Source organism: Pelecanus crispus, chromosome 19 (genome assembly GCF_030463565.1).
Source record: "Pelecanus crispus isolate bPelCri1 chromosome 19, bPelCri1.pri, whole genome shotgun sequence".
In the NCBI taxonomy this organism is placed as follows: Eukaryota; Metazoa; Chordata; class Aves; order Pelecaniformes; family Pelecanidae; genus Pelecanus; species Pelecanus crispus.
Window position 1 is genome coordinate 4846692 of NC_134661.1, and position 68287 is coordinate 4914978.

The 68287-nt window shown below is 55.9% G+C and overlaps 2 protein-coding genes across 2 annotated transcripts in view; both read right to left on the reverse strand.

Annotated features, from left to right (window-relative positions):
- Window positions 1-2886: 2886 nt before the first annotated feature.
- SORL1 (sortilin related receptor 1) lies at window positions 2887-41539 on the reverse strand. Its single transcript, XM_075723220.1, has 47 exons — window positions 41426-41539; window positions 41000-41125; window positions 40301-40462; window positions 38847-38914; window positions 38316-38496; window positions 36228-36329; window positions 35053-35222; window positions 34685-34877; window positions 34389-34506; window positions 33782-33855; window positions 31974-32062; window positions 31678-31856; window positions 30098-30284; window positions 28891-29019; window positions 28568-28653; window positions 26678-26850; window positions 26381-26512; window positions 25765-25856; window positions 24744-24990; window positions 24125-24263; window positions 23244-23417; window positions 22956-23069; window positions 21694-21816; window positions 20939-21058; window positions 18357-18482; window positions 18025-18132; window positions 17434-17565; window positions 17043-17174; window positions 16190-16324; window positions 15477-15632; window positions 14637-14786; window positions 14088-14216; window positions 12444-12570; window positions 11721-11890; window positions 11024-11136; window positions 10580-10684; window positions 9521-9593; window positions 8283-8365; window positions 7907-8003; window positions 7121-7305; window positions 6518-6637; window positions 6253-6417; window positions 5186-5360; window positions 4535-4641; window positions 3654-3846; window positions 3326-3538; window positions 2887-2954 (listed from the first exon to the last, which is right to left on the reverse strand). Exons 1-47 carry the CDS (start codon window positions 41513-41515, stop codon window positions 2887-2889), a joined length of 6330 nt encoding a protein of 2109 aa, XP_075579335.1. The 5' UTR covers window positions 41516-41539.
- A 26745-nt stretch (window positions 41540-68284) lies between these two features.
- Window positions 68285-68287, reverse strand: part of LOC142595377 (lathosterol oxidase-like) — a 2532-nt gene continuing 2529 nt past the window's right edge. The window contains exon 4 of the mRNA XM_075723316.1: window positions 68285-68287. This exon is cut by the window's right edge and continues 423 nt beyond it. Coding sequence (XP_075579431.1) covers window positions 68285-68287 — 3 coding nt within the window.

The window sequence follows — 68287 nt, forward strand, 5'->3', positions numbered from 1 at the left end:
CCCACCCCGCATACATCTCTGTGAACAAGATTCTGTGCTTCAAAAGTTCATAAAAAATATACAGTTTACCCAGAACTGCATCTGTCTTCCTTGCTCCCTGCCTGGGGCTTAGACTTCTCTATTTGTATATAAAATACGCTAGCCCTGTGAAGTTGCTTTGCTGAGAACACAGCGGTGATTTTTGCAATGAAAGGAAAGTTTCGGAGGGTAGGGTGCGCCTGTGCATGACAGTACTGTCCCCATAAGGTAAATTCAGCTTGGCACAAAGCCTGCCTGCTGCAGTGCCCCCAAACCCCTGTGCAACGCAGGGGCGACTCGGCGGACCCGGCGCAGAGGGCTCGGTTCCACCCGCGTTGCGTTAGTGAGGCACAGGTAACGGGGCGCGTTGCTTTTGAGTACAGCTGTACAACCAAATGCTTTGCTGGCAACAGACTGAGCTCCGTACGAGTGTTGCTGAGCCCCGGGTACAAAGGAGCCTTTCAGCGTGGCCAGAAGTGACCTGTCCCCCAGCTGATGCTTGAAAGCACCCAGCCATGGGATTTCTGCAGAATATAAAGCGGTTACAAGGGTGCCCCTTGGCATCTGTCTTCCAGATAGAATTTAGCCCATCTCGTGACTCTACTTGCCGTACTCGAGCGGGATTTACCCTGGGGGAGTAAAGTAGCGGTATTTAACCAGTAGTAATTCTCACCAGAGAGGTACCATCTTCTGGGATACTATACTATAGTCTTCCATTACCTGTGCCAGAAATATTTGCTTAACAAGGAAGGGGTTCAATATTCCTTATCTCTGCTGTTAGGCTTTCTTTCCTGTATAAAAGCTTTTGATTTCTATCTTTAGAATAGTTTAGTCTCTGGGTCACATTCTGCTCTGTCTATGTAGCTGTAATTCTAGGCAAGTTGAGCTATACATGCTGGGTTGACTTACTCAAAATTTTTACTCCTGAACGGCACCTGACCTACTAACAAGGTAAAAATATTGCAACGCTGCAAGCTCGCTGCTACTTATAAAAATCTGATTATAGTTTGGTCCCAGCTTTGGGGGGAAAAAACTGTCACCGGGAATGATCATGCCAGTAATTGAAAATAGAGTTAGTATTTCTATAGAGTATCAAACCATACAGAACTTCAACATTTTATACATTTTCTGTATGTGAAATTAAATGGATCAGTCACGTATCAAAACATAGTTGGCCTCTCTCATTTCAACTGTAGGAAGACTGCAATTATAACTTAGTTTACACTGCAAAAATACTTTTGGTTTAAACAAAGAAAACAGCGTGACAAGACAATGTGCTGTATTTTACTGGTGTGAAGCTTTGCATATATAGAGCACGGACAGGCGTGACCCGTGAACATCCACTCGTGTCATCGCTCTTGGGTTGGCAAGTAGTTGGTGAGATTCACGTTTTGCTATCACAAAAAAGAGCTTGACAATGGTAACCAGACATTTCTACTGCTTAGCTCTGTAGACAGTATTATGTCTACTGGAAACGTGAGATGACTAGCGATGGGAAAATAATACGTATGCGTGTATATATATGTTACTTCTAAAGCTGAAGGTACAACTACAGCTACTTTTAGGAAATGCTAATGAAGGAGGATTGAATCCCTGCTGTAAACCAAATGAATTTGGATGTTTAGTAATTACCGCTCTGTACGACCTTGGAAAATCTGTATGCAAAGTTGCGCACAGTGGAGGCTCCCCCTTCTGTCCCACCGACATATTAGCATCGTAGAGAAGCTCCACGGAGGAAAGGTGTCCTGACTAGCTGGCAAGTACGTTTTAAGGTGTGCGCTGTAATTCAGGTAGCGGCAAGTTTTTTCAGTGACGCTGCTGACGTACGCTACGGATTAATTAGGCCACGCGTGATGGGCCTGGTCAGCAGCTCGCTAACCGCAGGTGCCCTCCGAAGGGGTTTGGGCAGCGGTGGGAGGGTAGGGCACGGCGTGGGCTGTTGTCACAGCACACCTGAAAGCGAGGGTCAAAACTGCAAAGCCTGGGCGCTTGCGCAGCGCTGCAAAAGGATGCTGCGGCGCTGCTGCCCAGGAGTATCCGCTCTCCTGCGGGCAGAGCCCCAGGAACCCTGCTGCTAATGGCCCGTGGCTCGTCACGCCCACGTGCGAGGGTTTGCGTGACCCTTGGCAGCACGGCTTGGTAGGGATGCTTTCGGCTTTGTAGGTATGGCAGCAGGAAGCTAAACTCATACGTAAAGTATGTGCTGTAGTATCTTGACTTGGGCTCTGCGATTGCAGTAAGATTGTGTCTTTTAATAAGGGGGAAAAATACGTAAAAATAAGGATTTTTATTATCGTGGCAAGAACAATGATGGGGATGCCAAGATACTACTGCCTTGGAAGATAAAGTGGCACATGTTCTACACAATAATGTGTACAATGTCTGACGACTTTGGAAATCTGTTCTCAAGCAGATTTCCCAATAAATTAACACAACAAAAATACTTTCATACAAAACGAAGTCCAAAGGATTTTTTTAAAGTAAAAGCAAAAACCTTCAGGGACTATATTACTTATCTCTCTCTACATATATAATCTCCTGAAATTTTTTTAAATAAATTTATTCTTGTCTTAGAAAAATAAAATGAGTAGCCAATTTAGTCAACGGAAAATATCTCACAGACTTAAAAGCATGCCCAGCAAGCATAGCCTTGTAAGACTAAATTAATGTTAAATCAAAGCAATTTGTTACTAAACCAACCTAGTCTGCAATTCACAGTTGATTACTACAAAGTGTATTTTTAAATTTTTTTTGGCCCATATAAAAATAACATATTGCAACTCAAAGTGCATTTTTAAAATAAACAATCGACTATTTTTATCAAATAAAATATTTACACCATTTGGTTTTTACAGTCAGAAATGCGCTTCATGCGATGACCATGGGAACATCATCTGAAAATCCAGTTATCACTGGGGCTTCGTCATCCTCATCTCCTGAAAAACAAACCCAGAGTGCTGTTACGCTGCCCTCAGCGTTTCACGGGGCACGACCGAACAGGCTACCGAAGCTGGCCACAAAACTGCCCTCCAAACCAGTATATTGTGGCCTTGCTTGTGCTCTTACCTGGTAGTTATTGCTGTTATATTCAGGTTTTAACTGATTTGCATTAGAAGGAGTGGTTTAAGTGAAGTTGCTAAAAACATTTATCCTGGGCTAGCTTTGTACTCTTAGGACAAGATCACATCCATAGAGATTTTTATGCCAAAGGTGGCCCAAAGCATGACAGAGAAGTTAGGTCTTGCACCGATTTCACATCCTTAAGGCTGTCCTGAAACGCTACTGCGTGAAACCAAGGGCTACGTACCTAAATCATCTCCCGAGGAGAATATGGCCGAGCCCAGGCGGGAGCTGTAGTGGCTGTTTGCAAAGGCAGTGAAGCTGTTCTGCAGCCGCCTGTGCCTCATGTACAGCACCACGAACCCAATCCCGAGGGACACGAGCAGCAGGAACAGCACCGGTACCACGATGGCAGCGACGTCTGTGGATCTACCGGATTTTGCTGCAGAGGAGTCTTCACCTACGGTTGAGGGAGGGAAAGAAGTGCCATTAGCAACCGACGGCACATGTCTCTAGTGAGCTTGTGAGGCTTTCGTTACTCTTTAAGGGGGATGGGGAAAATGCCAGGGACTTACCAGTTCCTAGTTCATCGTAGAGAAGTGTGGCCGGCTTGCCACACATCTGCCCGCTGTACAGGCACCTGGCCTGCACGGTGAATGAATAGTTGTGACCTATCTTCAGGTTGGAAACTTTGAAGAAGTTTTCGGTGGTGTTGCCGAGATAAGCAGTGATGTTCATCAAGCTGTCAAACATGTGAATCTCGTAACCCTGGGAATTGTGAAAACAAAGACACAAACCCCAAATCACTCGGCTGCAGAGGTCAGGTTTGCTCCTTCTGACAGGGCTTTGAACCTTGTTTTTCCTCCTGAACCTAGCTCCGATGAAATGCGTTGGGCTATCAGCCAGGAGAGCGCAATGCGGAGCCTGCTCCAGGCATCCGTCGCTGTGCGCTGACCTTGGCCAGTTCAGGGCGGGGAGAAGATTTCAGTCTGTCTGGTTCGCTCTGTTCATAGCATCTACCCGAGACCACCCAAAACACAGAGTCCAGTAATGGTGATGGCTTTTTTGGCGTAGTTTGCTACATGCGTGGGCCCTGACAGAGAACATCACAGATTTTCTACCAAAGTCTAAATAATGACAACTTTCAGATGCTACCGAAGTGCTTCCCGGCACGGTGGGGCAGTGTCCTATTCCCAGCCCTCTCACACGTGTGACAGCTGACCTTTTTCCACAGGATAATTATGTTCCTAAAAGGTGAACGATTGGCTCTATCAGCTTTAGTGCCTTAGTCGTGACATGAATTGGCGTGAGCTCTGGGTACAGGGCTCATCAAGGACACCTAGGGGAGCAGAGCGTACTGGTGTATTTCAGAGTCTGCAAAAGCAGCCTTGCAGTGCCTCTGCTCTAGGTTTTTCTGTAACACTGCCTGTAGGGTGGGAGAGACAGTGCAACTTACCCGGCTTTCATTGAAATTACTCTCCTTTAATGCCAAACTCTTCCAAAAAAGCAGAATATGGTCATTTTCTGTTATAATTTTTAAGGCGTCTGGTGCAGACAGTGGAACTGCAAATGAGAAAAAATGGTAGGCAGGTTAGGTTTTGACGCCGGTGACATTTTTCTTTTGGCTGAGAAACAGCCATGGGGTTGCTTCTGAAACTTAGTATTTTTTAGGGATCGGCACGATACCCTGCTCAGAAAAGGGCTGTACTGGAGGAGAGGATACTGTGGCATGTAATCTGGCAGGAGTTTTTCAGTGGGTTTTTATGGCAGGACCGTAATGGTACTTCACGGTGTCTACACAGCCAAACAGGTGTCTTTCCCATCTCCATCTAGGCAGGAGAAAAACTCCCCGGCTACCATCCGAGAGGCTTCCTCTCTGCTGCTGTTGTTCGGGAGTTTAATGGCCTGCCCTGGGAGCTGCAGGAGGGCCTCTCAGAACTGGGCTTTGGCTGTGGGAGAGGACTAAGTGATGCCGAAACACTAGTGCAGGCTCCAACCTGCACGGCGGTGGGACGGATGGTGTGTGGGACGGCTGCGGGATTCCCTCTAGTGGACAGTGCTGCAAGGACTCACCCGGGCACCCTCCCAGTAGTACTCCGTCTTTTACCTGTGTTGATCTTCATGCTGGATTCTTTGCTCATATTTCCCAGTTGAACAATCACGTGGTATTTGCCTCCCGGTTCAAGTTTCTTAATGGTGTACTCCACCGTGCTGTTCCGTGTTTTCACTTTGTAGATTTTATCTGTTTTTCTTACTAAATCTTTAACTGCGACAGCGTATAACTGGAGGGGGAGGAAAGGCACACACAGTGAAAGACCTTACTTTCCTGCAGACTTGCTAGCAGTCTCGTACAATGGTAGCACATTAGACGCGGGGGGGGCAAAATTTAAATTAAACTATGCCTGCGCTCTACAGAAAGCCTGGGAAGTAAGTTTTCGAGCCTCTTGCTGGACTAGCTGGATCCCTGCCTGAGATCAGTATTTACAGATACCGAAAATGCAGTTACTGGAACAGATGAGGGCAGGAGGAAAATCCCGGGCTGTATTTCTTAATGAATCAGAAGGACGCAATGCAAACTCCTGCCCTGTCAAAAGTTTCCAGTTTTGCCGGGAAGATATATACCTTTAAACCTTTGCCGTTAAAGTCTCTGGACCAGAATAGGAGCAGAAAGCTTGCTGAGAAAATGACTCGCCTTCAATGGAGCGAGACCTGACTGTACGCCAGCATGCCAGAAAACAGAACCGGGCTTTGTTGGGGCTGTGCCGGCGCGGCTGGCGCGGGAGGCAAGCCCGCAGCCCGGCTGGCCCGACGCCTGTCCTGCTGGCCTGCGGGCTGGGCTCAGGCACCGGCCAGCCCGGACCCCAGGGCAACGCTGCAGCACAGAAAGCTGTTTTAGCACATGCCCAAGTTTGCTTTCAGACTCAGTCAGCGACAGATACCCCAAACCTGACTCGTTTTAGACGGAGCGTGAATGTTATAGGCCTGAGCTAATGGCCAGTAACGTGAAGAGAGGAAATGCAGGTCCCGGAGGTGTCAGCATCTGGACGACAGCTATTTAGATGGAGGGTAGACCTGGTATCAGACTCATCTCTCCGTCAGCAGCAGGGCAGGGATCTGTCTTTGAGCCGGGGTTTTGTGCGCAAAGGGACAGGAGAAGGCGCTGTGAGATATTACCATGTCCTGGTCGGGCGAATCGTAGGGCGATTCCCACTTAATGACTGCAAACGTCTTTCCGGTGTGCACCGAGTGGAGGTGGCGAGGGGGAAGCCGGTTGTCAGGGATCATCTTCACCACAACGTAGTCGGATGGTGGCCCTTGGTAGGGAGACATCACACGGACCTTGAAGGGATGACGCAGTGGTTAATACTGTGCCTGCACCCTTCGGTACCAAACTACAGCCCGCAGTGCAGGGAGGAGGGGGAACAGAAAAGGAGCCTACCAGAAACAGGTACTGCTCGTCCCGCTGCACGATCACCGTGATGTTGTGGGAGGTCGTGGTGGTGTTGTGAGGGCTTCTGTACAGCTCGAGGAAGGACGTGGCGTAGAAGATGCCATAGACCTGAGGAGGAAGAGCACAACAGGGACGGTACAGATTTTGGCAAGGGCCAGAGCTCCCACCCGAACTTCCACTGGCTGTTGCATTTTAGGGACATGGCACAAAGACCCTTTTTTCCTCTGGGCACGCTCTGCTGCAGAAGTTCAGGTTCAGTCTGCCCACTCACTGCTGCACACCCCACCCTAAAATCCTGGGCTCAGCTCTGATAACACAGCAGTCAACTGAAAGACCACTGGAGCATCGCGCTATTTGTATTTCAGCCACTTCTCCACTGGATCAGTGGCTGAACAAATAGACAACAAGAGGGCTTTCCCTTGCTTCTGTTTAAGGGGCAGCAGGTGCTTTCCCTTGTTTTTTGAGCATAAAATTTTCAGGGCCTTGCAATTCAATCCCTACAAAGAATCCTGGTTTAAGATTTTGCTTGTGTTTTGAGGCTCTGAGCTAGACCCTGTCCTGGCTGGTGAGAAAAGCGAGTCGGTGCCTTACGACATTCCTCGGTCCGGTCCAGATGCACTCCACCGCAGTCTGGTTGATGGCCTTGGCTTTGAGACTTGGTGATGCAGGTCTTGTTCCACTGGTCACCACATGTACAAAAGATAGAGGGCTGTCACCCAGCTCCGTCTTAGCCCAAGCAGAAATTTCATAGGGGGTGTGTGCTGTCAAATTTGCCACTGAGCAAGAAAAGAAACGTGCACTATTAGGTGAGGCAAAGCACTGCAATGGTGGGGTGAGAGCACTAGGAAACGGTCAGCAGCATCAAACAGTCTTAGATAGGAGCCTCTCTTGGTTTGTGTTTTGATTCATTTTGACTAATTTCCTTTATACAAAAGCACCTGGGACTCTGGCGTCTAACCTAGCCTGTGCTTTTCTGTATCGGGATGCTTTCCCGTATCTAGACTGTGTACACCAGTGATTTTTCCAAAGCAGAAAGTAATCTGATTAACAGGGACATGTACTGTATGCAAGCCCAAGAAGTTGTTGACCTTTTGCAGGGTAGATAAGGAGCCACAAACAAAATCCCATGTGATGAGAAAAGGCTAGTGCAGCGCTGGGGGATAAATCCCAAATCCGCTTGAAATCTCCAAGTCCTAAGAAGAGATGCCAGGGATTTGCAGGTTTTCCCCCTCAAGATTTATTCTTTCCTAAACAGAAACTACTCAGTTGCAAAAAAAGAATAAGAAGAAAAAAAAAAAAAAAATCTTACAGCCTTCCGTAAAACCTTCCGTTTAGTGTTGACTAAAAGCAGAATTTTACACTTTGCACAGAATTTACCTTTTTGGATGGACTTTTCTCCTTCTATGATCAGAGTCCTTTTCTCCTGCCTGTGTGTATCAAATGTCCAGTAGATGTTCACAACATAACCGCTGACCTGTTAAGCAGCAAGGGCACACGATACGAACTATCAGTTCAGCTGTTTTTGTATGCAGTGAAAGACTCACTGGTGAAAGTCTTTGCATTGTATTTCCCATCCTAATTAAGAGAGCTGGGACGGTTGATGAGTAGTAAGAAAGGATTTGGCATGAAATAACTAGTTTCAAAAAGTAATTGCAACGCTGAAATGGGTGACAGCTTATCCCATCCAGTATTTACCCAACACAGACCTTTTTTTTCTTTTGTCTAGTTTCAGAAGTAAAGGTAAAAATTTTACCTTGATATTAGTAGTCATTTTTAGGCTGAAACTTATGGAGTCCTCGCTGTAGCTCTCAATGTGTATGACAGGTGGAGGAATGACTGGAAGGAAAGAAAGGGAGAAACAGCTGTTACTGCAGCATAAAGAAATACAAATACTTATCGAGAGGGGACAGGTAAAATACAGGCTTTCATTATGACAATCGTCTCTCAGACCAGGAATCCCCCAGAGAAGGCACCGACGTGCTGCACCTCCGTCGTGTTTTCAGTCAACCATCTAAAAGCTGCCTTATACGTGCCTTGCTCGGCACAGGCTGGAAGCGGAGAGGTCTGGACACGGGTGTTTTACTTCTGAACTCGGTGGGACAAGCTCATATCACAGTTAGTGGCTTCCTGCCTGCAGAGGAACTGGTGAGGGAGGTTAGGAGCTATCGGTGGGGACAGCTGCCAAACGCTCACGCAAAACCTGATGTGAAAGTTATTACGGTTCTTTCTACCTCTGTTTTTCTAACTATCAGATACTCATGTACTTCGTACTATCTGAATCCTGCAATTTTAGTAGCATGGTGTTTTCTTTCCTTCCTTCCTTTTCAACATAGTGAGGATGCGCTTTTATCTAACAAATTAGCAGACTATTTTGACATCAGAATATAGGTTTGGAAGAAAATCTTGGCATGAATACAAATGATTTCAAAAAGCTTTTTTAAAAACAGTTTGGAGGGAAATGATACACTTTGTTGTTTGAATTTATCCACTGTAATGTTGCGATAGTCTGTGGGAGCCTTAGTGGTCTTTTAGTGGTCTAACCTACATGAGATGCAGAAAGCATCACAATCATAACCTAAGAGGGAGAAGAATGAGCAAGCATCCTTTTGGCCAGTGACAGCGACGGAGTTAGTGGTGATGTGTCTCGCCTATCCAAAGGTATGATCTAGCCTGCAGAAGTCAGAGGGAATCCATCTGCAGTCCAGGAGACATGGGCACCTTCTGGACAGGCTTCTCGCCCGCTTCCCGGGCAGTACCTCCATCCTACGTGCCCCAGAGTTCAGAGGAAGAGTCAGCAACCCGTTCAGACTTGCCACTGAACTTTGAGGCAGATCAAGTTAAGCGAATTGGTACAGCAAAGTCGTTACATAGTGTAAAACGCTCAGTAGGGAAGAATAAAGAACGAGGAGGTGGTTATGTATGCTAACGCTTCATGCTCATATGCAACCTTTTTGCTATGTTGTCTGAGTTGACTGAAACAACAGCATTTACCTTTGCCTTTTATGGTGGTTATGGATTTGGAATCGCTCCAATTTCCCACTCCTCGACTAGTTACCGCAGCAACCTTTTCAAATAAGAGGGTTAGTTAATATGAACAAATGTACGCCACCACCATTGTATAATGCAAACAGAGAATGAGGTTAGAGCAAGGTTACGGACATGGCAGAGCTCATGGGAAAAGGACTTTGAAGCAAACAATTGCTTAATTACTTGGCAACAAAATGCTTATTACAGAGATAAAGCAGACTAAGTCAATTAAAGGAATCTAAGAGGAGGGAGGTGCATCCTCTTTGCAGATAACTGCTCTGTTATGAGATCTTTATGAGGAGTCCATCAAGATAAGGAGTTTGGATAAGGAATTTGGACTCTATTGGCCATAATGTAGGTAAGAACCGTGCCAGTGAAGTCTATGCAAGCACTGAACCCGGTTCCAAAGATTTATTTGGGAACAGATTAGTATGGGAAGGAATACCAAGGAAGGAAAGACTCGCTCCAACTGAGTGCGAGAATAACATCGATTCATGGGCGGGGAGAGGGGTTTATCCCACCTCCCAGTGAACTCCCCCAAGAACCCATGTTTATTCACCACAGGGAGGATGGACTAACGGCAGAGCATACATTTCCCAGGGCCCAATGTGCAGACTTTCATTTCCTATTCTTATTCGTTCTGTCTGTAATTACCCAGCTTCTCCCACGTGCATACATTCCCCACAGGCGCATCTGCTTCTTTTCCCAGTGATACAGTCAGGACCAAATTTATCTCTGGCCCAGATCCGGTGCAATTGCAGTGACACTGGGCATGGGCAATTAGTAGCGCAGTTTTCATAATACAGCCTGGCCTTCTGGGAGAAGTAGTAAATCGAGGGCTTTAATTCAGGCCTTGAAACTATATACATTAGCAGTGCAAATGCCAAGCCCCCATTGCAGGTTGACATTAAAGGGCAGAATTTTACCAACATGCTTTTTTAGCAAGTACTTGACTGTGTAGGACTTAGACTGTCTAGTGAAAAGTAATGAGGCATGCAGAGATAGAGCTTTGAAAATACTCACTCTAACTGTGTATAACGTGTTGACCTGTAAGTTCTTGATCTCAGTGTAGTTCTTGGTGGTTCTAAGGGATGACCACTCCTTGGATCCAGCCGTGCTGTATTCCACCTAGAAGCACCAAAACAAGGGATGAGGGCTCTACAGTCAACACACCGCAGGGTGACAGGTCCCTCTGTGTCAAAATGTCAGTAGGAAGAAGTATGAAAGCTTAGAAAGGGAGCCAGAAGTGAAATTATGAACCTAAGGGCTGTGTCGCTACCTACAGCCATGCAGCATTTCTTCTCCCAACTTGCCCGATGTGCTCCGCAGATTTCCTCTACGAAATGTCCTATTCCTGGCCCACCCCCCTCTGCAGAGATAGCTGTCTTCAGAAAGGCCAGCTGCCCTTAGCAGCCTTCCCTGTCCCACCACCGATCTGGACTCAGCCCCGCCAGCAGCAGGACTCACGATGAATTCCCGTATGAGGCCGTGGGCATTCACGGGGGGACTCCAGCAGCCCATCACCACACCCTCAGCTTCTTTTTTCAGGGACAGCTGAAGGTTAAAGGGAGCATCTGGTACTAGGAAGAGAAACAGAGGTGTTAGTGACAGTCGCAGTTGGTGTGTCCGGATCATGGGGAAAAGCAGGGTCTCCCTGAAAAGTCGGGATAGAGGAGGAATGGCCAAGCGGTCCCAGCTCATGGGAGATGTCTTCTTCCTGCAGTTGTGTCTCAAGCCCCTTTCACCCCACTCTGGAGCAATAAAACGTTTTTAGTGACTGTGATAAAGTTAGGGTTTTCCTAAGCTCTTTGCTTTATTTTGCATCCCTTCCTTAACCTGACCTCCACTCTGCAGCTAGAAAGATCTTGCTCCTTGCATGTGGTACTGAACAGTCCCACGGGCTCCTCGCTGCACTGTGAGAAGAGATGAACTTCCCAGTGACACTAAATTACTAAGTCATGGGCAAGAAAGAGGGTAGGTTGGCGACTCAGTGCAGGACTGACTCTGGGCAGGGAAGCCGCAGCCCTTTTTCCCAGTCCAGCACAATTCCCAGGCCCATGGAAAGACTCCATTTGTTCGTAATGGGGATGCCTCCGTGGTATCTACTTTCTAAGCCAAAGTGGAATGCATCAGGTCACCGATACGACCGTGCAGGTCTGCTTACATCCTTCAGGTGCCCGGAGGGTGATGAAGTCATTGGTGTTGTAGACTCGGCTGAGACACTGCACTTGGACTTTCACCTGATAGGTGCAGTCAGGCTTGAGGACTTTCAAAACGCTGTTGGTTTTGTTGCTGTGGGTTTCCAAAATCTTCCAAATGCTTTCACCGACAGTCCTGCATGAGAGAGTCACACCCCTCCAGTCAGGACGGTGTTTAATAAGAAAGGGTGAAACCATCTATTATCTGTATGTTAAGAGCTTGCTGCTTAGTTTCTTTTTCAGTAAAGCCACACCACCTGCTTGAAAGGATGCTCTTTTAAAGCCTGAACTAAACTTATATGACTTATAAGCGCCGTCCTCTGAGGTTTTCTATAACTGCTGCGCTCTAATTTCTTGACTTTGTTCTCGTTGTTAGCGGTCCCACAAAGACAAGACCCAAGCCAAAAACCATCACTGAATACAGCCATATTACTGTCTGGGTAAACAATCACGGAGAAAACAAACACAGCTCTCCATGAATGCCCCCTAGTTACAGCTATTTTGGGTCTCCTTTGCAACCAAGTATTAGATTTTCCAAGCTGAACTAGATTGCGCAGCTCTCAGTCTTTCAGGCCTGATTCTGCATGGCACTTCGCTATAAGCATGGGCATACTGACACCTGTGCTCACACTTCTAGCCTTTACTTGATATGAATAGCAACGGGTCATGCAGTGGAATGGGCAGGGTACCTGTAATAGATATTGTAGACGCAGGAGGTCGAGGACATTCTTTTTGGCCGAGCCCACATCAGAGTGACATCGCCAGAGAAATCAGCTGTCCACTGGAGGTTCTGGACTTTGTACACAATTGTGTCATCTAAGCAGGCAATGGGAAAAGTTAGTCTACCAGAGGGAAACAAGCCCTTTGCCCAAAACAGAAACAAGGGTTATGTTTGTAGCACAGACATCATGTGGAGGTAGAAACAGTAATATGACTGAAGGGAGTATTTGTGCCTGCCTAAATTACACGTCTAATTTGGATGGTATTATCGATGGAGAAGAGTGGGCTCTTCAGAAGGCAGTTCAGAGCAGGACATACCCCTGGTGCTCTTAGTTCTCCCCAGAATGTCTTGGCTGTCTTTATGCCGCATCATGTAAGCATCCCCTTTCCCCCAAGGAAAGATAAAGCATAGCTGTTGATGAAACGCTTTTCCACGTCATTTTGGAAGCGTATAAGTACAAACTGATCAGTGCGAGCTAAGTCACTCTCTTGCTCATGCAATGAATCTGTGCTGTCACTGTAAGCCATCCAGGACTTTTCTTTGCGTGGTTTTCATTATATCTCGCATCTGGCAGAAGGACCCAAGTGAAGGCTGGTAATTAAGGCAGGAGTCTGGGGATTACCTTGACACGAGCTCTGTGGCTGAATCGCCACCTGACCTTGGGAGAGGCACTCAGAGGGTGACAGCACTGTGAAATCCAGTGCTGGCAGTGGCGGAGACTGGAGGTGCTTATCTGAAATGGCCCAAATCCATGCCCCGCTCCCACTAAGCCATTCCCTGCTTCCTCCCTCCGGGGACCATGTGTCAGAGTCTACATCCAAGCGCCGTGGCCTGGCCCCACTCGGGTGCTTAGCTTCGCTCCCAATGCTGTACAGAAACCAAGCGAAGCGGAGCCAAACTGCTGCTGCTTTGCTTTCCCTAACCAACTGGAAATGAAACCCAGCAGGCATGTGGGTCTGCAGACAGGCGCGGCAAGACAAGCTATCCAAGGGAAAAGAGATGGTTTCCCTTTGGTGCAGCAGCCAAGCTGCAAATCTCTGCAGCTCCTTCCCCTCCCCTGAACCTACCAGCCTCTCCCAATCAATATTTAATTAAAGAACTAAAACCTGATTGATGCTCAAATCCCCAGGCAGTTCAGTAGGAAAGTGGCTGAATCTCATGGCTGGGCAGAAACAGCGATTGATCGCTGTTATCTGCCCAGGGCAGGCTGCGGCGTGCCTCCCGCCTGCCTCTGCGGGGCCACCGAAGGCCAGTGTGGGAGGACCAGTGATGGTGGCGGGGCACGTGCCACGGCTCCCCGGGTCACCTTGCAAAGGAGGACAGAGCCAGGGACTATTGTTCACCCACGGGCCGTGTAAAATAGACAGCTTTGCTCTTACCCGTCCTAAAGTTGTTTTTCGGTCTGAGGCTGCTGGGAAACAAATTGCCAGTGTAGAAACTGGCCGGAAAGTTTGTCCCAGCTGGTTATAAATGGGTGAGGAGGTAGCTTGGACAACTGAACAGAGGCAGATACATCTAGGATGTTATGAAGGAAAGGCTGTGTATCCAGGAGAGCTCCTCTGTGCGCTAACATGGAGCAGGGCATGAGAAATGGGAGAGGGCTGCTGCTTACCGGTACAGTTTCTTTCATCGCTGCTGTCTGAGCAGTCCAGATATCCATCACACCGCTCTGTCATCATAATGCAGGCCTCTCCGTCCTCGCATTTATAACCATTAGGGCACAACAGGGTGCTGTGAGTAGCTGAAAGAGGCAGAACGGTTTCAGGACTCGAGGCAGGAAAGTTCCCTCACCAGCACTGGGCTGTTTGCAGTGCCCGTGCTAGTTCAAAAGCAGGCATGATGCTGGCGTGGCTGCACGTCAGGGATGGAGCCCAGGCAGAATATGTCAGTCACAGGGCTATCTCGTTCTGGCTGCATCGTCTGGCACGATCACACATAGTGGCACCAGAAGAACCTGGAGCTTATCCCACTGAAAACAATAGCTGGACTTCTAATGGGAAGGGCACTGGTTGGTTGGCCTTTTTTCTCCTTTTTTACTGTAATGATGCTTTTACTGTATGGATTCCACCAGCAGTAAAACTCCTCAGTGCCTCCTCCGTCCTCACAAAGAGCTTCCCAAGGGAAAGAGCCCGGCGAGACGCTCTCTCCGCCCCACACTTACGGCAGTTCCTCTCGTCCGTGCCGTCCTGGCAGTCCCGCAGGCCGTCGCAGCGCTTCCAGTTGGGGATGCACTTGTGCAGCTGCTGGCACTCAAACTCGAACCTGCTGCAGCGTCCTGGGAACGCCGGGGAGGTGGCCGTCGCGTCGGGTCCTGCACACAGCAGCGAGTGAGGAAACCACCCAAAGCACGGCCAGGCTGCCGCTGCTACCGGGAGGGACCAAAACCTGTCCCCAGGTCCCGACTCCACTAGATGGCAATCTCTTCCCATCTAGCAGGTACATGGCTTCTGCTGGGATGGTGCCTAAGCCATCCTCTCTGCTGACTGCAGAGGGCTGGAAGAGCAACTGGTTTGCAGAGGATGTCCTGCACCAGCTCGGAGCTCGGCAGGCGTTAGCAAGGACAGCGGTGAGAAAAAACCCTCTTTTACGTTCAGCATAAGTGCGAGCTGGAAAGCCACCCTGCAGGCCCGCTCTCTGTCCCCCTACACAGCCTGAGACATGACGGCATTTGAGCAGGGACCTGCTGCGGCAGGAACTAATAACGCCAAGTTCACAGGTTCAATCCCTGCTTACTGCAGGGGGGTTGGGCTCGATGATCTCTCAAGGTCCCTTCCAACCCAAAGCATTCTATGATTCTATAACTCATGCTGCCCGCGGGGCTGGAGCGGTGGCCCAGCTGGTAGCAGGAGGTCTGACCCGAGGGAGAGAGGAGAGGTGGGCTCTTACACCACAGTGCAATTTAACCCCGCAATCTGGCAAGGCTCTGAGACTGAAAGGCCAACGGTCCTTGCAGATGTGATCCTACAGAAAAAGGAAAGGGGTGAGGAAAAGAAAAGCTTACGTGAAGTCGGGCAGGCTTCCTCGTCGGAGCCGTCGGTGCAGTCCTTGTATCCGTTGCAGACCCAGCTGTTCATGATGCAGGCGCCACTGTTGCAACGGAAGTGATTAGGTAAACACGTCGGTGGGATCGATGTAGTAACGGGATGCACCGGAGAACCTAAAAATACACCGTTCAGAGCTGATCTGAGAGGCCTGCTCCTGCGTACGGGCTGTACGCTGTGCCTGTTCCCAGCAGGCTGAAAGCCACTATCAGCGGAGGGAAGCGGGGAGCAGGCAAGGCGTTACAAGCCCAACGTTTTAATCTGCGTTGTATCTGCACAGCTCCTCATCAGGATTTCCAAAAACGCAGAGCAAAAAGACGCATGAGAATGCGCACACAGCCCATTCACAGGGGCGTTTCGGAGCCATGGGGGCTGGTGCAGGCTGTCCTAAGCAGCGCTGTGAGAAGGCGGACGATGCCGAGAGCGGTCCTTCAGCATGCCACAGCCCAGCCTTGGCAGCACTCCCGCGAGCAGAGCAGCATGCCGCAGCCCAGCCTCGGCAGCACTCCCGCGAGCAGAGCAGCATGCCACAGCCCAGCCTCGGCAGCACTCCCGCGAGCAGAGCAGCATGCCGCAGCCCAGCCTCGGCAGCACTCCCGCGAGCAGAGCAGCATGCCGCAGCCCAGCCTCGGCAGCACTCCCGCGAGCAGAGCAGAGCGCCGTGTGCCCTCACCCTCGCACTCCTTCTCGTCGGACCAGTCCCCGCAGTCATTCTCCTCGTCGCACTTCCACCGGTTGGGGATGCAGTGCCCATTCCCACACTGGAACTGGTAGTACCGGGAGCAGTTCGGGGCCTCTGTCAGGTTTTCTGACAATGAGAGGAGAGTGCCGTGAGTCCCAGTGTTATCTTGCCAGTCTTCAGCACAGCTAAGGTGTGGGAACATCTCAGGCCAGGCTACAGCTGGTCCAGACAGCATCACCCTGTCTGTTCCCCCGAGCAATACAGGGAGGGTCCTTTCTCTTCATCTCCAGCATCCCCATTCCTTACAGCCCTCGCTAGCCTGTCGTCCCCACCATTATGTCTGCGTGCTGGGTGCTTCACGTCCAGACACCACCTATGATCTGAGAACCAGAGCTGACGGCAAAATTCAGACCGAGCGTGGCAGAAACAGAGAAGCAAACCCTGCAACTCTGAAATGAAGACGCAGCTGCTTTGTCTGGCTGGGTACAGCTCCTACAGCTACCCAGGGAACAGTGGTAAATATTGAGTTTGGCTGAAAACTGCCTGTCTGCTTTAAGCTGGGAATCTGTGGAGTAAATATGGTCACATATGACTTAGTCGAGCACAGGGTGTGCCAGCCGTATTGGATTTTCAGTGTGCTTCAGTTTACTTACCTGTGACGTGAGGAAACCGATACTGATCTCCACGTAAGACACCCTGCAATGTGCAAGTGTAATGCTACGCACACGTATATGTACATACGTATGAGTGTGTATGTAAAATGTGAAAAAGCCAGTACTCTGTGCTCCTGAAATTCAGAGGAGGCTGCAACTATGGTGACGAGAGACCCTGAGGTACTGCTCACCGCAGTTTGCTTCGTCAGAGTAATCGCCACAGTCATCCATCCCGTCGCACTTCCACACCAGGCTGATGCACACGCCGTTCTGGCACTGGAAGCTGAACTGGTCGCAGGTCCGGTGGAACTCGGGGTCCTGGGCTGCAGGGGTGGCACAGAGAGACATCAGAGGTTGAGTGTAAAGTCCAAGGGCTTGAGGGAAGCTCATCATTGAGGAGGAAGGAAGGAGCACACTCAGAGGCAAGCATGGATTTATAAGCAGAGCATGACAGTCCAGAGCCACCTCTTAGGAGATCTGGCAGCTTTCTGGTACCCTGGGGAATGCACGCTCCTCTCCATGCCTCTGGTTTCGTTCTCCATCCAACCATCCTTTTGCAAAGATGCACAATATCACACTTACAGCAGCCAGCATAGCTGGCATCTTCATCCGATCCGTCTCGACACTGGATGATGCCATCGCAGACCATGGAGTGGAACAAGCACTGCTGCCGGTTCTTGCACACGAAATCCATGTAGCGGGTACACAGGGGCTCTGGACAAACGGGAGGGCAGGAGGGGAGGGGATGGCACCTCTGCCGTCCTTGGCAGCAGGAATGCCACCAGCCGTGATCTGCACAGACCTGAGCACGGCGGCCGGATTTCAGGAAGTTACAGAAAGTTTCCAAGACAAATCGCTCGAGCTCTGTCCCTGCACAGGCTGCCCTCGCCCGATAAGGCGTCGGGGTGCGAGCGGGTTGGCGCAGGCGTCGGGAAGGGTTTGGTCACCTCCCTGAACACAGCTCCTGACAGCGCGCCCACCCTGTCTGTCACAACGCTGCCTGCCGCGCCTTTTGCTGATGCTCGCAGACCAGGGGGCTCGTGAATGCTAACTAAGGCTCTCCCGTTATCTCACCAGGGCCTGTCTCCTAGCAAGACAGGCTTTGGCAGACCACGAAGGCTGCCAGCCCTCGCTGCCGGGCCCCCGCCAGCTCCCCGCGGCCCCAGTGCTCACCACAGTGCTGCTCGTCCGAGGCATCGGAGCAGTCGTTGGTGCCATCGCAGTGTTTGCTGGTTGGGATGCAAGTGCCGTTTGGACACTGGAAGCCGTTGCACTTTTTTTCTGAAATTCAGAATTGGGTGGCTGTTGCGTGTTTTTTTTTTAAAGCTGCCTTTAGTTAGCTACAAAAAGCCATGGCATGTTCCCAATTGCCTTCTCCCCATATCCGCCTGCTTTTGGAGGGATGGGAATCGTCCCCCTGAGTTTGCTGCAGGTTTATCTTAGCAAGCTTGTAGAAATCCCTCCCGCCCCGTGGCAGAGCCCCCTCCGCACACGTCGCGCGTTACCGCAGTTGGTGGGGTCCTCGTCAGAGCCGTCCTGGCAGTCGGCGTCGCCGTCGCAGGCCCAGCGCTGCGGGATGCAGTGGCCGTTCTGGCACTGGAAGCTGGAGGCCTCGCAGGTGTGATATACTGCTGAAACCAGAGCCGGGGGGACCGCCTGAGCACGCGGCGCCGCCACGTCCCCGCTGAGCTGCAGCGTGCATCGAGTCGGGCGCTGCCGCCACGCGCCCGTGCTCCCTCCGCCCGCATCGGGGCTTTACGCCGTGGCAGGTCCCAGCACCGAGCGCAGCTCCAGAGCACAGGCGACCACCCCGTGGACGCCAGGCAAGAGGCTGCCGGGAGTCCAGGTTCTCCCTGGGTCACGCCATGGTCTTTTCTGCTCCGTGCCCTACTTGCTCACCAGCCTGTTGTGCCTCAGGGATGGCTGTTGGAGGCTAGCGAGCCTTCCTAAAGCTCTCCCAAAGTCAGGAGCCTCTTTCCCTTTGATCTCGGTCCTGGCTGTGTGCGGGCAAAGGTGACGCTGGTGGCATCTTGCCAGAGACGGCAAGAAACGTCACGGCCTTGGCGGAGCGGCAGGGTCCCCCGTGCAGGGCAGGACAGACTCAGACACAACCTTTAATTAAAGCAGGCAAGGCTTTTCCATGTTGCCAAAGCAAATTAGAAATACAATTCTGCTTGGGTTTCCAAGGGAGTAGGGCCCTGGCTTTCCTTAGGCTCCTGTCACAAAAATATCTGCCTGTAGGGTAATCTTGGTTGAAGCCTAGGCTATGTTGTCACTTTAGAGACAAATACTGCTCTTCAACCAGGAGAGCACTTGTCGTTATTGAGAAGAAAAGCAATGTTCAACTTAATTAAATTGCATGCTACTGAATTTTAGGTTAGCGAGTGACATGCACTTGCAGATATTTCAAAATACTACAGTCTTGTGGCAGTAATATTCTATTAGGTATTCAGTGTGAAATGTAATTATTTTAGATAAGAGCAATAATTGCAGCCGGTGGAGTCAGATGAAACGTTTCTCAAATAATTGTGATCCTCTTAGATAATTTCAACTTTAGGTTTTACACACCCGATATGCTTTTTTGAAGTAGTTCCTTTCCTGTAGTAATTCTCTCTAGAGAAACTCATATGAGAGATAAGTGATACCAATATAAATTAAACCTTCTTCTATAGCCGTGCACTCAGAATACTAACGACCAGGATCCCCAGCGCCACGCTATAAACCCCGTATGCTCGAGGCACGGCAAATGCTGCCGGGAGTGAGCACACAGGAGCTCGGAGGCCTGAAAGGGATCTCCTAGATCCTCGTGCCGGAGCCCTCCGACAGCAGCTAGCCCCGCTGCCTGTCCCAACGGCTCCGGGGCTGCAGCCAGAGCAAAGCCACTGCTGGCATCCGCGGGGGCTCTCGTGGTCCACGACCCATCAGCCCGTCTGCTCTGATGGGCTGATCGCAGCCACGTGCCGTGGAAACTACTGCTGTTAGCTGAACGCTCCTGCGTAATGCTTTACAAGGACGATCTTACGCCTTTCACTGAGGGACTGAAGCGCTGCCTACTCTCAGAACTCTTCTCATGCAAACACTTAGATTTTTGGCTTGGTTGTTTTTTGGTTTTTTGTTTGGGTTTTTTTAATGGAAAAGACCAATACATTGTTATCTGTTGGCTTTTCTAATGAGGAAAGGGCTCTGGGTGTTAAATTTAGGATACTGCTGAGGGACACCAGTTTTACACTGTGGTGCCGAGGACGGTTGAGTATTGTGATTTTCAACTGCAAATATAGAATGAGGCTCATGGGTGTAGGACATGCTGCACAAGAGGCGTAAACTAGGAACAAGGCTATTTCTGGCAAGCAGGTTGCATCAATACAAGTGGTAAACAAAACCAAGAGCAGATCTTCCACGTGTGACTCCATACTCATGACACCCTCTTTAGATTTCCAAACCCACGGAGCAAAGTGAAGCTGCTAGAAGAGGAGCCACTTCCCAAACTCAATCTGCCTCTCCTTCAGATCAAGTAATTGCGGAGAAGCTGCAAAGCCCATGCCTGTTTTCTGCAATGTATTTAATGGCAAGAAAACGGTCAGAGTTCAAGCTGTGAAATGCGATCAGCGCGCACTGGCCTGTTAGCTGCCTCCGTGCCACAAGGGAGCCCTTTCTGCAGAAGCATCCTTTGGCTGCCCGGCAGCCACAGCCCCGCTTCCCCTTCAATGCATCTTCAAAGGCACGGCCACCACCAGCTGGTACGCAGGAGGTGGACGGCCCTGTGGCCACCGCAGCAGTGCACGCCTGTCGGTGCAATCTTGCAAGTCAAAAGCAAAGCTAGATCTCTGTACGAGCGTCGCAAAGCTGTCAGCAAATTCACAGCGAGCCCTAAGGCCTGCTGAAGGCACCGGAGGAAAGAAACCCTTTGCTTTTGGAGCATTACATCACCCCCAGCTCAGCTCCAGGCTGCCTGGCAGCCCTGCTGGGTGGCTCAGCTAACAAGCAGGGAAACTGAGGCACAAGACGTTGGCCGATATCTTACAGCACCTCAGGCTGTAAGTAATCGGTGTTTGCAACGGAAGGTTATTGATCACATCAAAGTGCTTACCAGTGCAGTTCACTTCATCAGACCAGTCCCTGCAATCGTTATCACCATCACACATCCAGGAAAGACGAATGCACATCCCTGAGCTGCAGCTGAATTCATCATTTCTACACTGGTGAGCCTCTGCAAACAAGCACACACGGTTCAGATGCTGTTGGGGCCAGGGAAGAGGAGGAGGAAAGCTTCACATGGGCTATTGACCGAGAGGAGGATATCTCAGAGGGACAGCCTACACTGCCCTGCAAAGCAGACTCATCTTGAAAGCATGTTTTCACGCCTCGTCCCTAGTCCTGAACGACCAAGAGCTACTGCTTTGCTGTTTACCAGGCTCTTCTCTCCTTGAGTTCAGCACCCCACCTCTCTGAATGGCTAAGCTGGAGGTGGGTGGCCGCAAACATGGCAACAGCGAGCAACCCGCGCCTCCCGTGTGCTTGCTGAGCAACTGCCCAAGGTCAGCCTGGAATCTCTACTAAATATTTGGCTTCGGGTCACAGGAGTACACAAGGAGAAGAGCAGGAGAGCTGGATAACGGCGCAAAAGTCTCCCAGCGCACGGCCTCGCTCTCTTCTCCTGTCCCTCATTCCCCAGGACCCAGTAAATGATGGGAGGAGGCGGCTGTTAGCCAGGATAAACGGGGGGATCTGGCAAAGCGCTGCCTTGCCCTGCAGCGTCTACGAGTAGCACCCTGCCCTAAAACTCTGCCGGGCTTTCCGCGCTTGCACAGGGACAGGGAAGGAGGTTTGAGCGAGGGCACTCACCACAGTGACTTTCATCGCTGTTATCCCCGCAGTCGTCCTCCAGGTCGCATTTGTAGGACAGCGGGATGCAGGTCCCCGAGCCCTGGCAGCGGAACTGGGTCTCGGCGTCACACACGGTGGTGGCTAACGCAGCGGGGAGGGAGAGGAGGAGGAGGTTAAGGTGGTGGTTAGAAAAGGGTTTCTGCTGCCCGAGCGCGTGTACGCGGAGCAGGGAAGGGAAGGGAGAGAGACAGCATCCTGTGAGCTTTGCTCAATGCAGCCTGAGTTACTGTTACTGTATGTTAATGTCGTTATCAGGCATTCTGCATAAAGCAGAGCAGAGAGGAGTTAGCTGTCTGTCTGGGGACGAGGACTAAAGCTCCTGGCACCGTCATGTCCGCTCGCAAGCTAGGGACAGTGCCTCCCAGCCAGGGAGCAAGAAAGCTGAGGCTGTAGAGCTGCTCGCTCCCCACAAAGGGGCCTTGAAACCACGGGCGGTGGGATGAGAGCGGGCAGACAAAGGAAAGGAAAAGTGTTGCTATCCAAGGCAGCATTCCTGCGCGAAACTGGTGACCCCCCAGCCAGCCCCCGCAGAGGAATCTGGAGCCAGACAATGAACTCAAACTGGGACTCTGCTGACTGGTATCTCAATGTCGGCAGAAAAATGAGCTCCTTATCAGTACAAAATGGGCATAAATGGCATCTCTCCAGGAACACCTGGTCCTCCACTGATTCCTAGCTTTAAACCCGGCCCTTTTTCCACAGTGCACGAATCCAAACCCTGCAGGCTCTGCAAAGCTGTGGAACATCCGCCCCTTCTGTACACATTGGCGGTCCCTAATTTTACTCGAAAAGGTGACCTCCATCTTTAATGCGTGAGCTCGATTTATTAGCTCAACAAGAGGCCCATGTCCGCACGATGCAGATGGAAAGTCACTTTCTACCTGCACTCTTTTCCTCGGCATTGGCTGTGCCCTCAATGAGCCTCAGAAGACATTTACTGCAAGAGACAAACGCATGCCCTCACATGAGAGCTGCCATCCATCTCACCGAAATTTGTACATTTACACCTGAGCTGGTCAAGGGTGAAACATTGGCCCTTGCAGGACACAGCTCATCCGACCGGCTTCAGATGCCTACCAAAGGAGGAGAGGAGTGGCAGCCCCAGAGTGCCTCTTGCTCTCCATGGCTATGAAGGGAGCGTAGACCCTTGGCTCGGGTGCAATGCCGACACGGCAGACATCTTAAATTTGGACGGGCGAATGCCACCGCAGGACACTTACGGCAGTTCTTCTCATCGCTCATGTCCCCACAGTCATTATCGTTGTCACACCGCCAAATGCTGTTTATGCAGTTCCCATTGAAGCATCTGTACTGGTTCGGCAGACACGTGTTTTCTGGCGCAAAAGGGAAAACAAAAACAAGCTGGCATGAGGCATGACGCTGTGCTTTCAGAAGACAGGCCGTACTCCTCCTTGCCCAAAGGCAACGGAAAGGTCATGCCGACCTCTCACAGCAGCAGCAACCTCCTCTCAACATAAAGGAGCAGCAAGAACGGAGCATGGTTTTACCTTCCTTTACACAAGTGGTGTTCTTCATGACGTAGCCGTGAGGACAGTCGCACTTCACCTCCCCTGTGGGCAGCACGGTGCTGGAGACCCCCTCGGGGCACTTACAGCTCCTGCCGTTGTTCGACTTGGGCAGGCAGAGCAGGCTGCAGGGCTTGGCAATGCAGGCGTTCTCCCCTGGCACGAGGAGGGGGAGGAAAGGGACGCCGTCAGGACAGAGGGCTGGAGGTACCACGGGAAGCCCAAGTTCGCCTACCATCCCAGGCTTCGGGTTCAGACCCCCGTAAGGAGCCAGCTCTGCAGCACCGAGTGCTGAGGCTGGGCTTAGAAATGCACAGAGCCATCTGCTCCAGGGGAATCAAGGGCCTTAAAGGTCCTCCCAGTCTCTTGCAGGCTGCTGACTGGCAAAGCCCTTTGATGGTCTTATACCCACCTGAAAATGAAGCCAATCCCTTTAGCGCATTCATCGTGCAGGGGCCACTGCTACCTTATCGGGGGCCAGACGGACGACTAAGTGGAGGACAAAGTTGCTGCAGCTCTGAGACCCTAATTTTTTTTTTTTTTTTTTTGGCCCACACAACACTTTGCATGGAAAGGCCATGGTCTGCGACCTAAACTATGGGATGCCGCCACAGGCGAGTGTCCTACAGGCTCCCTCCCTGACGGGGATTATCTCTCGTGGCAGCCGAGAAGCCGGGTGCACCGCTCACGAAACACGTTCCTTACGATGGCACCTGAGCGCTTCAAACCCCGCAGGAACGGGGATATTTTCAGGCTCACGAAATGTGAGCTGGGATGGCCTGGTGGCCTGGGAACCTGTGGAACTGGGGGATGAACACATTTCTAAATAGCAGGAAAGATCATCCATACACTCACGTGATTACCTGTTGTCTTTCCTCTGTAAAAGATTTTCATATCCATGATCCCATTTAATCGGCTGACTAAGATCTCCATTCTGGAGCCGGTGGTTTTGGATGCTCTGAAAATACTCAGCTGTGACCAGTCGTTCCAGTAGATTTCATTCTGAAACACAGGCTTTGCTCTTAGCGCGAGGAGCCCTGCTGCCGGGGCCGTGCTCGTCGGCGGTTGCCTGCGCTAAGCCACCCTAACCGCCTGGATGCGCGGGCAATGGAGAGTGCAGTCTCCCTAACCCAAGGGGAGGAAGAGGAGGATGACCTGAGCTGGGATTTGAGCAGGAACAGAAGCGGCAGTCACATCTGCTGAGTGGCAAACAGTTTGGGGAAGATAGCGCAGCACAGCTGCTTGGGAAAGCTGCACGTCTCTCGGATGTTGGTCCCGCTTTCAACTACACCTGCCTGCTCGTTTCAGGGGTGTGCGGGAACGTGCTGGGAGCAGAAATAGAGCAAGCATCTCACCCGCTCCTACCCTCCGAATCCAGCGTGCTCAATGCTGCTCTGCTGCCTGCCCCATACGCGCAACGACCTCCAAGCATGTATGCTATGGAAATGCATACCGACAGGCAACGAGACGCTGCATACGTACCTTAAATACAGCAATAGCGTAGGGGTGAGGGAGGCTGTCCAGGATCACAGATCTCTGCAGCCCGTTGAAATCGACCCTCTCGATCCTGTCCATGTAGGCTTCGGTCCAGTAGATCCAGTGGTCATCCACAGAAATGCCGTTTGGCCACCGCACGCCCTCCGAAACGATGCACCCAGCCGATGACCCGTCCATGTCGCTTCTGTAAATGCCAGCTCTGGAGTCTCCCCAGTCTGTCCAGAACATCAACCTGACAACAGGCAGAGACGTTGCTCAAATCATAACAAAACAGCTCATCAAAAGGAAACAGGTTATGAAGCAGAGCTTTGAATGCTTTACGTTCCACGTCTCTTGCAAGACATGCCTTTGGAAAGGGAGCTCTTTGCAATTCTAATGAACGCCACCGGCGGATCTACAAGCAGCAGAGAGGCTTATTTAGCTGCAGGTTCTGTGGCGTGAGTGCAGCTGTAGGTTACCTTGCGTTGAACTGCTCTGCTTTAGCGCATACTGCTAAAGACAGCTCAGGTTTGTAAGCGCTGCATTTGCAGCGCAGCAGCCGTGGCAAAACCAGACTCAGGAAGATGTAACTTGCGTTTGGCTCTCGAATTTGAGCGTGGCCCAGTTTCTCACGCATCACTGTAGCTTTCCCCACTGACCAGACCACTTTTACTGGTGGAAAAAGTGGTTTGCTAGCAGATACGTACGGGTAGGAAACCAGCAGTTCAATCGAACGAAAAAACCAGTTTGCGATCTCTGCTCCGAGGCGGCTGGCGCCTTAGTTGGGCACATGATGACAAGAGCGGGCTCCACGGGGCAGGACCGTGAGCTGTACCCTGCTGCACTGCCCACCGCCGCTCCCGTCCCCCCTCGCGCCTTTTGGGGCCAAGCCTCGCAAAGCTTTCCGTGCAGCACCCTCCCTCGTGCTTGCCTCTTACGAGCGTAGCGGTGCAGGAAGGGCTGTACTGGCCGGGTTTCCCTGGGGAATACCAAGGCACCCGACTACCTGCGATGCTTGCTTTCTTACCCGTCTTGGGGAACTAGAGCAAGGGCTCTGGGTTGTTCGAGTATCGAGGAATTGAGGACGGTGAGTCGCAGGTCTCCGTCTGGGTTGGCAACCTAGAGCCGTAACCAAACACAGGCGGTGCGTGTTTACTGCGGGCAATGCAGAGGGCAATTGCACCGGTTAAAGTGACATGAAATCTGTGGCAGGTAATTACTGCTCCCTAATAAAACAGCTGCCATGGGCACAGGGAGCAGTTACTGTGAGGCAGGTTATAAAAGAGGATAAGATTGGTGTATTTATTGACATTTCTGCATTGCTGAGCGAGCAGCTGTCTGCCGCAGCGCTCTGTACCCTGTGCTGGCTGCGCATACTGCGCAAGGATGTTGCTTTTTTCCCCCCCGTTTCTGCTGCGCGATTGGGCCTCACAACCTGACCTGGGTTTAAGTATGCGGGGCTGAATGTTATCGTACCCTGTTTGCATTTAGACCCAATAAAGCGCAATGTGGGACAAGGGGCAGCGTTCAGTAATGCCCCACCAGCAATAAGACTTCAGGGCAGCAGCCAACTTAGGGCCCGGTCTCCTCAAAGACGTACTGACGCGATCACCTCTTTGTAGCGTGGGTGGGTGTAGCCGTACCTCAATTTTGGGAATCCCCGCGTTGACCCAGTACAGCAACTGACTGAGAGGTTCAAAGGCCAAAGCTTCCACTGTTTCCAGCCCGGTGCTTATGATGATTTCTTGCCCAGAGCTGCCATTAAGACAAAGACGCTAAAAAAAAAAAATCAGAATAAAAAATGAGGAACTTCCACAGCCTCAGAGAGGAGGAGTACCCAAGATAAAGAGTTGTATTTCAGGGTGCATATGCAACACGTGCCCCGGCGCAAGGCAGCGATGACACCGGCACCGTGGCGGCCTCTCCGCTCCCCGGCTCACCTGTATAATGTCAAGGGTGACGTCGGCCCAGTACAGGCAGTTGTGGTCGTAGTCGAAGTCCAGGGCGACCGCCCCTCGCAGCCCGGCCAGGGGCAGCTCCTCGCTGACGCCGGAGGCGAGGTCGTAGCGGTGGATGGAGTACCGCGTGGCGTAGAGAATGAACTCATTCTCCTCTGCAAGAACACGGAGTGCCTTGTTTAGACGCCTCTGGCTGTTTTAGGCTACTCAAGGGGCAAAAAGAAAATACCGGGTATTTTTTTTTCTTACCCCTGACTACACGTTTTAGCACCTCAGCGTAACGGAGGCAAAGGCCCTTTGTCTCAGTGGGATTAGGTTAACGAGAACACACTAATAGCCTTATGCGGGTCCTGCGCACGCTCGTGCCTGGGAACACACTGCGGCCGTTGTTTGTTCCAGGGGCTGAAGGAGGGCGTAAGGATGGCAAAAACCATTGTGACCCCTTAGAAACAAAGTGCTGACCTTCTGTTCCTCCAAAATCTCATAAAAAAAGGTGGGAGCGATGTAAATCTGCGAGTCCTAGGGGACACAGGCACCTCAGTAAATATCGCAGAGCGGGTTTTGTTTCTAATTTGTGCAGAATCGAGCGGAATGGGATCCTGGTCCGGGACAACATCTCCCGGGCATTAGCGTGCTACCGGTAAAGTCCAATAATACTATTAATGAGTAAAGCCAACGTCAGTAAGTAACTCTGGCTGTGCATCCCTAATGAGATTATACGGAGATACGAAACAGATACTGTACATGAAAGTGTTACCATGGTGCGAGCCAACACGTATCTGAAGACGATCAGCAAATACTCTGGGAACATGGCACTTCAAAGCCCAGCCCGGTGGGGACTGCAGGTTTATTTTTCAATCAGCAGGGCCCTTCTCAGCACAACTAACGCAGCTCTCCAAATAGCTCGAGAGGGCTCAGAGGGGTGAATAACGTGTCGGGCTCTGAACGAGGAGAAAAGCTAAGTATGGCATTGACGTGAATCCCGGCAGAGGGAACACGTCCCCAGGCACCCACCGGGCCATTTTGCACCTGGAATATCTTTTGCACCCTGAAAAATCTGAGGCTGGTGCAGGGAAACCTCACGCTAGCGGGGCTGGCTGCTCTGCAGCCCCGTGGCTCTGCTCAGCCCTGGCCCCGGTTGCCCTGCCCGCGGGGCCGGCTCGGCCACCCCATCCCTTACCCGAGCCTCTTCCCTGGCTGGGGCTCGCTCTCGAGCTGCTGCGCGGCAGCATGCTAATCACGCAGCTCGTGATGGCAGATTAAATGAAAGCTGTAATGAGCAGAATGCAAATAACTTTGGCAGCGCGGGGGCATGAGATCATTTCAGTGCCTCGTACATTTGAGAGGAGAAAATAAGGATGGAGGCGAAGTCTGGCGGGCACGGGCGTGAGGACTAAAGGGCAGCACCGGCCCCGCTCCGGCCCCAAATAGCCATCGCTGGACTGCGTACGGTGGCCTGTCTCGGGGTGGCACCTTCCCGAGGGTTTCCCCAGGATGGGGCTATCTTTGGTCTAACTCCTGTCTTTCAGGTTGGGTTCAAACCTGCTACAGCGAGGATGTGACGGGGGTAAGGGGCTTCCTGCCCGCAGCCTGCTCTGAGGGCTGCAGCCTCCTGCGACTTCAGGAGCAGGGAGGGCTCCGCACCGCAGGCTGAAGCTGCTCCCGAGCGGCTCTCCTGGCTTCCCTCAGAAGCTCTCCAGGCCCCAGACAGGACAGGAGATGCTGGATTCGTAACCCACCGAGGCATTTCGGCTCCTGTGTCATAGGTTTTGTCTGAGAGCCCTCTGGCAATCTGTGCGTGGTCCCTCAGGCACCAGCCAAAGGTTTTATGAAGGAAGCCCTTGTGCCCGAAGCAATCCTGTATGTACTCACCAGCCAGCGGGCACGGTACCAGCTCCCCTTCGAGCCGCGACTCGATGTCTCCACCTGTGCAAGTGTCCCCAGAGATCTTTCGGTAGCTGCAACATATACAGCGGGGCGGTTTATTTCATGGAAACTGTTAACACACCGTCGTGAGCAGCTAGAATAAGCAGCGGTGCTTAGTTGCAAAGTATGTCCAAACATGCATTGTTTGCTGCCACTCCTGGGGCGTTTGGGTTTGGGTTTTGGGATCGTTTGGGGTTTTTTTTAAATCACCCATAGCGTAAATCCCAGCATTTGGAAGACCAGGTTCCCCTCCCAAGTACAACACATACCCTCGAGTTTTCCTGTAAGTTGAGCCAACGGGGCAAGGGACTGGTGGGTCGTACGGCTTCCCAGCGAATTCCGGGTCAGGGACGCAAACTTCTAACGATAAGTCGTCACTCAGTTTAAAGCCAAAATCACTGCAAGGAGAAGAGAGATGTAAGGAGGGAAGGGGGAGAAGGAAAAAATGCAGCCATGTGACACTATTACTCCTCCTCTATTTTTGATTAGAAGTTTTAAGAACCTGAAGTATCTCGGGAGTCCATTCATTGATTATCAGTATTTAGCTGCATAATAATACCTTACAGCCAGACAGCTTCTGTTGTTCAAGAACATTTTGTAAATACGCCTGCCAGCGGCTGAGCAGACTAGGGGAGGTGAGGCAGCGAGGCACAGGGGAGCCAGCGTGCCCTCAAAACCTGGCTCCAAGCCCCAGATTTCCTGCTGGCTGGCTTAGGTCGCTGGTCTGTGTCTTGGCTTTTCCTGTCAGTAAAATGGGACTTGCACTGCGTTTGTTCTTTGGAAAACGCCCTGGAAGAGGTTACGCCAGTCTGATTTTGCAAGGGGTCCAGGGCTGTGACTCTGAGGCAGGAATCGGATCCCACCAGCCCTATTCCCAGTCTGCTCGTGACAAGCCAGACTCCTTTCCAGTCTCTGTCTCGGCATCGGACAGGCAGGTCTGAACCCCTGTCCTTAACTGTGTGTACCAGACACTCGGGCGGTCTGGCCGTGAGCTCTGCTGAAAAGTCCAGGCCCTCAAAAACAGTTCACTTACCCCAAACATTTGCATCAGATTGCCAGAGTGTTTCCTAATCCTGAGAGCTGTGCAGTGTCAGTAATGTGCAAATTTCGGATAAAGTGATATAGCAGGGCTGGCTGCATTCCTGCGGCTAAAGGGTCACTAAGCTTTTTAGCGGAGGATCTCTATATGTGATGTGAAATTGTCCGCCATCATTTGAAAGAAGGTGATGGATTAACAATACTTTCCTCTTCTATGGAACCTTTCAGAGGCTCCCGAAAGGCTCTGAAGACATTAAGTCTCATGCTCCGTTATTAATGAAAGGATGTTTTCAGCCAGTTTTAGTTTCCTCTTTGCTATAAAATCAAGCAGCGATAAAAAGAGCTAAGTAAACTGCATGTTTGTTCACTTTGAGTGATTGGTCAAGATATTTATCTCAGACTTATAATCCAGACTAAAAGAAATGAATTGGTATTTACCATTCAAAGTCTTCCCTTGTACACGAGCAGTTGGAGACCATGACAGGCCTGTCAAAATCTTCCCCATTGAAACAGGTCGCATGAGGAGTCCTCCTTTTGAAAACGGTTTTATGCCCCAGTAAGCATTCATTGCCTCGCTCGTCGGAGGGTGACCACAGTTTGTAGTCGTTCTCTGTGCAAGGGACCCCTAAGAGAAGCAACACGGCTGGGGTAAAGAAAGGCATGGTCCTTGCTGTAACCCAGTCCAAGGCCTTAAAAGCACAAGAGCTGCAGACGTCCCTTGGTCATTGACGCCGACGCGTGCCCGGCAAGGATGTGCGAAGTGCGGTACCGTGTCCTGCGCCGCACCACGCTCTGGGGACACGCAGAGAGCCTGTCTCTCGGAGGAGGTGTAAAAGACCTCTTGGGGGGAGCCGCAGGCTCCAAGCAGCCAGCCCTGCTTCCCAGGAGGCTGCATTAAGCTCGGCTTCTTGCCACGGCTAGTGACACCGAGATCCAGGATGCTCGGAGTGAGGGCAGGCGCGCTGGCACCCACGCACACACCATGATAACGCCCGTTGCCCCTTCCCTCTCCCTGCCCTCCTCCAGCACAAAACGAGAGGCTTCCCCGTGATCGCAGGGCTCCAGCCCTGGCCCGAAAGAAAAGGCAAAGCAGAAAGCACTTAAGCTCAGTGTGCCGTGGCACTTGGTGACAGGAGGCAACGAGCAGCTCCGTCGCGGTGACAGTGAATTTGCAATGCCTCATTTAAATGAAGTTGTTCTGGTTACCAAACAGATCCTTTTCTAACAGAATGTCATGGGAATCAGTTATAAATTTTAGTGAAGCAAATTCCTCTGCTGGGTTTAACTGCTCTTTGATTAAAATGCTGCCTCGCAATCAAAGCTGAAATGGGTTATAAAACATTCATAGGCACAAGCCTTCAGAAGGTTTTTTTTTGCCTTTCCTTTTCAACAAATCCCTCAGCGAAGAGGGTGGGGGTATGGGGAGAGCGCAGGGGACGCGAATGCCTTCAGCAGCCGTGTCCACGTGGACAGGAGACGCGAGGGACAGGGCTGAACGCGGACGGTGGTACCGCAGCCAAGCGCAGCCCCCGCGGGCGATGCTCCCTCTGCCCGGGCTCCCGCCGGACGGCCGGGACAGCGGGGTCGTTCTGCTGCTAACGGGACTTGAGGGCATCTCTCGGTTTTTTTTTTTTGGAAAACAGGACAGAGGGCAAGAGCAACAAAGGTTTTCTCTGTGCCCGGTTCGTGTTTAGGCACTCAACTTCCCACGCTCATCACTGGGAGTGCCTGGGAAGACTAAATAGTTTGGTTCATAGCCTGAGGTCTCTAGGTTGATTTGGGCTTCCGAAAACCTCTCCCACACCCCCTCCTTGCCCTCAGCCCTCTGGAAATGGTATGGCGAAATCCCACTGGCACCCACAGGGGTGCTCGGGGCAGGCTGTGCGGTGTGGGGACCGGCCGGCTTCAGGCGAGGTCTTACTAGCATGCGTAACCTGCGCAGCCGTGGGGTGGAGACGGGACAGCTCTCCCGCCTGCACAACCAGCGTGAGCGACGGCTCTGTCGCCCAGCCCCTTACCCAGCACATCGGTGGTGTTGATCTGCAGTATCAGCCAGCTGTGGCCGTTCTCTTTGTACGAGCCAAAGATGGTGAATATGGTGCTCTTCTCCCCGGGCTCAGTAAGCAGGCCGTACACAAACACCGGCTTCTCCGAGAAAGTGAACGTTTTCCAGGTTTCCCCTTCGTTTGTGCTGTACCTGGAGAAAGAGGATCGCGAGAGCTGCCGGGGCAGGTCCTGCCCGCCGCAGGGCACTCTCTCCCGGCCCCGGCCCCAGCCTGAGCCGCAGAGGCAACGCCCCTGCCCCGCCGCTTACTTGAGCTGGTCGGTCTCGGTGCCTTGCGCGATGGCCACGAGAATGCCGCCGTGGTCGCCCCAGGTGTAATAGTGGGGTCCAGAGAGCGCCTGGAAGAGAAACGGTGCCGAGGGGCACATCAGAGCTTTGCTGAGTTAAGGGAAAAGCTTGGCTGGAAAGCATGCTCCATCAGAAATGCTGCCTGAGCCGTGTTAACATCTCAGGTCACCTGGGACGAGGCAAGTATCTGGAGGCACCAGAGATTCAAGTGTTTATGGGCCAACATCTGCTGTCAAGAGCAGCCAGCCCAATTTCTCTAAACGTATAGCCGTGTTTAAGAGCAGCGCTGCACCCCAGACTCTCCTCGTCCCGTGCTGTGCGCAGGGAAAGAATTAATGTACAAAGCGCAATTACACGAAGCCAGAGTCAATCGCTCCCCCTCTCAGTCTGCAACTCTGTCATGTCTGCGAGGCCTTCCGAGGACTGCAGATAAGCGTCGCTTTTCAGGCTGTAAGGTGTTTTTGAACACGCAAAGAGAAAGGGGGACGTGACGTGCAAAAATCCACCCCGTAGAGGAAACTTGTATTTCACGCTCACCTCCAGCTCTAGTGACCATCAATACAAAACCGCCTTTGCTTTCCCATCTGGGGAGCCCAGCGCAGCTCGGGATGAAAACAGAGAGCTTATACGGGCCTGACTCTGCTCACAGTACGTGCTAACACGCTTGGGGATGTTCTTGTGCAGGGCACCGAATGCATTGTTTCTTTCTTTTCTGCGCTGCGAGACCGTACCAGTGACCTGGAGAGCAACGAGCCTTCCAGCCTGCTGCTTGCCAAAGCCAAGAGGAAGGAGTCGCGTTACTGCTGCTCAGCTGAAGAACTACACTGCTGGGTCATTCTGCACCTCTGCTTGCAATATAAAGGGCCGAATAAGTCAGGAGCCCGGCATTGTTAACTGTGGGTCAACGCTTCCTCGGTATGTTTTAATTGCACTTCAATGCAATTGAAAACTCTCCCTGCCTGCAAGCCAGGGGAGGCTGGCACCTGAAAGTCTTGGCTTTCGGATACCCTTCCGCGGCCGTGAGCGCTCCCGTCTTGCGGCAAGGTTCCTGCAGGGAGAAACGGCGGGTCCCCACGGCCGCTCCCCGGCTGAATTTCGGAGGCGCCTGCTCTCGGCCGGGGCCAGCCTCTGAACCACGGTCGGCTTTGGCAGCGGCCAGACCTGCGGCGTCCCCACCGCCGCCGCAGCTGCCCAGACCGCGCAGCACTTACAGGAGGAAAAGGAGGCCGTTTAATTCATGGGATTAAATAGCTTTCAGATGTTGAAATACCATATTGTACTCGCAGCAGAATGCACAGGCAGACCACAAATACTGCCGCAGACCAGAACACCCACTTAGTAAATAGCATCAAACTCCCCATAAACCGAGGGCAACATCCCATTCTTCTGGAAGAAGCCAGAGCCTCTCCAGACACTCGTGCATACAAAGCCCTGGCTGTCAGTCCTGTCTAAAAGGGGCCAGATGCCCCATGCCAGGGGCAAGTCCTGCCAGTTGAAGAAAAGAAATAGAGGAGGGAGCTCTCCTGCATTTCAACCCAGCGCCTTCACCGCGAGGCTCATCTCCATGCCAACCCACGCCTGGTCCTTCGTCTAAAGACCTTTTTGCCTTGGTCTCAAGGGATGTTCAGCACCTTCCGGCTACAGCTCTTGGATGCGTACGTGGAGGTCACCTTTAATGCCCGAAGGCAGCATGTCACTTCTCTACATAGCTGCTAACGTCCTGCCTGCTGCACCATCGCCTTGGCTGGGCTGGCAAGCAAAAGCCTTACCTCTCTCCACCTTGCTCCGGCACTGCTTGAGACGTAGATGTTGGTTTTCCTTGCCATGTTCTTGCCAATGGAGCCTAGGGGAATGGGAGAAATCACTCTTCGTGAGGAATGCAAAGCAATTGCTTAAAATGAAGCCAGACACCTCTAAACTGTTTTTATCTGTGAGCAAAATGACGATTGAGGAGCCGATTCCTCACGCTATAAACTAATCCCTTCAAAAGCAAATATTTTAAAGACTATTACAAGGTTTAAAAGTAGCTGGGGAAAAACCTATGGCTAGAAACACAATCAAACAAAATGTGCGAATGTTTTCTTCAGTAAAAGAGCAAGACAGGAACTTCTGTAGGTTCAAGAAACGTTTCACATGGATAGCGGCAGGAAAGAGGATCAGAATAAAGCGGGCAAGTTCTCTCATGCCACTGTGCTGCAGTTAAAGAGGCACGCTGTAATTACTGTACGGGGACTGCAGTGGAGAAGGGACAGCAAAACGGGCGGTTTCATTGCATTTTTGTAACCTGCGTATACAAACTAGATGCCGCCAAGTTCTTCACGTCCTGACAACACCGCGCCCCAAGCCCCCGCGCGGCTGCGGGAAGGAAGGCGGTACCGGTGGCGATGATCAGTCCCGGTGCCGACTCCTTGGAGAGAATGGGCATCCTACGCAGCTGGAAATTAAGCAGCTGGCTCAGGCGCTGGGCCAGGTGGAGAGAGCAGCCCTGAGAAAACTGGAAAAGCAAAACACAGCGACATCAAACCTTTGTCCTGCGCTTGCCCCACCTCATCCGGCCCTCTCTGCTTGGAAAGGCGAGGAGGGGCTCCCTCACGGTGGGATCACCGTTTCAGCCTCTGCCGCGGGGAGCTTCTCCCGGGCTCGCCCCCCTGCCCCTTCCCGCCCCGCGCTACCTTGCAGTCTATCTGCTCCCCGTAGCGCGTCTGCGCCGGGGGCTGCAGCAGCTCCCAGGTGCCCCCCTTATCAAAGGTGATGACGGAGCGCATGTTCTCCTCGCTGAAGGAGCCGTTGATCAGGGTGGCGATGTAGACGCCCCGCACGCCTTCGACGCGATGGAAGTCCGCAAAGGGCTCGTTGGCAAAATACCTGCGAGGAAACGCAAAGCTGGGATCAGTGAATCGCAGCCTCCCTGGGTCTGGGGAGCGGGGGACCGTCAAGCCTGGGGATCAGGGCGACGCTTTGCTCAAACGCAGCCAAAAACTACAAAGGCTTTGGCCAATGCTCTCATTTACCTCAGCCGATCAGGCGCGTCCCACATTACCTGACCAAGGTGTCGCTTCCAGCTCCTCCCGGGCTGTAGTAGAGCACGTTTTCTAAAGACAGGGAGAACTTCAGGCCTTCTGCCTCCGAGATGTAGAGGTTGGTACGGTTGTTGTCGTGGCTGACGCACACAAATACCTGGTCCTCCGAGGCGTCGGCAATGTAATATTCCTTTGGGATGTAAATGACAGGTGGGCAGGCTTTGTACGTGTGGGCATGCAAGCAGGGTTTACGCACAGGTCGGTTTAGCACGTCCTCTTAGCTAGCTGAAAGTTAATTCTTCCCTCCACCCATTTGTACTTTTTTCCACTTGGCACGCGGGTATCTTCCCTCTGCTTTTTCTTTTGTGTTTCTCCCCCAGCGATCGCTATCCTTCGCCCTCCGCCCCACACAACCCACCGGCAAAGTCCCCCAGAAGTGGCGTTGGGTGCCAAGCACCAAGGGTGCTGGATCTCTCTCTGCCTGGGGGTGCCAAGCCCCATGGGTGCTGGATTGCTCTCTGCCCGGACCCCACCGAGGCCGGGGGTGTCTCACAGCCGGAGGCGCGCCCCGCTGCTCTGCCAAATGCCCAGCGCGCTTCTCGTGTTCTCATTCGTCCCTGCCAGCCTAGGGACACCACAGCACGTCTGGTTCACGGATCACAGACTCTTTGCAAAACCCTGCTGTCCCCCTGGGCTGCTTCTGCCTGCGGAGAAGACGGATGCTCCAGGCCGTGCCGGCAGAACCAGTGCATGCTCGGCGACCTAGCGCCCCACGCCATGGGAAGAGGTGAGGTCCCCAAAAGCAGAGCCAAAGCATGGACCACTGAGATCAGCCCCTCTCTGGGTATCTGGGCTTTGCTGCCAGCCTCCATCACCAGTGCCGGAGGAAGTCGGTGGTGGCCTCTTTCCAGACGGCCTCACACCCAGGACAGTACTGGTCCTGCACAGCGCTCTGCGTACTCCACTATTTCTCCAGAGGCACGAATCGCTAGAATAAAGTACCATCGTGTAAACCACAAGATCATCCTAACGTGAGCTTTGGCTCAGCCAACCCCCCCGAGCAGGGTCATACGAGGTCCCTTCCCAGCTCCAACTCCTGCAGTGCCCGGTGAAATGCAGAGAGCTGCTCTTGACATCTGAGGGCATGCTTGGCAAAGGAGGGAGGGAGGAGGTCTTCTCGGAAATCACCACTTACTTTAATTGGATGCTTGGTTACGAACTGTGCCACACGCATCGGCTTGCGGTTGAAGGAAACCCAGAGCTGGACCGAAGACGGCTGCGAGCTGCCTAGCAAACGCTGCGGCAGAGCAGAGGGACACGTTAGGAGTAGCTCTTGCCCCCGAAATCACCATCCTCTCCGGCAGCAGCTGAAAGGGAGACAGGGGCAAACCCACAAACCGCGTGCCTGGGACTTCAGCCCCCTGTGTGCGGGCAAAGCGTGGCAGCCGCCCGGGACTGACGGTGGGGAGCAGCGCTCCCCGCTCGTGGTTTACATTGCCGCAGCCAGCGCTCAGAAAGGAGAGAAAGTGCCCTTTCTGGCCGATCGGGTGGAGGTAAGGAGGCTGGTTTTACTTCCCCCTCTTTCTGCAGAACAGTCTGTCCTTTCCTTCCTATTTTTAACGATTTGCACAAAATGAGAGGCACCAGCACGAAGCCAAAAAAGTAAAAAGCTGGGGGCAACCTATTTCATACAGGATGCCAATGGTAAGAACCTAAACCCAGATTTGGGCTCCAAAAATAAGCGGCCTGATTTTCCCAGGCTCAGTATCCCTAAGCAACCACGCCTCCCACGGAAAGGAGCAGAAGTCGGAGTCCTCCACGCCTCTGCCGCCCAGCCTGTCAGCTCCCCAGCGCCGCTCCTGCTGCGGCCGAGGTTTGATGCGAGCGCCCGATTCCAGACCTGGGGATATAATTTCCAAATCGGGGGTTTGCAGCCAGGCCGGCCTCCCTCCCAGCCTCTGTGTTTCCCATCTGTCTTTGCCTCGGCATGGAATACGGGTGATTGAAATGTTGTTTAGTGTAACACCAGTCGTTAGAGCTGTAGGAGAAAGCATGACGGTGGCCCCTGTGACCCCTGAGCCCTCCAGAAGCAGAAACAACTCTGAAGAACCCCCAAATTGAGGTCATGCTGGGAAAGGACCTGACTCAAACCCGCCTCACGTTTTCAGGATGCTGCCCCCTGAGCCCGGTGGCTTCCCTGCAGAGACACGGACCATCCCCTGTGTTTCACCCAACAGCAACAAGAAGTCGAGATAAAATCTGCAAACCACGGCAGGTTCCAGATCAGGCATAGTGCCAAGGGGATGGGCCCTCAGAGTTGCAGGCTGTACTACCTGCAAGAGAGACTTCTGCGAAACTGAAAGCGCTCTGCAAACGCATCCCCTGCCGCGTTGGACACCGCTGCGCCTGCTCGGGCGGCCGGAGGTGACAGGCTCGCCGCTTAGGGCCCAAGAAACCCTATGGGGCTTTGCAAGGAGTCACCCGAAATGGCAAAGGTTGCTCCTTAAAACAGACTCGATGGCAGCAGCAGGGGGAAAAGCAATGCTGGCATCTGCTAAAAAGAGAACTGCGCCTTAACTTCTAGAAGGAATAGGACTCTACCCCTCCGGTGCCATGTCTCTGATCATCTGTAAAGGACTTGCCCTCAGTGAAAGCGTCAAAAAGCATAGGGGGCTGGGCTGCAGAGGGACCAAAAGACCGCTGTCGCTCACCCGCATCCTCTTTCCTAAGGAAAGCAAAGTGAAAATCCAGCTCTCTTACCAAGCTGGAGCACGTCAGGCTACTTGGACCAGGTCCACGTGTTTGATGGTAATCCTCTCTGACAAGTGGCCTCCTACCCACTGAGCTGCCGAGCCACATCCCCGCTTCCCCTGGCACCCCCGCCTCGCCTGCCTGCCCAGGCATCCTGTGGTTTTCCCTGGGACCCAGCACTTTGCGGTCTGACCTATTTCTGCCCAGCCCGCTGAAGGCAGGCGTACGGAAACGCCGCCGCTCCAAGCCCCGCCGGGAGAGTGCCGTCGGTAGGTGTTGCTTTGTCCACGGCAGCGCTAGGTCAAGCGGGGAAGGCAGCCGTGGGCAGCGCGAGCGACGCCTCCGCGACAAGCTAAACGTGAGGTCCGAAGGCCGCGGGGTACGGCGGCGAGCGGCGGCGTCCCTAGCAGACGCTCTCGCTGCGCTTCAGACGCGGGTCCCAGCTGAAAGCCCTGCCTGCTGTGGCCACGGTGGTACCGCACCAGAGTGTCGACCGTCGCCCTCGGCGGTGAATCGCTCGCGTCGCACTTACCACAGACTTTGTTGCAAACATGTATTTGTCCCTGAGCTGGAAGTCTTCAACGTCTTCCAGGATTATTTCTTTATTTTCTCGGCTTTGAAAGAAATCCGTGCTGCGAATGACAGTCGAAGCCCCCGAAGGCTCGTGCCGCTCGATGTACACCGTGTTTGGCTTATCGTAGGGCTCAACTCCCCTGGAAAGAACGAAAAAGGTGGTGGGTGGTGGTATTTCTGCGCTCACAGAGCAACACAGAAAGCAGCGGGTACCAAGGAGCGGGAGCCCTCTCAAGAGATGGGGTGGGCGTGCAAGAACGGGGGGGAATGCGGAGCACCCCCGGGTGCCTGTGTCGGTGGGCTTCTCCCATCACACCGCGGTGCCACGTCCCCGCAGTGCAGGGTCTCTGCCGGGCGAGGGGAGCGGGGGCCAGGGCCAGAGCGTGCTTTGGTACCCGGGTCCTCGCTTTTCACAGGGCAGCAAACGAGGCAGGAAGTGAGCAGTGAGAAAAGACAGGAGCTGGGTGTAACTCACAGGTGTGACACGTACCAAGAAAAAGACTTCACGTGTTCCTGAATCATTATCCAGGTCTGGCCGAAATCATCCGATTTCCAGAGCTGTAACGACAAAGGTGAGATGCCAGCGTGACTGAGCATCCATACAGACCCAATCCTTTAAGAGACCCAACCTCAGGCAGCAAAGGCAGCACGGACATGCGTCCGTTGCAAAACCGTGAACTACTTCGATGGCTTCTCTTTACCCGGCAGCTACCCAAAGCAACAGCAATCTTTCTAGCTGCAGGAGAATAACCCGAACAGGAAAAAATTGTGCTTTAGTCTCCTACTAGGAGGATTTCCCACTGTCTGTCGATCCACCTGGTTTTACACTAACTCAAAAATAAGAATAACTTGTTATAATGTACTCATGGAGTGTGTTAGCAAGGGTAAATATCTGGGCAGCCATCTCCCCCCTCGGAGGCCATTACAACCCTAAGCACAGTGACACACTGTCGTTGCAGATCTGTGGGTATCAGTAAGGCAAAGGTCAAGAGGAGAGATCGTATCTTTCATGGCACCAGCAAAAGCAGCAGCAATAAACACGCCAGCCCGCAGGCACATCGGCTCCTCTGCGGACCCGGTCCCTTGAAGGGCACGTGTCCCTGGAACCTGCCTGGTTTTTTTCCCGAGCGCTATGGTGGCACCCAAGCTGCAATTTGTGCCTCTTTTTTGCAGGTACATGGCTACGGCCAACCAGACTCCAGCCTCGACGGTCAGTCCGGCAGCCCGCCCAGGGAAGGTACCGCTCCCGGTCAGCTCTGTACCCCCCCGAAGGCATCAGCGGCGCCCAGCACGCACCCTGCTACGACCGGCCTCGAAACACCACGGTACGTGCACGTGCCCCGCTCGACCGTCCCCGTTCACATGTTGGGGGACGGCTGTTTCATCTCCAGGTTTTGCTTATGCTGCCTGTGTCTATCTGAAGGTGCTGTAATTATTTACAAACAGAAGTTCCGGGGGGGGGGCAAAGTGTTTGCTTTCAAGAAGCAATTTGTTACGCAAGACCCAAAACCAAACCACGTGCCCACGTGAAATACTGCAGAGGTCAGTCCTGCCCCAGCTGCCAGCGCTCCGCGGCGAGTTACGACCGTGATAGTCTGGGAGACAATACGGTCAGGAGCGGCGCGGGTGAAGGACCAGCATAAACAAAGGAAAAGGGAAAGGAAGCGTTTGAGGCGGCCATCCTGCAGGTACTATATCCTCACTGCTCCAGCGGTCAGAAACCAGGCTGATCTGTAAAGGGGGTGTCCTGGCCAATTTGGGACAGCTCTGCGTACAGTAATCCAAGATCAGGCACCCTGCACGGTCAAAGCGTGAACCCATGCGGTGCTGGCACGAGGCAGGGTGGCTCTCGGCACGCCGTAAGGACCGTGGGGCACCTAACGGGAACACCACAGCAGAGTGGAGGCAGCATGCTGGCCCTCCTGTCTAAGCGGCAGCGTTCACCTGTTTTTTAGGATGAGACCTGTCGAAGCCCAGGAGGAGGTTGGGGTTCCTGCTGTGCAGGACGAGGTCTGCTGCTCTGAAGGGAATCGAGAAGCCCTGGATATTGTTGCAGAAGTCGGTGGTGATCCAGAGGTATGGGACGAAGGCGTCCACGAAGATATACTGGGAAGAGAGGGACGGACAAGGAAGGAGGAAAGCAGGTGGTCATCCTCCGGGAGGCCAGAGCAGAGCTCAGGCTGGCAGTAAGAAAGGCACACGTCCTGGGGGAGCCTTTGGGAGGGCAAACTCTGGAGGCAAGGAATTTGCCTGCCCCAGCCACCCCCTCTCCCACCATCATTGCAGAGCCGTGCAGGAGGTGCGGCAGCGTGCCTGGCACGGCTCGCCTCTGCTCAGGGACCCCCGGGATGGCCCGAGGGGCTCTCCCGGGAAGCGAGAGGACCGTGCAAAAATGGCCTTCAGGTCCCCATCTGCAGGAGGAGCCCATCCCTCCCCACTGCCACGGCAGAAAGGCCCACGGGAGCGCTTGCTCTGTGCAAAGGCGGGTTTTCGCCGTGACCCACAGATGTGGGTTGGGGCGTCCGCACACCCGGTTCCCCTGGCCCGAGGGCCGTGCCACATTCGCGCTATCGGCGGCGATAAAGAGGCGCTGCCCTGCGTACGAGCCCCGTGTATGAGCCGCGCCGGCTGCCGCATCCTCACCCTCTTGTTGTCGGCTGGGCTGTGGTAGAACTGGGCGATGGCCACCTCGCTGCTGTTCCCCCCGCTGAAGGTGAATCTCTCCGAAATCTTCTTAAAACTCTTCCCGTAGTCATAAGACACGTAAACCTGCAAAGGAAAAACCCCAGCGTGAGGAGCACAAAGCTCTTGTTTCCCCTCTGACAGGCCTGGTCAAAATTCAGAAAACTACAGGGGTGAAAGCCTTAGAGATTGCCTGAGCCAGCCTTTCAGGGCTTGAACCTGTGGGGCAACACAGAGGATATTAAATGGGTTTTTTCTGCCTCTGAACTGAGACTCGTGGGCCTTTCTTTCATCTTTCTAGCACACAAGAGCAAAGCAGGCTGTGCTCAGCAGCCGGCACAGAAGCTGAGAAGGCGCCCCGTGACGATGCCCGGTCGCAGTACTTACGTCGCTGTTTTTGGGACCGAGCAAAGACAGGCTGTCTCTGGCCAAGGCCACGATCACGTCGCTCTTCTCTCCCGCCCAGTGAACGACCATCTGATTGTGGGAATCGTTGAGGCTGACCTGCAACGCCAAGGAAGAAGAGGGCACCGTGAGCCAAAGCCTCGCCCGCAGGGACGGTCGGAGAGCAGCTGCCAACACCCGCTCGTACCGCTCCTCCTCGGGAAGGCACAGAGTTTGGGGAAACTCATTCAAACCACGGGCAGAAGTTAAATAGTCCAGAAGGAAGAAAGCAGAGGGGCACTGCGTGTCCGGCTCTTCAGACCTCGGAGGGGCCGGGAGGCGTGCTCGTGGGCACGTCGGGCTGAGCTCAGCTCCAGCCCGGGGTGCAAAAATGCAACGGGACGGCCCGCGGCCGTCGGGTGCGCGCTAAGGGCTCCACCTTTCCACCGCCGCTCACCGAGGCTGCTGTGCCTTCCTCCCGCTCCCGCCTCTCCCTGCGGTCTCACTGAAAGCCCCCCGTCCCCATTTAAAGCGCGGCCAAGCAAACCAGCGGCGGCTCGTTGTGACGGGGGTTGGAAACCTCTGCCAACGTGACAGGGGTGACGCAGACGGTGCCACCGAGCCAGAGCTGCCGTCGCTTATACCGAGGCCAGTGCAGCGAGCTGTTCAAGCGCTCGCTGCAAGCCGCCGAACAGTTAAAGAGAAGGCTTCCCCGGGGGCAGGATGACGTTCGAGCACGGCCTCGCATGAAGCAGCATCTCTCGTGAACGCGTTGGCAAAACGCGTGTGCCTAAGGGGGATATTTTTCCCTTTATTCCTCCTCAGAGAAATAGGATTTGGGGGACGATGAGAATGAAAACTAAAACCAAGGATCGAGAAGTGATTTCAAATCCAGGCTGATTAGGCAAAGGGCCCCAGGGAAGCGGAGTCACCTTTCTACAGAGACGACTTCTGTTCCCAAAAGGACGTGCTAGTTTCCAAAACAAACGCGGTCATACACGATCCCGTTATTCCCCGTGCGTGTGCCGTATCTGGCACCACTGTAACAGCGCCCGTCGGGAAGGGCGGTTTCTATGGGGAAGCTATCACAGCATCGCTGCAGCGGGAGCTGAAGGTGCAGGAGCCTCTGGGAAAAGCCGGTGCCCGTAGCGACCGCTGCCAGCGAGCGGGAACGGCCAGCCTTGCCGGGAAGCAGCTCGGCAGCGGCCGTAGCTCGGCCACGGACGGGCACCCCGATCGCTGCGGCAGCGGACGTCCGTGCCTGAGCCCCCGCGCGCCGCCATCGCCGCAGCTCAGCCAACGACTGATAACCCCTAAGCTCGTGACCTTGGGTAGCTGTAAAGATACCCGGTAAGCCCTTCTTAGGCCTGACACCCTGCGGCTCCTGCTGACCCCGGGATCAGCGAGGAGCGCTGCCCAGGGTAAGGGGCCGGTTTAACCTCCGCCAGTGACTGGCAAGTAAAACGCTTGGAAAAACAAGGTCTTTATTCTGGAAGGGGTGGGGAGCGAGGCAGAAGTTCTCAAATCCCTCTTATGCAATAGGCTCACACAAGAAGGGGAAAAAAAGAAGAAAAATCAAAAGCTGGCAGAGAGGCAGCGAGCAGCCCCCAGCTCCAGCCCCGCCTGCCCGGCCAGAGGCCCCCGCACCGGGCAAAGCACGCCGTAGCACCCGGAGAGAAAAGCGGCAGAGATTTAGGTCAGGCAGCAGCATCGGCTACAAAGCAAGCCGGCGGTAGCCTTGTGCACCCGCTGGAAAAAAAGAAGTGACGCTGTTTGAGGTTGCAGGGAAACAGGGCAGAGGAGGAGGAGGAGGAGGAATTGCCGATGCCCACCCAGACAGCCGACATACAGCCTCGGGTCTGAAATGCAGAGCGGCTCTGCGCTCCCAGCCCCAATCCCCCTCCCCTCCTTTAAAAGCAGAATGACCCTCTCTAAATCTCCTACATCTATAGTAGTTATTTTGGGTGCAGCTTTTTTGGGTTCCCAGCTGTGCCCGGGCTGAGGTCGCTGGCTTCAGGCAAGGCACTAGGTTGAATAGCCTGCGTAGAGTTTTGTTTTTATCTGGAGGGGAGGGGGATAGCGAGGGGGAGCCCGGAGTTGTGCGTTCGAGACGGAAGCGAGCAACCCTGCCCAGCCTCCCTTCCCGGGAAAGCCTCCCAAAAGGGAGATGTGCCCGCTCCCCGAGGAAAGCCGAAGTCTAGACGTGCCCAACCTGCCCTGCACGCACCCTCCCAGCTCCCCTCAGCCAAGAGGGGCTTGTCACCACCTCCGTGGCAATTTCAGTAGGACTTTGCATTTTTTTTTTTTTTTTCTGCAAGAAATCCAACACTAGGACGGTTTCCAAATCAGAAAAAGCGCAGGAGACTCCTACCTGCGCCTGCTTTAACCTCGGCAATAAACTTCTACAGCTTTTTCTCCTGTGAGCCAAAAGAGACAGCAAGCCCCTGAGAGACCCCTCCTCGGAGCAGGGAGACCTGGGAAGTGTAGTGAAACCCAAAGAGCGGGGGTACCATGTTTGGGCTCAGAGGAGCCACCTGAGCCTTGCTCCTCATTAGGAGCCACGTGACCTCGGGCAGCCTAATTAGTGCAGAGCCCCTATATAAAGGCTAAACTGGGCATGAGCAAGGTTTGGCTCCCTGGTAGGAGGGAGGAAGAGCAGCCTAGGGGCTGTGCTCAGCAGAAAGTTTAGGAGCAGCTTGAGACTGCTAGAGCATGTTTTACTAAGGGGCGTAAAGAAAGAGAAGCCACTAGAAGGATGCCTTACGCTGTAAGTCCCCCGGGAAGAGCTCGTGCAGCAGCGTCTCAGGTTTAGGAGCCTCATGCATTTATGTCTGCCGGTTCCCAGCACAGGAGACCACAGCTGAGCCGCCCTGCTGTGGCCCCTTGGAGCTTTGTGGGGACCCAAACAGCTCAGGGGAACAGCAAACGGGACCTCGAGTCTTCACCATCCAGGCAGCAGCACTGCATTGTGCCCTGGGTGAAAAGCACCTGATGTCCCTTTGACCAGAACGTTTTTTGTGAAATAGCTGTGCAACGAGGCTGTTGTTCGCCCCGACACGAGTAACCGTGCCCCGCTCGCTGCCACGAGGCTCATTTGGCAGAAGCCCGCTGTCGCAGAGTCCCCCACCTCCCGTGATGGGAGAAACCTTCCTCAGGAACCGGCTTAAGCTATGAACGGGCGACGGCTGGTGCCTCACGGCAAATGGCATTTAGCATAAATTCCACTTAATGGGGAAGCGTTTTGGTGTTTGCCAAGTGATTAAGCGTATATGAAATATGCATGAAATTCTAATTTGTCCTCCTAATACATAAGGTGCCAAATGAAGTCCAAGAGCCAAGACGTAGCGGAGGCTGCTTGTAGCTCTAGTTGATGTAGTGAATGCTGCTAGCTTTGCTCACGCTATATATTTATCTTTTCTTAACAGTACCTTCCAAGAGATGAATCCCCTGCGGAAACGGGGTGAGAAGACAGCCCCCGGAGCTGCCGTCCCGTGGGAGCACGCCCCAGAGCAGGTACGAGCTCCCGCGCGGCTCGAGGGGCGTAGATGGAGCCTGAGCGCTCCCGGGCTGGGAGGGGACGCGTCATCTGGATGCACGGCGCTGTGCTGAGACGGCAGCAGCGCCTTGCCCAGCCTCCCGAGGCGATGACCGTCGGTAGGCGAGCGGACCCGGGCGCGTAGCGTGCGGCAGCGAGCTGCTCGAGCACCCGGGGAAGCGCCCCGATCCTGCATTCCTCGGCGCCTGCGACACCTAAGTGCCAGCTCCCCTTCCCGTCGCGTCCCTCTCGGTCGCTTATGCCCAGAATTGAGAGGTTGGGGCAGGATTTTGGTCGCCAAGCTCGGCAGAGGCTCAGCCCTCGCACGTGACAGGCTGTGGCGTTAGCGAAAGCCCTGGGCTCCAAAATGGTGTGGGCCGGCTAGGAGATGAGCGACTAGTGCGGGCACGTCGCTGTGGCTATTCGCATGGCTGCTGGCAGGCTAGACGGCGGTACCTCGGGCCCTTCCGTCACTGCAGGACTCTAAATCCCAGCCTTTGAGCCACCGGCGAGGCTGAGTCGCTCTGCGTGGGAAGCGTAACTTCCCCGTGCAGAAATCACTCCGTTGGTTGTGACGAACCGCAAGCAGAAATACCGCGCGCTTGCTGACTAGTAATAGCGCCCAGCGGCAAGCGTCAGGACGGCGTTAGGGGCTGTTCTCAGTGCCACGTGGGATCGGGAGCTGGCTGCGCACGTCGATGGCTTTGCTCTGTCGAGAGTTACTGCTCTAGCGATAGCACTCGGACTGCAGCTCGACTCAGGCGCTTGCTACTAAGGAGGTGGTGCGACGGCTCGGGGGCTGAGGCTCAACACTGTAAAGTTGGGGCTCTGCGGAAAAAGAAGACTCCTAGGGATCATTTATGTGTTTTCCCGTCCTGGTTACGTAACTGAAATCGGAGCGCCTGCAAACAAATGCAGTTCCTAGGAAACTCCAGACAAAGCTAATAGGTTATCACTACGGCTCGATAAGTGAGGGTATCGGAGAGCAGTGGGACTCTGCGGCCGTGAGCAGCTGCCAAAACCGTCCAAGTTTCACCGGCGGGTCAGATCTCGGCCCGAAGGCTGGCAGGAGATGCTTGCGGAAGAGGAATTGGCTAAACGTTTTGTACCCGGTAGCCGCGGGAATGAGGATGGGGCTAAAGCAAGCTATTGCTGAAAGGGGTCAGGAGCGAAGCCGCAGCTCGGTTAGCACAGGACTTTAAAGGCAAGGTGCTCTCACCGGGCTCCTCCTCGTTCCGGCCCGCTGGAAGCCGCAGCGGACAAGCGCCGGGCCTTTGCGTCCCCATTTCTTCCGCCTCCCCCCCGGCGAGGCTTACGCAATAGCCCGGCATCGCGGAACAGCCCGAGCATCACGGGCGGCTGCCGCATTCCCGGCACGCCGCGTTCCCTGTGCGCTCCCACTAAAGCTTCATTACTGTACCTTCTGCTCTGCTCCCGAGCATCTGTTTCTAGCCTTGCCGTGATATTTTAAAATACAGTCTGTGCCTGCCGTAGCGCTGCTTGTGGCTTGGACTGCAAATGCCAGGGTCTGAAATCATTGATACGAAACACGGGTGACTCATTTCGGAGAGTGCCAGACCCATGTTAATCTTGTTAATACTGAAATCGTTGGCTTGCAGGGCTGTTTTCTCTCTGCCACCGCCAACGGAGCTCTCCGTTAGCTGTTGTTTCTAGAAAGGAAAAGGGTAAGGGAGGGGGAAGATCGCGGTCAAGGCGGGAGCCATCTACCCCAGGAAGGAGCGGGCACCTCGGCGAGAAGGTCCCGGAGATGGGCTCTCTTTCTAAATAGATGGAGCGGGAGGTTGTGACGGGGAACTGAGGCTGCCCCGGCAAATTTGGGTAAACGCCGATGAAAGTCACTCCCCCGTCACCAAGGCACGCGGGAAGGCTGCAGAAAAGGTCTAAAGCGCTGCCGGTGAAGCGCGCCACGAGCTAGTCATTACAGCTATAGAAAGCTGAAGCGATGCCCCTGGGACGCCGCAACGCTCGCTTAGTCCAACAGCAGGATCTGTGAGGAACCTGCCGAAGGGGAAACAATGAATAAAAACACAAATGCCTCTCCCGGCCGCCACGGTGCCAGGAGCGGGAACCGCGTGGCTTCCAGAGACTCCTCTCTCCTGGCAAGCTCGGGCGCAAAAGCGAGCGCCGGGAGCGGGGAACCTTCCCGGGGTGGCCGGGAAAGGGGCAGGGGTGCCCGTGCCGCGGGCAGATGCAGCGATGGGGAAGGGTATCTGCTAGCGTGAGGAAGGGAGAAAAGGACGGGGGGTCCAGGAGCCCAGGAGCCCGTGGCCAGCCCGGTGCCGGGATGTGCCATCACCGCCCAGGGCCCCTCCGGAAGGTTCAAGTCTAATCTGGGAAGGTCTCTGCCGGGCTGGCAAACTAGGTCAAAATTAAGTACGGTTCAGTTCCGGCACAGCGTGATTGATGTCTCCGTTCGCATAGCCGGATGGCGTTTACCCTGCGAAGCGCTTTCTGTGTTCTCTGAGCAGAGGCGGGCTCTTTGCCAGCCTGCAGGCTGCGAGGGAAGGGTGGGCTCTCTACCTGGACGTGCTAGTGGCCTCAGAGGAAGAGAAGCTTCAGCTCTCTCTGCTCAGGTGCTGTTCTGACCACGTGCTAACAGTATTTTGGCATAGCTCGCCAGTACGACCCCGGCCTAGGCAGCGCACGGCGCGAGGGCTGTGGGAAGGGACTCCCGAAGCCTAAGCGCAGCTCTGCCCACGAGCCGCAGCGTGGCTACCGGCCGAGCGCCCGTCCGTGCCCGACGCTCTAGCGAGGGGCCGGTCTCCCGGGGCATGCTTTGCTTTCTTGGTGCTCTGCAAGCGTGCAGCGTCAGAGATAGAGATGTTAATGTCTCCTGTGCAAAGTCATCGAGGTTGTGTTATGTTAATGGGGGATGAATTCTTCTCGGCTGCCTTGAAAGACTTCTCTCTTAAAGATAAAGATCATGAAGCGGCATCAGGGTGCGGTGTTGAGTTCAATCTAATGCAGGCTGTGGTACTCTAAGCGCTAGCAGCCGAGGAGGTCACCTTGTGTCTTCATCAGTGTGGAGGGGCAGGGGGTGTCGAGGTCAAGCACGTGGGCCAATACAAGGTCATTTCATAGAAAATGACCTGGAAATGATGAAAACCTGGTCTTTTTTCTCAAAGGCAGGACTGGTTAGCAACAGGCAGCCTGAGAGCAATGAAGTAGGTTCTCCTGGGAGGGAGAGGGAAGAGGTGGTGTTAGGGCAGGCGGTAAGGATGGCTCAGGGGACGGGGAGGCACGGAGGCGACAGCCGTGTGCAGGTTAGGAGCGCGGGGAGAGGCTCGAGGCCTCACGGCGGCAGCGCGGAGGGCGAGCTGGCCGCCGCGGGAGCCACCGGCAGTTAGATAAGATGTCTCTTGTCCCAGTGCGGTTGAGGGCAAAGGTTTCTTGCGAGCTGTGTGCTTTTGGGGGCGGTTTTGGATAAGCCCTTTCCAAAGAAGGGAAAGGGATGTCCGCAGATAAAGGTTAGACCTGCACGTCTGTATTAGCAGCCCAGCAGCGTAAATGCTGTCTGTAACCGTGATGCTTTCTCCTGCTCCTCAGGACCAGCAGACAGAGGCTGGCCTCCTGCCCCGGCGCTTCTCCTCGCCGTCTGCCGCGGCTACGACGCTCGCGAGACAGCCAGCCTCGCCGTCACGGAAGACGCTTCGACCCAGCATGCAGGTAGGCAGCCGAAGCAGCGGCTTCTCTTTTCTCTGTTTGTTGCACTAAGCGAAGTCCTCGCGGGCGACGTGGCTCGTGGCTGGCTTTCCCCCAGGAGGGGAGGGGATTTACGTGGGACGGTGGGGATGTACTCTAGAAATGTAAAATCCTGGAGCGGAGTGTGTGCATGCAGGCCTGAGCAGGGGTGCGCGGGCGAGAGCACGGAGGCTGCTGAGGGACAGGAGGGCGGGCTGCAGATGAGCCGCCGCCTCGGTAGCCAGGGGCTCGCGCCAGGAAGGAGGGCAGGGCGCGGTGCCGCGGTTGCCGGAAGGGGTTCGGGGAGCGCTGCCGGCCCGCGGAGGGCGTAGGCAGCAGTTGTCTTGCCCTGGGAATGCTTCCCCGCCATCAGTGGTGACCTGGAAAAGACCTGTCGCGTGTCGGTGCTTGCTGCGTAACGGTGCCCGTCGTAATGCTCCCCGAGAGTCCCGCAGACGTGAGAGCCGTGCAAGGCAACAAAACCCTCTGGCTTGAAGCTGACGGTCTCTGGAGTCGTGCATTTGGTCTCTTGGTTGCTGGTGCTTTGGAGTCAGACAAGCTGAGGGAAAGCCACGAGGGCACAGGGGTTTAGGCTACCGGTCCTGTCGTTTGCTGAGGTTCCCGAAAAGTTTTGCCGTAGCCACACGTGCAAGCTGCGTAAGCTGGCCTGGCAAGGATGCGATCGGTGGTGAGGATCCGGACGAGGAATCCAAGTAATGTTTTGTGCTTGTGTCTTTGGTGTCTGGGGCGAGAGGGCTCTGAGCCTGGTACTGACGGCGCCGAGTAAGCTGCGTTTGGCTCCCGAGGAGCCGCAAAGGCTTTGGACTTTCTTCCCCTCCTCGCTTCTGGCCGGGGTGACGCGTCCCTCCCTCTCGCTCCGGTCCCCCGGCCACATCACCCGCGGCGACAGGCGGCACCGACCTCCCGCACCGCGCTTTCCTTCGCCTCCAAGCTGGGCCTGGGCTCTGAGCCGTCCCACGAGGCCGTGTCGGGACCGCGGTCGAGAGCCGGGGAAGGGCAGGGAGTGTCGGGGCGCGAGCCAGCACGTAGCAGATGGCCGAGCGCCCTGCCAAACGCGCAGGAGCGGGATGTGTCCCAGATAAGGCACTGCAGCCGCACGGCGCTAGGATGCTCGGTCCAAGCGCTGCACCTTATGACGATGTCCCTGAGAGAGGAGCGCTTTTTTGACTGCGCTATTTTCTGCTGGTATTAGAGGAGCGCCAGAGACCTGGGGGAGGGGGGACGCAGGGATCGTTCGGCGCTCGTGACAAAGCACGAGACCCCCGAACACCGTGTTATGCGCCTTTCTGGCTTCCTAGGTGTTCGTAATTCTGTTACTAATTCAGATCTGTAACAGAGGCTAGGACGCGTGGGCTCCCTCTCGTCCCTTTTATTAAAGCAGACCCTGATTAAAAGTGCTGTAGCGCTCGGGAGAACTCGGAACTGTTGTTTAGTGCCAATAAACTCTTCCCTGCGCCTGGCCTTTAAAATTGGCGCGTCCCGCCCCGAAGCGGCGGAAGGGCTGGGTTGCGTACGCTAGCCTGAAACCGTGCGCCGTGCCCCGGCGAGAGCGACTCCGTTCTCCAGGCAAATCCTCTCTGAAAGCTTAAGGTAACGAGGAAAGAGCAGACAGCGGCAAACTTTGTCGAACTGCTGCTGCTTCCTGTTAGTCTTTTTTCTGGATAGCACCGGGGTTACCGCATGCTCTTAGATCCGCCGCCGCACGTCCAGGCGTTGGAGGCTGCTCCCGCCAAAGCAGCTCTCTACCTGAGCCGGGCAGCTGCGTTAGGTGAAAGCCACGGGGAGATGGAAGGGAAAATGCTACAAATGTCTTTCTGTAGATGAGATACAAGCGTCGTGTTTTTTCTAAAACAGGGTAGCTGTGTTATGCTAAAAACAGCTAAATGTTGAGGAGGTAGAGGAGGCGTGGCAGATTTTTCAAGGGGAGCTGGAACAGCTTTTCCCATCCTCTAAATGGGGGAGCGGGAGCAGGGCTTTAGGAGCGGCACCAGCCCCGCGCGTGCCCCTCCGGTGGCCCTAGAGCGCGAGTCCTGCCTCGCGGCCGGCTCTTTCTCACGCTACGAGTCGCAAAAAGGGGAAATTACAGGGCAGCCGGAAGGGAAAGCACTAGCTGAGGAGGCAAACGCAGATGTCGCTGGAGGCTCGAAGCCTCGCCTAGAGGGTGCCTCGTCCCTCCCGGGCCAGTCCCCCCTCGCCCTCCCGGCAGCCTTTTGGGCACGTGATGGGATGCAGGCGGCGCAGGCGAGGAGGGTCGGGGGGGCAACTTAGTGCAGTCTAGCGTGTGGATAGTTAAAAAATAGAATCTTTAAGGCTGAAAATAAAGCAGGCTCTTTCAGGCTGAATCTTTTCATAGCAGGCACCCGGGTGTAATTCCTCATCACCCCTAAAGCAACGGTTGTCTGGAAAAGGGGGGGCGAGGGGGAGCCTTTATGGTCCAAAACTTGCCAGCGAATGGAGCCCGGGCAGGGACGCTTTCAGAAATAGCAGCTTCTACGCTTTTCTGCGACGAGCAACTCCTCTCCCCCTCTTTTTCAAGGAGCAGTAGAAGATGGGTCGGCAATGCAGAGAGGAGCCTTTCTTACGGAGAAGGGCACGGCGCCTCACGCATAGCAATGCCTTCTGCCGGGGTCACCCCCCTCTGCCTAGCTTCCCAGCGCAGAGGTGTTCCAAGAGCCATCTCCAGGTGAAGGGCTGCCGCCCGCTCCCAGCCGGAGGGACTCGCTTATCCCAGCTGGCGAACCGGCGCAGGTCCCGAGCCGTGTGCCCGGCAGCCACCGCTGCTCCTCTTGCTGGAAATGACCCCGCAAGCCCGGTAACGCAAACCCGACGGTGCCCGCTAGCTTGAGGGCGACACGGAGAGGTGGGGGAGCAGCGGCGGGCAGAGCCGCAGCGCCTCGCTGCCCGCCGCTTCGCGAGCGGGGCAAGTTGCAGGCGGCGGAGCTGCGCGCTGCAGCCCGGCGCTGCTTCCCCAGCACCCCGCCTCCCGGCCGGCCGCTGCGCCCGGGGGACGCCGGCCCCACGCGGGACCCGCTCCCAGCCCCGCAGCGGGCAAGTTATTTTTCCGTGCAGCAAGCGTGCAGCCCCCCCCCCGCCCCTTCCCCCGCAGCAGATTCGCGGGGGGCCGCGGAGCGCTGCCGCCGAGCCCGGGCGGCGGGGCCGGCTCCCCCCAGCCCACTCGCGGGGCGGCGGGGACACGCGGAGCTGGCGGCAGCGCCGCCGCCGCTGCCCGCGGAGGGGGGTGCAGGGCGATGCGGCGCGCCGCCCCCGGTGCTTTGGGGGGGCGGAGGGGGGGTGCGCCGCGGGCCCCCCCCCCCCCGGCCGGGCTCACCTGTCCGTACACCTGGATGGGCTGCGGCGCGGCGCGGCGGCTCGGCGGGGGCTCGGCGGCGGGCGGCGGGGCGCGCAGCAGCAGCGCGGAATGGCCGCCGGCCGCCAGCAGCAGCAGGAGGGGCAGGAGGCGGCGGGGGAGCGGGGCGGCCCGGCGCGCCCCGCCGCTGCTCGGCGTCGCCATCTTCGTGCCGCCGCGCTCGGGCCGAGGCGTGCGGGGCCGCGCCGAGCCGACGGGAGCGGAGGGGAGCGGAGCGGTGAGCCGCGCCGCCGCCCGGAGAGAATGTGCAACGGGCCCGCCGCGCCGCCCCCGCCGCTCCCCCGGGCTCCCCCCCCCCCCCCGGGCTCTCCCCCCCCCGGACTCCCCCCCCCCCCCCGGGCTCCTCCCCCCCCGGACTCCCCCCCCCCCCCCCGGGCTCCTCCCCCCCCGGGCCCCCCTCCCCAGGCTCCCCTCCCCAGGCTCCCCCCCCCCCGGGCTCCCCTCCCCAGGCTCCCCCCCCCCCCCCCGGGTTCCCCCCCCCGGGCTCCCCCCCCTCCGGGCTCCCCCCCCCCGGCTCCCCTCCCCCCCCCCGGCTCCCCCTCCGGGCCCCCTCCCCGGGCTCCCCCTCCCCCGGGGCTCGGCGCGGCGGGGGTGCTCTCCCCGCACCGGAGGGTGCTCGCGACCCCAGCGAAATTAAAGCAACCAAAGTTCCATTCATTGAAATAAAGCGAAGCGAAGCAGCGCAACGTGAAACGAAGTGAAAAGGGAACGAAGCGGGAAGAAATGGAATGGAACGGAACGAAATAAAGTCAAATAAAGTGAAATAAAGGAGTCGCAGCTTCTTCAATGTAGGGGACAAATGAGGTTTTCCCCCCGCCCCCCCCCCAAAGCCTACAGCCGCTCCTTTCCCCCCGCCCGCGCCCCTGGAGCGTGCCCCCCACCCGGGACGTGGGGCCAAAGCACCCCGGGGGGGCTGGGAAGCGGCACGGTTGCCCGTGCGAGCGTCCAGGCTGAGGTTTAATAGCGTTCCTGGCCCGGGTTGTCGCTGATGTCACCTGTGGCTGCGTAGGGGGTAATGAACGTGAGAGGCCCCGTGGGGAGCCCCGGAGCGTCAGGCGGGGGCGGGCAGAACGAGGGGCGCACAGGGCGATCGCGGGCTGGGTGCAGGGTGCTGGGAAGGACCGGGCTGGAAATCGTGTTCCCAAACACAGCCTGACACCCCTCTGCTGCTGCAGCTAGCAACCTGCAGCTCCTACCGATGATCTAGTGCTCTTGCCGTTTGTCTGCTAGCCTTGGGGTGTTTGAAGTGGAATGCCAAATCTGGGGCTACTACACATGCAGGTGCCCACATATCCCAGGCCAGCGGCTATCATGTACGCATGGAGTAACCGCATGCCCCATGCACAGGGACTCCAGCGTGACAGGGTGCCCCGGACCCACGGCGGTGCCGCCGAGCGTGACCCCACTAGGAGCACGAGGCCTGTCCCCGTCGGGACCCGCAGGGTCTGTCGGGAGGGAAAAGGCGTGCGCGCGCTCTCTACGAGCATCGCCTTTCCCCACCTGCGCAACGGGAGGGATTCGCAGTTGCAGCGGGCTCGGTGGTGTTCACGCCGCTCTCCTGGCGTAGCGTCTTGTTCGAACGTTTTGAGCTAGGTGAGCAGGGATAGGCAGGAGAGGTGGTTGTCCTGGTGCCGTAGCTGTTCCGGATGCTTTAATCCCACCGTTGATGGCGAGGAGGGCGGTCCGCAGCGTGGGATCTGCTTGGCTTGCGGTTCCGGACCTCTCCCAGCCTCGCGGAAGCTCTCTGCCGCTCGCGTCTGTTCCCAGAGGTCCCGCTCGTGGCACGTGCGCCTGGTCCCTTCCCTTTCTCCGAGGCAGTTTCTAATCAGTGTTTCTGGTCGTTTGGGCAGTTACCGATACGGAGCTATCCCAGGGAAACCCCCGTCCGTTTTAGATGTTTACCGGCCTCGTGCAGCACTGTGGTTTTGAGTGATGGTTTGAGGCTCCTTGCTGTGCCTTACGTTTCATGGGGAAGAAGAGCAGCCGGTAAAAACTTTGATTTCCTGTAACGGAAGGTTTATGAGGTCCGTGCAGTCTATACGTATCGGGGAGATTATCTGCGGGTCAACAGCGACGCTTCACATCTAGTTTTTGTCAAGTGCTGTCACAGTGCCTGGGGGGCTCTTTGGGTAAGCACTGTTCCCGGCGGTCGGTCAGACCCGCCGCGAGGTCGGGCTCCTCGTCGGGGTGAGAGGAGAAGAGGCTAATGAGGGGCCCGCCGGCGCGGCGGGCAGCAGCGTAGGCTCGGGTCCTCGCTGCCGAGAGGGTGGGTTGGGTGTGATGAGGAGTTGCGTCTGCCTCTGGATGGGAAGATGAAGGTGTGGATGGATGTCGAGAGGAGGGAGGGAAAGGTGCAAATGATTTCCTATGTTCTGGTGATAGACTTCCCCCTGGTACGCTTCCGATAGCCCTCAGAGCTCTCCACCCCAGTCTCTGCTACCTTCCTGCCTGGACAGAGCTGGGAAGGCGAGTGCTATCTCACCCGAGCTGCTGGTGGGAGCGGGAAGGCGGAGGCCCCCGGGGTCCCTCCCGCCGCCTCTCCCACCCGTTGGGCCCGGCAGGCAGGTTTGAGCTGTGCCAGCCCTTTCCACCCAGGGTCAAGTTAGCTAGCTGCATGCTCCCCGGTAGAACATTCAGCGTAGGTAATGCGCCCGCGTGGCCACGTAACTCATCGGCGCGGCGGAGGCGACGCACGGTTAAGCAGGGACAGCGCGGGACCGCCGCCGGCGGCCGCGACCCTGATTTATGGGCACGGGCCCAAGCGCCGGACTCCCAGCTGCAGGAACTTCCCCAGTCCTGCCGCAGGCCGCGAGAGGCACCTCCCGTGCGCCCCTTCCAGAGAGCAACTTGCGCCGGCCCTGCCTGGGGCTCGCGTGGCCGTACTGAAGGAAATCTTTGTAATGCGCAGGCTTTTTTGGTGCTGGGCAGCCCTGCGTCCAGGGTGTTACGGAGCAGGGGTGGGAACGGGGAGCGGAGATCTGAGGCAGAAAGAGAGCAGTGGGTTTCTGCCCGGGTGGCAAGGAAGGACCAGGGCCAGCTCTGCCGGGGTTCCCGGCGGTCAGCGTCCAGCTGTCCTGCCGGCTGGACGGTCCCTTCTGCGTGGCTCCGTCTCAGGCTCTGCAGCCAGTGGCAGGCGTTGGCTCATCTCAGCGCTGTGCGTTGTGTGGATATACGGTCTGCGCGTCCGAGGCCGTTCGCCCGCACCCAGCTCCGCCCACGCCGAGCGCCGGGGATGTCGTGGCCCGTGCCTGGGCGGATATGTGTTACGTGACGCGTCCGATGGAGATTGTGACTCAGGAGTCTAGGATGGCATGAGCAAAAAGAGAGTCTTGCTTTCAAATGCCGGGCGATCCTTCCTCTCTCGATTTCCTCCCCTTCCGTCGGCGCGGTCTCCTTCTGCTCCCGCATCTAGCCAGGCGACCATGGGTCTGCCATCCGTTCCGCCGCGACGGGCCAAGGGGTTGCACGCCGCCCGTCCGCAGGTCCCCCCTGCCGAGGGGGACGGGAAGTGGGGGTGATCATAGGAGATGACAGGAGAGTTGAGCTGTGCTTGTTGCTTGGTCCCACCTTGTCTTTGTAAGCCAAAGGTATTTTTCTGGGCATAGCCTTGCTGCTAAGAAAAGGCCTTACCTGCTTTTTTAGCCTCTTTCCTCTCAGAGTTGCCGAGAGTAGACTAACGGGTTGCATCTTCTCTGCTTCACCTACCGTGCGCTGTTTTGGCATTTTTAATGTCGTCAGGAAATCTTCAAAGAAAATGGCTGTGACCTGGCAGTGAAGGAAGGAGAGCTTACAAGCTGTGCGGACATCCCCGAGGCACTCTCGGTCCCCCTTATTTTGCTTGCTTTAGCAGCAGCAACGTTGTTCGGAGCTTTCCCCAAGGTGCTTTCACCTAGAAACCTAGTTAGCGTATTTCAGTTATCGAGTCGCTACAATTATAAGCCCTCCTAATAAAGCTTTTAGTGGTCTCGACCCAGCATAACGACCCTCCCGAGGAGCGGAGAGCGCTGCGGGTAAGGGCAGAGTCAATAAGGCAGTTTTATCGCCAGGAAGCCGTGTAGCCGGTCGCTGTCCGGTGCAGACGTGGTGGGCGGGTGAGAGGGACCCAAAGAGGCTGCGCCGGCGTTCGCCGAAAACGCCACTGCGTCTGAGCGTCCGTCCTGTTTCCCATGACACAACCCGCTCCGCCACGCCGAATCCCACCAAAAATAAGGAATAGAAGAAGAACAGAATAATTGGTTTAGTGGTGGACTTGGTAGTGTAGGTTAATGGTTGGACTGGATGATCTTAAAGGTCTTTTCCAACCTAAACGATTCTATGATTCTAAGAAATAGTAAGAAATAAGGAACTGGCTTTGTGGCAGTTTCTAAACGGAGGAAATCGACGTGCAGGGGGATAGCCGGCTGCCTACCAGCCTACGTTTTGCGCTTTGAGCGACGCGACCGTCCGCTCGCGCGCGGAGCAGAGAAGGGTCCCCGCTCCCCCGCGGGACTTGACCCTGCCGGGTCGCTGCGGGGGGAGAGGTAACGCTAGCGAGGACCTCTCGGGTGAACCTAGCGCCGGTAAACGCTAACAGATGAATAGCTCTTTCTTTGCGGAGGGAAACGCACGTTTCCTTTGCCGAGGTATTTTTTGCGTCTTGAAAAAAGAACCCGTCTCCTGCCGTAAAGGGGAGGGGGAGCAGAGCGGAGTTTATTTTAAGGTACATCTGGGTTTCATCAGCAGCAAACACCGTGAGCTCCGAAAGCGAGCCCCCGGCCCCCCGGTTTTCCTTCATCTCTCCCCCTTGCCTTTCCCCGGTGCGGCCCTACGTGTCCCGGAGGGTTTGGGGGATTGCGGGGGCTGGAACAGCCCAGCCCCACAGAGCCTCACCGAGAGAGCGGAGAGAGTCGTTTAAAGGAAGCGCTGCGCGTTGTCGGAGTCGAGTCAAGGAGTGCGATGGCCCACCCCGCCATCGGAGTCCGATCTCAGCCCCGACGCGGCGGAGAGCTCTGTGCTGGAGCGAGCAATGGAGGTGTGTGTCGAGTGGGCAGGTCTCTGAGCGGGGCTGGCAGTTCGCCTTCACTCATCCGGGAAGCGAGAGAGCGTGCCTCCCCTGGGAAAGCAGACCCTTGCTGCGGGGTTGTAGGACGCAGGGAGCTTTCAAAGAGAAAATCAGCTGGTCTCGGCAGGACCTGCCTTTGAACCAGAGGTCTCCGCAGGTCTCGGGGGACGGGACCTCCGAGCCCTCCCACCTCCTCGGGGCCGCCACGCGCGCGTTTTCAGCATCCGGCGTCCGCCGAGAGAGCGGAAGCTCGAGGAGCGATCCTGTCCGGCGCGGACGGGAAGCTCGGCACGGCCGAGCGGTGTCCGCGTGCCACAGCGCCCATCCTTCGGGAAGTTCTGCGAGGCGCCACTCTTAGCAGTCCCTGAGGCGTGGATCAGCGGGTCTTCTGGCTTTGAGGTGAACAGTTGGCAACCTTTCTGCTAGAGGAGCCGCGTCTCTCAACGGGGCAGAAGCCAAGCCCCCCCAGGTCGCTAATCCTTTCCTTTCTCCTCTCTGCGCTCTCAAGCCAGGAACCCCTGGTTTCAAATTTGGAGCAGTAATCATTTGCTACAGCTCTTGGATATCGCTGCTTGCAGCGCTCCCACAAAGCCCCTCGTTATTGCTGCAAGGGTGAGCAGTCCCCCAGGACAGCCGAGGAGGGAAAGGAGACAGGCCAACCGGGCGGTGAGCGCGGGCAGGGACGGAGGCGCCGGCTAACCGGGGTGACGGACGGGATGGGACAAAACCCGTGTCTGTCGGTACCCGGCACCGCTGGCTGGCAGTCATCTCCGGCGTGACGATGCTTTGGGCTTAGCCGGACTCGCTCAGGCTCGGCTTTCCCCCTGCCACTGTCTGCGTATAAGAAGGGCTGAAGCCTGGCAGGGGAAGCTGTGCCCTGTGCTGCGGCTGTAAAGGTTCTTTGGTGGTGACCCCCTCCTTCAGGCTGGGGCTCGTCAGCTGGACTCGGGGTGGGGACAGTGAGTGGGAGGGTCTGGGTCTCAGGTTTAAACAACCAGATTAGCGAAAAAGAGTAATCTGGATTATGCTGCAGCTGGCAGAGAGGGTAATGCAGAGATGCACGTACCAGCCCTGCGGCTCAGCTCCCCCGGGACCCCGAGCAGGTCGCCGCACCCCTCTGCCCTGCCGCGGGGTCTCAGCAGCAAGGGCGACCGCATCGCTCCTGGCCGCTCGTCGCTTTGTCCCATCTGTAGCTGCTTGCGGTCAGGTGAGCGACAGGCCAGCTGGGTAGAAATCTCATGTAAACTAGGGCAAAATATGGAGCAGCTGGCAGTGCGAGCCCAGCAAGGTCACAGCGCTCCACGTATCGTGCTCGAGGAGCTGCAGCCCCGTCCCTCCCGGTCTGTGTCTGGCGCCTGCCCAGCAAGCGGCACGGGCGAGAGCCAGGCTGGGGGGATTTCGGAGCGGCACCGCCCCGATGAGGGGAGAGGGAGGTCTCGGCCCCCATGCGGTGCTCTCGCTCCCCAGCGCCGCAATGGTGCAGGCTGCCGCCGGGCTCCCCGCACGAGCACATCCCAGGTTATCTGCTCGAACGCCAAGCAAAAGGGACGGAGTCAAAACCTGGGGCGCGAAGTCCCCTTGCGTGGCAAGAAGGCCCCGACGCTGGTCCCGGGGATGCTCGACGGGAGGGCAGGGGTTTTAGTTAATGTGTGTGTAGCCCAAGGTAAAAGCTGTATGCTTGAAATGGAGGCATGGAAACGCCTTGTCTTTCAGCAGAGAGTTGTTTTCTGGGCAGATTGGCCTTCTTGTAGTTCCCAAAGTAAATTAGTCTCCTAAAATGTCAGTCGCAGCTACCTTCGGAGGAAGGTAGCGCCGCATGGGAAGGATAGCCCCGAGGCCGATGCGATTCTGAAGGGCAGCAGGCCTGCTAAATGGAGCAGAAGGTACTTCTGGAGGGTACACGGCATGTTCATTTGGGTACACGGCATGTTCATTTGGGTACACGGCATGTTCATTTGGGTACACAGACAGTAGACTCCAATCTTGTCTCAGCCCGCTCGCAAAGCGGCGTCCTGCAGCGGGTGTTTGGAAGGATGCCGTACCCGGACAGGGACAGCTCATCTGTCAAATCCGTAATGTGTTTTGTCAGCGAGGCTAGCTCCTCGCAGGGCCGGAGCCTCCTAAGCCATGGCGCAAGTGTGGCGCCGCATCTCGACGCCTCTTCCGCGTGTCCGAAATCGGCCAAGCTCTGCCCGCGTGGAAGCACGCAGGGAGGCGTCCAGGCACCCCGAGGAGGGACAGGCTTTGCGAGAGCCGGGTCCGTGCCATGCGAGCGCACGGTCCCTTTGGGGGATGGCCGTGCCCAAGATGCTGGGGTCAGATTTTCTCCTGGGGGGGGGGTCAGGTCATCGGCCGGGCAGTGCATCCATGTGGGTTTTGAGTGGATCCAAGGGTAACAGGCTTGATCCGTGCCTGGAAAAAAAGAGAGATGGCCAGGGACTGCGAAGTGTCACTAGGTCTGCTGACCAGCAACAGGGAAACCTCCTCCTTTCTGGCAGTTTCTCGCAGCGCCGCGGCCGCCGCGTGTGTTGTGGTGCAGGGCTGCGCTTTGTGGCAGTACAGCTTTGAGTTGGGAAGGTAAATATCTCGTTGGGTACGTGTTCCCATCATAAAGAAACGGCGAGAGGGAACGGCGTCACGGGCGGCTCGCTCGGCAGTCAGCAGGTCGGCCGCAGGGAAGCGGTAACGGCGGGGTCACGATTGCTCCTGCTCGCTCCGCAGATGACGCCAGTGACTCGTGGGGTTGAAGGGCAAGGATGGTGCCCAATCCCGCATTTATGGCAGGCGGGACCTGCTGCCAGCCGTCCTTGGCTAAGGACTCCTAAGCCTACCCCGCTGATGAGCGTGTGTTTTGAAAGAGGTGGGTAGACTTCCTACGGGGAGCTCCTTCAAAACAAACAGAGGGGCCTCTCAGGGTGGGGTGGGGGACACGTTCCCCCAGGGCTTGTCCCCGGTGGGACCGGGCACGTATAATGCAGCAGCCACATCTCTCTCCTGCGTCTGTGGCCCCTTTCACGTAGCAATAAATCTACAGAATCCATATAGTATCTGTGTTTCACGCGAGCATGGATGCTTTTAAGTATCATCGGTTTCCTACCCGTCGGCTGGAGCGCGTGTCCCTCCGGGCTGCGGTCACCCTGGCCTTGTTAAAAAACGTAGCCTCAAAGAGCGTCTTCCTCCACTGGGAGTTGGCGGAATCTCATTTATGGGTTTTATATATTTATATATACACACATGTGTATAAAGTGTGCGTGTGTGTATATATGTATATTTGTTTTTGTAAAGGCTATGTATATATTTGTGTGTGTGTATATTTATATGTGAATACAAAGATATATACATGTTTAGATGTGTATGTAAATATATCTATAAATATATACGGTAGATAAATTTTTATTAAAATACATGTTTATATATCACAGTGTGTGTGTATATATATATATATACGTGCACCCACATATATAAATTGTACGCACATTTTTTGCAGGCCGTGGCTAAGGGCTTTCACCAGAGGCATCCAAGCATTAAGCCAGTCCGTAGCGCCTCGCTTTTTGTGCACCCCTTTTGTGAGGGGTCTCTCTGAGAAGCACGGCGTTCAGCGTGCCGTACGTGGTGTAGAAACATGTGCTTACAGACGTGCGGAAAAGCGTCGTGCAGTAGATGAGAGAAGGCAAGCATATGCTCTGGGCATGGGTGGGCAGGGAGGCTATTGCAGTGGAGATTAGCAAGCCGGGGCACAGAGGAAATCCATTCGATCGTCATCAGCGGTGGCAGAAAAGGCTCTGACATCAGGCGAAGCGTGCGGGGAGGGCAGGGAACGGGCGCAGGAAAGGCCAGGCAGCGCTTCGCATCTGCGTGTTGCCGAGAAGGAGCTCCCGAATCCCACCGCCCGCTGCCGGCGGAGCGTGGGAGCGAGCGGGCGTGGGCTGGCGAACCCCTATTGATATTGATGCGGCAGCGCCGCTGCGCACGGCCGAGAGGGCGTGCCGAAAGCTGGAGCCCAAACCGGGAGCTGGAGGCGCTTCCACGAGTAGGTGATGTGCAGGCTGAATGCAGGGGGCCGTTTCTGGCATGGAAAGCAAAGATGTTTGCCAAAAATCACGCTCCTGTCACCCAACGCGCGATCACGAATAAGCTCGCCTCGCCGCGGGTTTGCCGGCGTGCGAAGCGGGAGCCGTTATCCGCATCTGCTGTTGTTTCCTCATGCAGGAATTACCGTGCTGGCTAATTGCTATCCGTAATCGTCACGCTGGCATACGAGCTGCCGCGTTAGCATCTCCCACAACGGTGGCTCCGTACTTAGCATCCATAATGGCAGCAGTGGCCAGCCTTCACGGCTGGGAGGCAGCTGGGGCAGGGCGGGAGGAGAGGATAAAGGGACCTCTGATGGGTTTCGAGAAGGAGCAGCAAGGGCAAGCGGTGCGGCGTGCCAGCGGCGGCCCCTCGGTCCTCCTTCCAGCCCGGTCAGGCTGGCGCGGCTGCCGGGAGGCGAGGGGCGATACCAGGTCCTTGCGAGGGGGCAGGGGCCACGCAGCAGCCTCGACGTCGGCGTTGCATCGCTGTCGCGTAGCGGTGAGGGGCGCAGCTCTCGCTCACGGGCTGCCGATGGCAGCTGGGAGGAGGGCACAGCTGGCTTTGCCGATGTTTTCCCCACGTAGAAGCGCAGTGTTGACGGTAGATGTGGTTTCGTGGTGGTCCAGGTCCTTGCCGGTCGGGCATGGGAGGGTCCCTTTGCCGGGCCGGTGCTTGCCGTGAATATGAGAAGAGCAAATCTGATGAGCAGCCTGGGGGTTGTACCAGGGGAGCCCGGGGAGCCCCGTTTTTTTGCGGTGCGTGTTTGTGACTGGCAGAGGCCGGTGCAAAGCGCTGTGGGCTTTTCTCTTGGGTTTAAGGACTTCTCCAAGCATGTGTCCTAATCCTCATAAGCAATGGCAACTCAGAACTCATGGCTGTGCGTATAGAAGAGGCTGTGTGAAAAGGGACATTTGCAAAATCGGTTGCTGGACGGGACCCCTGGGATGTTTGCGTATCTGCCCTGCAACTAGACGGGTTATTAGGAATAGCGTTGCTGCTTTTTCTCCTCGGGCCAGGGATTTATCACGGCACAGGGGCCCTCTGGCGCTGCCATCCGACGGGTCTAACGGTCCCGGCGACCTTTGCGCGAGTAGCCGCGTACGCGGAGCGTGCTCTCGCAAAAGTAATTAAGTTGCCCAACTGCAGTTCTTTTCCCATGCGTGCCCCATCTCGCTCGACAAATACCCAAAGGTGTTAGCATGAGCACAGTGCTAATAGGCTATAAAATTTCAGCCTCAAGACACCACCCGAGATACGTTATCGAGGCCCGGCAGCACGCTGCCTCGCACACCCAAACCGGGAGCCAACCCCGGACGTCTGCCCGGCTCGGGGCTCGGCTCGGCAACGCGAGGCCCCCGTGGCAGGAGCGGCTGCCATCGGCTCGCGTCTTTGCCGTAGTCCTTGGGAAAGGAGAGAGCCGGCTTCGTCCCCGTCCCCGGACAGGCATGGTGTTGCAAAAGCGGCCCGGCAGGACGGGCCGGCACGGGAAGGGGCAGGCGGCAGCGGAGCTGCGGGACGCGTTCCGTCGCGCTCTCTCCTGGTAAGCATCTTGCACGCTCGGGGCTACGCTGAGCTGTTTCGCGAAGGGCCGCGTACAGGCATCCCAGTGCGATGGTAAATGGCTGCATTTGCATGAAAAAATATGCGAGCAGAGGCTATGCCGGGATTATGGCTTTCAGGTTTCCCCGGAGCGGTACGCTTCCTGCGGGACAGGGAGCCGGCCCTCCCGTGCCCGCCTTTTCCCTACAGGAGGGTGCAGTTGCATAATAGGAAGTAGGCATCTAAAGAAGTCTGAGCTCCAAGGCTGAGCTGGAGCAGCTGTTGCCGTGCTTCGTGCCGACTCTTTGCCTGAGCGGTCCCTTTGTATCACTTAGGGTTTTGCGGACCGGTCCCGCCGTGCCACGTGTCTCTGTATCTTTGCGTGCGACCCATTCTCTAGCGCTGAATCTAGCTGTCTGTCCATCCGTCCTTCTTGGCATGCCGGCCAGCTCACCGCTCAGGTGATCGGGCCTCCTCGCACCAACCGGCTGCAGCGGGCGTGCCATTCTTTTGGGGCTGGCGCAAAGCCGGGTCTTGAGCAAAGCCCGCGGTGCCGAGGGGCTGGCAGGCGGGCGAGAGACACGGTGCGCTGGGGTCCGGCGCTCAGCCCGGCTCATCCAGTGGCACGTGACAGTGCCGAGCTCTTCCTCGGCCGTGCCAAAACGGGTGAGAGACATAGCTACTTTGGGAAATCTCCAAACCCTTCGGCTCTTGAGCTGTGCCTCGCCGTCAATATCGGGGACCGGGCGAAGCTCTGGCCAGGTGGGGCGTTTGGGAGAGAGGGCGAGTCGCTTGTGCCAGTTGTCAGTCTGGGCACCCTGGCTGCAGCTTTTGCGTTCAGAGGTCTCGGTCTGCCTCCGCCTTGTTCGTGTCCGACTGCCAAAGCACAATGTGGTGGGAGAGGCCTCCAAGACGCAGGTCGGCGCGTCAGCACCTGGGCCACACCGCCAGCCCGTTGAAAGGCGGCCCCTTTGGTGGGGCTTACCTGGGTCCAGCCCATAAGTGGGCGACCGCGGTCTTGTTGTTTGCCAGGGCACCAGGGTTTAGAGGGGAACAAGGGGAGCCACGGGGTAGGGGAAAGCAATTCTGGGGCAAGTGGACACGGCAGAGTCCAAAGCGGCGGGACCGTGCTCGAGGCCTCCTCGGACGCACCGGGGTCCATGTCGCTCGGTCGCAGGGCCACGTGGCCTGGCCGGGTGCCTCCGGGAGAGAGGGGATGGAGGAACGAGGGGTGCCTCTTGGCTCGCGTGACGGGGAGCGGGCGAGCCGGGCAGGTGGCCATGCACGGACCGCAGCGGGGCCGTCCCATCGGGCTCCGTAGCTTGCCGTGTGTTTCACGGAACTGTCCTTGGCGTGCCTCATGTGGTCTCTGATGGTTCCGGGCTGCCCCACGTGCGTTCTCTGGCAGAGCTGGCGTGATGAAGCTGCTCCCGCCTCAGGGCTGTGTACTTTTTGGGCGATGATGATGAGGAGGAGGACGAGGAAGAGGAGGAGGAGGAAGAAGGCTGTCTGCGCAGGTGCCATTCCTGCCGCTGGTGTGCTGAGAGCAACACCTCCATCTTGTGGTAACGGCAGCAGCATCGAGGTCCCAAATGCAGAATCGCGTCTCTCAGTGGCACGGCGCCCCAAAGCCGCGGGGGAGATGTCCATTGCGGTTCACCGCCGGGGGTCCATGAGCCATGCACTGTGCGTCCCCTGAGCCGTCAGACCTGAGCGGTTGTCCCTTACCACGGGCAGTTGCAGGGAAGCACTGTTAAATATAAAAGTAACAGAGACCGCTCTCGGTTGTAAGAGCACTGGGTGAAGCGACGCCTTTTGTACGGCATTACTGCCTTCCCAGCCGAGGGTCAGGGTGGGCGCGCGTGCCAGGCGGGAGACAGGCTGTACGATGAGAAATGCTCTGGGAAGTGATACAAGAAGGGGAGCGCAGAAATCAAGGTGCCCGAGGCACGTTCGTGTGCACGCGTGGCAGCGGCACGGGGCCGCCGCGAGGAGCCGGCGAGGCGGAGGACGGCACCCCTCGCGCAGCACGTAGAGGCTGGAGGGTGGCTGGCAGTAGAAATGAAGGGCTTTGTCGTGCCTGGATGGAGCCATCGGGATGACTCTGCCGGGCCTCCCGCCCGTGGCACGTGGCCCATCCCTGGGGTTTTCCCGTGTGCGTTTTTGCGAGGGCCTGGGTGCTGGCAAGTCGCCCGCAGGAGGGATTCGGTGAGAATTCGGCTCTGCGCTGCCCCTGGCTCTCCAAGCGTCTTCCCAGGGGCCATGTGCCCCAAGCTGGACACGTGCCCGAGCCCCTGGCTGTTATTCCTGATGGTTTTGCGCACGTGGGGTTGTCGTGGTTTAGCCCCAGCCAGCAACTAAGCCCCACGCAGCTGCCCGCTCGCTCCCCCTGCTGCGATGGGATGGGGGAGAGAATTGGAGGAGTAAGAGTGAGAGAACTCCTGGGCTGAGATAAGAACAGTTTAATAATCAAAATAAAGTAAAATAGTAATGATAATAATAACAATATAATAATGATAATAATATACAAAGCAAGTGATGCCCAATGCAATTGCTCACCACCCGCTGACTGATACCCAGACAGTTCCTGAGCAGCGATTGCTGCTCCCCAGCCAACCCCCCCCCAGTTTATATACTGAGCATGACACCATATGGTATGGAATAGCCCTTGGGGCAGTTTGGATCAACTATTCTGGCTGTGCCCCCTCCCAGTTTCTTGTGCACCTGGCAGAGCATGGGAAGCTGAAAAGTCCTTGACTAGCATGAGCAGTACTGAGCAACAACTAAAAACATCAGCGTGTTATCAACATTCTTCTCCTACTAAATCCAAAACACAGCACTGTGCCTGCTACTAGGAAGAAAATTAACTCTATCCCAGCCGAAACCAGGACAGGGGTTTAGGCGTCGGCATGGCCGTTGCCGTGCCCTAGGCTCGGTGAAGGCCGAGCGATGGGGCGATGCGAAGGCCCGGGGCTCTTCCCAAGGGACTGATGTTGTTAGGGCATTGGGTCCCTCGTTAGCACGGTGGGTCGCAAAGGTCAGCAATGTTGCCTGTGCATTTGATCTGGGCCTTGCCTTGACCCTTGGCCATTCTCTGGTCTCCAAGTTAATCAGCAGAGATCAGGGTTTCTGTGTGCGTGGGGGAGAGCGAGTTGTCACGGAGGGCGAAGGCGGAGCGTGGCCCTGGTGCCGGCGGGAGAATGGGATCCCCGGGGCGGGTGGCACGGGAGATCCCGCCGGTGTCTCCTCGCGGGATGGGCGTCTTTCATGCCCATGGGGCACCGTGTGGCATAGCGGCGGCGCCTCGAGCTGCGCCCTGCGAGGGGGGCGGCTGAGGCGGGGTGGGAAGGAGAGGGTCTGTGGCCGCGGTGAGGGACTGTGAGAGGGGCTTCTGTCTCTGGTACGGGCAGCGTGGCTCTGGTGACTGTCAAGTCGCTGCGTGCACGAGCACCCGTTTCCCTGAGAAAGGAGGTGCTGTACGGGCAGACTAGGGGAAGGGAAAGCGTTGGCGTCAGCTGGGGCTTTGGGGGAAGGTCCTGGGCTGCACGATCCGGGGAGCGGAGAAAAGGATGGGCATCGGATGGGACATGTAGTACCCCAACGGCCAGCTCTGTCTGTGTTGTGAGCAGCAAAATCTTGTGCTCTAAGGGTTTTTGTGTTGCTACAAACCCGGAGGGGCCTCGTCAGGCATGGGAGCCCAGCTTTACCGTACCTGGGAGACAGAGCGGCGCGTTACGCTCTGATGCTGTGTGCTGTACGTGAATGGCCCGTGGTGATGTCCCAGCCCATCCTCGCGGCTTTGCGTGGGTCTGGATGTCTTTGCAGGGGGTGAAGAGAGAACAGGGGAGCGAGGGCCCGGGCCGCCGCCGCGGACTGACAGGAACGGCACGGCCGTTCCCTGGGGTGCCGTCCGTGCCGGGCACCGCCAGAGTCACGTCCCTCTTCTACTGGGACGGCTGCGGAGCGGCGGGAGAGCGCGAGGCGGCCGGCAGGAACCGCCGCATTGTGGGCGGTCAGGTTTGGCTGTCAGCACGGCAGGCGGGCTGGCACGGCGTGGGATCTGTGCCAGTTGGAAACCCAGGCGTGTCCCTTAAAGGTGCCCGGCAGGAGCAGGGTACGTGGTGGCAAGGGTCAGGTTCGTCAGGAAGGGTAGCATTGGCATCCTGCTTTGGGCTGGCAAGATGAGAGCCGGGTGCTGTCGCTGTGTGGGGATGCGATTATGTGTACGAAGGCCCGGGGGAGCGCAGACGGCTCTGGCCTCGCCGAGCGCGTCACCTTTGGAGTGCCGCGCAGTTCCCGGCGGCGCAGCAGGAGGCCGGGGAGCCTAGCGTCCCCCGCGCGCTCCTCGCCCGGCCGGCACGGAGACCTCGTCCCACCCGAGCTGCGTGGGGCGGGAAGCGACGGGGGCATCGGCAGGGCCCCTGGAGCCCTTGGTGCGTGTACCTGAGGCATGGCAGCGTTGAGTCCTTGGGGCTGACCCACGGGAGCTGGCAGCTGGTGTACCAGCAGTTGTATCTTCCCTCTGCTCTTTGCAATACTGGCAAGAGGGGAGGGGGCGGCGCGGGGCAAAGCCGTGGTGGGTGTGGCGGGGGGGGGAACGGGGCACCCCGGCGGGCTTTGCACGGCGTCGGGAGCGAGGGCGAAGACACTGAACGGCGGCCCAGTTGGGAAGTGAGATTTATTGAGCGTGGGTCAGATGTAAAGCAGGGCGACCGGGTTTCAGCAGGAAGCATGATGGACGTTAGGGGAGAAAGCCGGCCACGAACCCTCGCCGCCCCCCTCCTCCTCCTTGCCGCCCCCCCGTCCCGCAGTGTTCTTGGGGAGCTCGAGGGACCCGCGGGACTCAACACGCATCTTTGTCCTCCAGGCCTGCCGTTTCTGGGACACGTCCTGTCGGCGCCCGGCTGGATGTCCCCCGGCGAGAGGAAGGAGGAGAGCATGTCAGGTGCCGGAGAGTCACACCGCATCTGGAGCCCGAGCCCTACCGCAGAGCCGTCGCCGTGCCGAGGAGCCGCCAACAGGGCCCACACCATCTCCAACAGGTAGGCGTTGGTGGCTTTTTTCGCAAAATACAGCTCAGAACAAAATGTAATGTTGACGGCCACTCGACTCGACTCGACTTGTCCTGAACGGATTCTGCGACGGCAAAGGCGAATCGTCGGTGACAGCGGATCGGCGACGACGGCGTGCGGCACGGATGGACGGACGGAGGCTGCCCTGCTGCGAGCTGTGTTATTGTTCTCTTTGTGCCACATTATTGTTCTTTTAGTGCCACGTTATTGTTCTTTTTGTACCATGCTTTTTTCTTTTTGGTAAAGCACGGTAGTCAAGCAGTGCAGGGACCTCAGCAGAGATCCAAAGGCCGCCGGGAGGGGGAACAATCGGGGCACCGGGGCGGGTCCGTGGCGTAGAGCGAGGCCGTAACTTACCCGCGAGGCCGGGCGCCGCCGTTTCGGGAGCGGGCCGGCCGCGCCGTCGGGGGCGATCTGTCCGTGGGAAAATAGTCTCGAGAAGACAGGGAGGAGCGGGACGAGAGCCGGCCGGGGAATCTCGTCCCGGAGAGGGGCCAGGCCGGGGGGAGCCCTA

What these genes read in the sequence shown, in the direction of transcription:
- SORL1 (XM_075723220.1), bottom strand. Translation starts at nt 41,515, where the DNA reads ATGGTCGTTCACTGGGCGGGAGAGAAGAGCGACGTGATCGTGGCCTTG. An exon ending in GGTCTCATCCTAAAAAACAG is followed by an intron (nt 38,915 to 40,300) that starts GTGAACGCTGCC and finishes TTGTCGTTACAG; the next exon opens with CTCTGGAAATCGGATGATTT. An exon ending in ACAAGGGAAGACTTTGAATG is followed by an intron (nt 29,020 to 30,097) that starts GTAAATACCAAT and finishes TTCTCCTTGCAG; the next exon opens with TGATTTTGGCTTTAAACTGA.